Here is a 72,089-nt window from a genome sequence, read left to right as displayed (position 1 = left end):
TTGGCAGATATGTTGGTGGTGCTTTGTCCATCTTTGAATGTGGACTTTGTGGTTGCCTCCAAGAAGCTTGGCAACTTTTGCTTTTGCAAATGTGCTGGTGTTCAAACCATTACTACTGACTGTATGGCTCTTTTTGATATTTGGGTTTGGTTGGGTTTTGGTTCCTCCCCCCTGCTTCTCTCTTCTCCTTCCCCCTCCCCCCCCTTCCTGGTTACTGCTTTGAGGAGAAGAAAAAGAGCAAAAGGAATGCTTGTATTCAGCTGCTCCTTTCCCCCTTTTGGACATCAGTCATTCAGTCCTGTGTGTACATGATAACTTCTGACTCATAGCTGGAGCTCTTGATGGTTTTGTGGATTCTTTGTTGATGCTGACTGTCTAAGCACGTGAAGGCTTTTACACTGATGCTGTCTCCACTGAGTCTATCTCCACAATGTTGCGTGACAGTGTAAACCTCACCTTTGATGCTGCTTGTTCCTGGCTGTTTGACGCAGACCACTTCTGGACCTGCTGGCCTAGCGGTTCGTGGCACCGTAAAAGCAGGCGCCGTCTGTTGCTGCACTCCCATCTGATTTGTGCACTAGTTGTTGCTTTCCTCCCATCAGTAGTCAAGGATCTTAAAACCATTACTCTGTGCTTCTGACTATTATCTAATCTGGGAAGACTATTAATTGCAGTATTCCACTGTTGCAATACGACCTAATTGCATGGCTTTTCTGCCAGTTTCGCCTCTGCAAGACACCCCTAATTGTAGCTATCTAGATGTCTGTAGAAATTTGGTGTTTCTCTGTGCTAGTACTGTCTGGACACCTCCCTGTTTCAGGTATGCTCTCTACCAGATATTTGTAACTGGGCAGCTGATAGGGTGTCCGTATCATCTCAGTTTACTTCAGGTGTAAGTTTGCAGGAGCTAAACTCCACTGCAGATTTCCACTAAGGAGAATGCTATTTTGTATATTTTATTTACTCCTCCTTTAGTTACACAAGCCAGACTTATGGCACTTTATTATTTTATCTTTCAAGCAGTGTGAAGCATGGACTGTTTTTATTGTCTGTGAAATCTCAGCCTTTTCAGGTCTCTATTACCAGCAGCTGCCATCAACAGCATGAAAGTACCAGAAGATAAGCTGCTGATATGATTTATAGTTCATAGAGCAGCATGTGTTATCACATAACATGTGGCTCAACTTAATGAATTTGTTGCCAGCACTGTCTTTGAGAAGTACTCTTCCCTCACATAATACAGTACTTATCATGCACTTTTTTGGATGCAGTGATGGTCCTCTTATTTGATGTTCAGCTGCAGGTAATCAGATTTTTGTCCAGTTTGTATCTACAGGTGGATTGCTGGAGTTCTTCCTTTGCAAGCTTTCCCTAAATGAAAGGAATTCCTCACAGATATTTTTAATCTGGTTGTGTCCTTACTTGTCTCTGTATAAAAGTGTCTCAAAGCTACAGATGTCTCGTGTAGTGCATGTGTTTCCTCTGCTTTGTTTCAATGCTTGTAAACAGTTCATGGGACCTGTTCAGGAATTGTTATAGCTGAGTATTATGAAACCGAACTGTCTGGGTGTTGTCTTCTACTACAGTAATATAATCAGCCAGAGCCTTGATGCCAGGAGATAATAATGGCTGGTTCTGCAATCAGCATGGGTTGGTGGCCTTGGGCAGCTGGATGCCTTTAGGCATTTGCACTCTCAGTACCTGCCTAGAAGGATTACAGAGGCTTGCCAAGCAGTTAGGAACTTCACGTAGTGTGCTTGAATCTGTAGTTACAGAACAAATGTTTTACTCTGCACCAACTCATCTAATGAATAGCTTCTTCTGATACTTGTTTGGAGTTGTGCAGAGCACTGCTTCACCTAAAGTTTCTTGGTCCTTTGTAGCTCCTTGATGTTCTAATAGCAAGTAGGACAAACCTCATGAGCTTGACAGTTTTCTCAGGAGATTATAAAGGCTCTTGGTCTTCTACTTCATTATGTATACTACTTGTGGTAAAAGTTTGCTTTTGCCTTATTATGCAGACACACAGATCAAGATATCTGAGTAGTTTCTGTATGTGGTTAGAACTCATCATTAGCTTTCCTTGCCCTGAACTTACTTGGGTTTTTGTGCCATGGATTTCATGTAATAAAATCTCCTGCTGCTCAGCAGATGGGCTCCAAAGTCAAATACCATAAAGCAAGTCTTTTGTGTCACAAATTTTGCATAGGTTTCGTGATGATTGTATTTGGCATAACTAGTATTTATTTGTGCTTCTCTGCTCTAATAGTGCTGTATCTCGACACTTAAGATGTTAGTAAATCTGGTTCCAAATTTCAGCCAGCTTGAGCTGGTGGTTAATTTAATAGCTTAATTGCAAGGTGATAATTGAACAGCAGCTGTCTTAGTTTCCTAGATGAGGATGCTGCATCATTAGATCTTCTAAAGCCTTGTTAAAAGCTGCCTCAAAAGAGGTGAGTGTACTTTGTTGTCATCGTTGTTGATGTATTGGACTAGAAGCTTCCCTGCTTGCCCTGGAGCCTGTTGGCTGGGTGCTTCAAGCACTAGGCAGCAATGCCTGCAATATTAATTGGAGGTTTCTGGAGTTTTTTCAGTGTATGGGTTTTTCCACCTTTCCTAGCCTAGTGGCAATTAGTATTTTAATTCTTTTCCCTCTGTGCTCAGCTGTCTTTAAAGCAGTGTCTCCTGTGTGCTTAACTGTTGGTGTTCAGCGGGTCACTGCACTGGTGTGCTGGTGTGTAAGCCTTAATCTACAGTGATGTGCAGTCACAAGTGCATCTGTAAAAATGCACTTTTTAGACCAGTAAGTGCTCTGGAGCATTGAGAGGAGTAACTGTAATATACCCCAAAACTGAGAAGAGCAAAGGTAATGATCTGCAGCGGTTAGAGCAGCCCTTCTAGCAGAATGCTTGACGTTTCAGTGGTATGGCTTTGCATGTGGGCATGCCTCCAGCCTTTACTCTGGTGTGAGTACGCTGTAGGTAAGTTCTCATCTAAATATAGTAAGCCTGTGTGGTGGGTTTTTTTTCTTCCTCAATGGATTATTTTCAGTGCACAGTAAGTGGAAAAGTGTCTTCTACACGGTTACTTCATCACAGGCTTTCAGATGTTTCCAGTTGTTTAGCTTTCTTATTGAAGACTGCACAGAAGCTTGGTGAGGGGCTTTGGGACGGTCTTTCTAGTCTCTAATCTGTAAGGGGATGCATATCATTGATAATAGAAGCCTAGTTCTGTAGAGGTCATTCCATAGTATCCACGTAAGTTATATTTAGAGCTTGTTTCTCTCTGATTGGTGTCAGAGGAAAGCTGCTGTTACAAACTGCTTATTTATTTATAAACACACAGTGAATGCCAGCTTCCTGTAGAGTATCAGCCTGGAACTTTGTTCTTAAAAAAAATGTGAGGAAAAAGGCTTCTAGGAAGAAAACCCCAAAACAACAACAAAAACCCACCAGTCACAATGTGTTCTTGATGACTGGTTTGGTGTTTTTTTTTCTTTTTTTCTTTTTTTTTTCTTTTTTACCAGCCAGTGGCTTAATATAAAACTGATTCTGTGTTTGTCAAATGGAAATGTAGCCAGATACTGTAAAGTAGTAGATTACTCAACCTCCAGGACGAATCATGGTCTCCAGGTAGCAGAAGGTGGCTTACGAGGCAGTGGCTTACAAAGTGGTTGCAAAAGTAGCTTGCTGGCTCATTCCCTGCACCTCTTTGGCTGATCTTTTCCCCCTCTTACCCCAGAAAATTCATTTAAAAATGCAATGTAAGTGTTCATCCAATTTCTTACTTAGTCGTGAGTAAACAATTGTAATGGAGCACACAGGTGCAGATCCTTGGATCTCTCAAATGTTATTGGCCTTTCAGTATATCTAGTTTGTTTTCTGCTTTTGTTTGAGAGAAGCACAGTTTCAGAGAAATCTTAAATGACAAATTCAACTTCTTTTTTGCCTTATTGAATAACTGGATAATCCTACAACTTATTAAGAAGAGTAAGTGTTGCAACCCTGTGCTTGTTCATTCAACTTTTGATTGTCTAGTATTTGTTTTGTAAATGTAGATATTAGCTCAGTGTTGTGGGGTTTTTTTTTTTTTTGGAGGGGGGGGGGGGGGGGGGGGTGTTTTGTTTTGTTTTTTTCTTTTAAGCCATTGCACTCTCCTCCCCCCATTGTAATGGAGAAATATTTAGTTTGCTTTATTTTGACTTCTAATCGTTTGTGTGAATCATAGAATCATAGAATGGTTTGGGTTGGAAGGGACCTTAAAGATCATCTAGTTCCAACCCCCCTGCCATGAGCAGGGAAAAATGCAGGGAATATGGGTTACTGCTCTTTGGTAGCTGGTTTTGACGTGGAATAACCAAAGGAAAACTTGTCTATGAAATCTTTGAAACTTTTTAACTTTCCTAATGCAAAACAGTAGCATTTTTAACTAAACAGGATGAATCTATAGTGCCAGAGGGGAAATTGTCACATAATGTGCGTGTGTCCATACTTGCAAATAAAAGAAGTCTGTCATTGAAGCAATTATGAATACTCCAGTAACTTTTCCATGCTCTTCAGCTCTTCTAGAAATCACTTTCAGAAAGTGGCAAAATGGCCTTTGTACTCAACAATACTGACTGCAGAACAGTTCAATCTCTCTGGGCCAACGGCTGCCTTGCTGTGAACCAGTGACTTTGAGGTTAATGTTTAAATATTTAAACGGATTTGGCATATTGCCATTTAAGTAGAACAGCATGTGCTTAACCCTGAGACTCAAACAGTTCCTTGGGTAGCCAGAAAAAAAAAATAAAATTACTCAACAGTGCAGTGATCTGGTAACTTCAAAGACTATAATTTAAGGCTAATCCTGAACAAGGGTATCCTAAAGGAGGACAATTGATCCGATTTTCCTATTTAGCTGAGGGGAAGGGAATTTTTACAGATGGTATTGGAACTTTTTAGGTGTGTCAAAGTCCATTGTAAACAAGCTGGTGTAGACTCTGGTAAAAATAATCCTAAAAGATACCAGTCTGCATGTAGGAATTTGAAACTTGTTGAAAACTAGGTAACGTGTTAAATTCGGATAATTTTATTTTTGTTTCTCTTTGTTTGGGTTGGAATGCCAGGGTTAAGCAAAGGTTTGATGAGCATAAAACTCAAACTTAATTTGGGAGTCTCAGAAATTATGACTTGAAATGGAAAAGTTAAAGCAGAATGCCAAGAATAATTGCAGTGGCGTTCTTGAGATGTCTAGTAGTCTTTACCTTAATCCAAAGGACTGTGTTCCTGTGTCTGGAAGAGGAGTGGGAGCTTTGGCCCTGGGACTGCATCTCTAATCCGGCCTTATTTTGACTTTAAGTTTACCAAGAACTCTGCAAAAACATCCCTCTCATGAAAGTGTTTCCTGCCTCTTCTGCCAGATGATGCAAACTGAGGTTTTCTGCCAGATATCCCAAGTATTTTCTGTTAGTGGCCAAGTCACAGCCATGCTGCATTGGTGACTGGATGCCCTCTGTAAATTGAGGGAATGAAGCAACGTACAAGGTGTGCGGAGATAAGCCTGGCTGAGCAGAGGGTGACAATTTTCTTTCCTCATCTTGCTTTGTTACACAAGTCTTATGTTCAAGTTAAACAAGTATGTGAATTTTTCAACATATCTAGATGTGAAACCTCATGCTTAAGAACTCCTGATGAAAATAATTATAAATCACATAACTTCAAACCTATGAAATAAATGTTAGAGGTTGTAACAACTTCCCAGACAAACTAGTATTTTGCTTAACTCTGATTAAGTTGTATGATATTTCTATTTCAGCACGGAAGTGAAATACTCTGGGCCAGTGTTACAGTTAATTGCTTAAGCTCATGTTTGCATATCCTAAAGAAAGGAACGATACTGCAAATGGCCGGCACAGAATTAATATGTCACATAAAATGATTTATGTGGCCTAAGGGGGTGGTGCCTCAGTAAATGGTTGAGAAATATGCACAGTGCCAAAAAGCATCCTTCTGTGGAGGGTATGAGTGCTACAACTCTAAAAGCAGTATGACCTACTTACTCTTTTCTATCATCTGTGTCAATAGCTGGAGACAAAATTTAATGATAAATTAATGTATTTAGGGATTTCATTATAAATGAAATAAATTTCTACTTAAATAGCTGTTTCACTTGCCATGCCAGGGAGGGTCTTCCTTCATGTCATCTGGTGGTGGTTCAGAGGAAAAGGGAAAATCAAACTAAAGAAATCAGAGTTTACTTTTGAGTGCTTTACAGATGGATAATTAAATGATAATCTGTGTTTCACCCAATGACAGTAAATACCTCAGCTAGAAAACTTTTAGTAGGAGCTTTACTACACTGTCCTTGTAAGATGAAATTTTGAAATCTTACTTCTGAAGAAAAAGGTTCTTCTCTAACCCTGGTGTGTTAAGTTGGGTGAAAGAGAAGGCTGTATTCAGACTGTCAGCTTAACTCTCAAAAGCTCATGGTGATCTCTGCCTGGTGCTGCCACACGTAGTCTGCTTGCTCTGACAGGACTCTTTATTATCCTTAGCCAAGGGAAAAGACTCTAGCAGTCAAAGAGGTCAGCAAACTATTTGAGAAACCTGTCCAAGAAAGCACACAAGCTTAATCAGTTGACAGAATAAGAATGGATGGGTCAAATAGAAGATAAATTTGGGTCTATGTTGTTCTGAAGGGGAGAGGAGAAAGAGGGAGGGTGGTTGGTGATCATCACTTTTTTGTGTGGAGGTGTTAGAGCAGTGTTTAAATGGAGTGAAAGCAGGTTAATCACCATGAGGAAGATTGTCATGGGCAAAGTGGGGAGTAATAAAGGAGAAACATCTGCCCACAGCTCAGCGTTGAGGTGGGTGCATACCTCAAAGAGCAGCTTTTCAGAAATCCTTAATGTCATGACCAAGCCGTAACGACTTCAAGTAGTGACCCAGGAAGGTAGGGGGATGGTGAGGTGACAGCAGGCTCAGCGAGGGGTGGCTTCAGTTGGTGATGTTTTTATTTTGGGGGTGCTGGTAGCCCATGGCTGTTCGAGGGCTATGTTTGATGTTTGCTACTCTGACCTGTGTGCCAGCAGGACTTTGCACCCAGTGAAAATGTGAATGGAGAATGCCTGTGGTGCTGAGGGGGAACTGTTTCAAACTAGGCATCCTCCTAGTCAATGAAAATATACTTACTGCTTTAGCTTCTTCTGATTTCTGTCTGGGTTTTTTTGTTCCAAGAGGTGATTATAGCCTGCAGACCGCTGTTCCTGTTCTGCAGGTGCTCAGCTCTTGGCTTTTCTATTAAGTTTCTGGCACAGTGTATTTTTCTGATGGTAAATGCAGTGAACTAGGAGTGACTGTGAGGCATTGAGATGGGATCTCAATGACAAGCTGTGTAGTGCCAAAGTCATGGCTCTTCCAGTATTGTCTTCTTTCACTGGTAACTCGGCGGAGCTGTAGTATGGTCTGTGTTAGATGGAGTTTGAAGCTTGTTGCCACGCAGATAACTTTTGCAAGGCTCTTTCAAGAACAGAAGGTGACTTGGATTTGCCAAATTAGTTCGTTTGGCACCTTGAAGCACTTTAATGCTACAAAGCTCACTGGTAGAGATTTTCATCTAGGAAGAGTTCTTTCCTGCTCTGAGAGCAAGTGTTTTATTCGTTTAGTATCTGTTAAAGGATGTCTTGGTACTGTAAGAGTTTTCATGTCTCCCTGTAAGAAAAATAATTAGTTGATATTCTGTGCTTTCTTGTAAGGATGGTGCATTATCAGTTCTCACTCATAATGGAAGATTACTTATCACCAAGAGGATGGACATTATGCATTTTATACCTTAGATTCCTAACTTCTTTTTTCAGAAGTATTAGAGGGTTTTTTTAAACTTCTTTAGTTTTGTGACCTTTTAAGAGACTTAAGTTGTAGCTTGAAATCCCAGTCATTGAACTGAATAAATTAAATGAATTTAAAGTTCTGTTTCTTGTTCAGAAAGAGAAACTATTCTGAATGTTTAATTCTTCAACTATGTGTACCCAAAGCCAGTGGTTTGTCAGTGTTTAAAACATAGTCAGTGAGCACAGGGCACTCAAATGTCTTAATTTGAATGATGAATATGCTACAGTGGAGTTTAGTATAACTGTCATAATTTCACATTTAAATTGTCTTTGTTAAAATGTATTTGTTTATATTTATTGCAATTCTCTTATACCCTGGGGAAAGAAATACTTTCATATGGTGAAAGTAACCTTAACACTGTTTTACATGGCTAATGTATCATAGCTTTCCTTTTTTTTTTTTTCTTTTTTTCTGCAATGCTGAAATATTTAAGAAGGCCATAGTAAATAGGTGTAACAGCAAATAATATACTTCTAGGGTAAATCTATTATGTGGTTAAATTAATTGAGTAAAAGGAAGTCTCCAGTTCAGCTTTTTGGAATCACCATATTGGTCTTTCCTTGCCTGTAGCAGACAGGAGTAAGAGTCTGTGGTTTATGTCACTTAAAAAAGGTGAGGGAGAGCTGTTAGTTCTGTAGGGCAAAGATGAATAGTTGACGTGTTGCAATATGACTTTCCCAAACAACTATTATTCCTCAGGCTGTCTGAAGGTAGGCTAAGATTAAATTTGTCCAAGCTCCTCTACAGACTTTTTAATATAAAATTATCTTCTAGGGTAGCAGTTTGTTGGAATCTGTGATGTGTGGGGGAAGGGAGGAACCCCTGCGTGTCCGTGTGGGTTTCTCTTTGCAGCCTGGAACACGGGGCGATGTTTCCCCAGCCCGGTGCCTGTGCCCTGCCAGCTCTGGACATCCAGCTCCTTGTGGAGCCCCACGCAGACGGCACGAGTGGTACTGTGCAGAAACTCCTGGGCACTGTTCCTGCCGTGGAGTAAGTTTGTAGCCAGGCTCTATATTTGAGTTGTGGTAGCCCACCACTTTATGAAAACAGCAGTTTGTGTTCTTTAAGTCTTACGAGACCCTCTGTAACAGAAAGGGGAGCTGACAAGTCCATCCTCCTCTCGTTCCTGACCTGGCTGGGCAAACCAGTTGCTTACTTTGTTGAACTGAACTCTTGTCCCTCACTGTAGAAAAGGTCTGAAGCATTACAGAAAATACCTCTTTGCAAGTATCATCTGTCAAATCTGTGAAGTCCTTGTCAAACCTGCTCTTAGGATGTGTTGCTAGCACGCAGGGAGCTTTTGATGCAGTTCTGGCAGAGAGTCTAAGGAAAATTCTTCAGCCTGAGCCTTTTATTGCTGCGTGGCTGAACCGATCTTTGAAAGCTGAAATCTTGTGAGAGGACTCTGTATAGTCTGGCTTCTGTGTTTTTGTTTTGTTGTTGTGTGTGTTTTGGGTTTTTCATTATTTTCCCCTTAATTGTACTGATTGCTTGTGCTCTGATGTTGCCACTGAGGAGAGCTTTTGATGACTGATCTAACTCAGCTTCAACTCCTCTCTTTTAAAAGGCTCGTGCTTTGACTAGGGTAAGTAGTTTGTGATGTGTCTTTCTTTCCCCCATGTTCTAATGTGAGATGCTACTGTATTCCAAATAACTTTCCAAATGTATTACTTGAATACATAAATAAGGAAGCATACTCTTATATGTGGCTCTTGCAGTTTATTCTTTACTACTTAGAGAATAGTAAGATTGCATGTACTTTCTGAAGTTGTGTGCTTAAATGTAGTCCAAAGTAAACCTTTTAGTTGCAAAAATTACAGAGAAGCTGGTAATCTTTGCGAAGGAGGTGTGGTGACTTCTAGCAAGTCATAACCATGTACTGTCATTGATTTAATGTTCCCTGGTGTTTCAAATTTAACAGCTAAAACAAAAGTATTAGTGGCTTCCACAATTAATGCTAAAAACATACCAGGCTGGGAGAGAAATGCCAAAAAAACCCCTGCAAGTAGTTTCCATATGTTGCTGGCACATTGTTTCCTGGAAGGCTGGTGGATGTGTTGGCAAAACTAATATAATATGCCATTTTCTATTAAAGTTTGGGAAGAACAATCAAGTTGCAGTTCTGAAAATGGAGTCAGGGATGCTAAAAGGCCTCCACTTAGTGGCTTTTTTGTTACTCTTAATATTTGAGGTGATCTTTCATCATTGATCTTTGCCTGCTCAGGCATTGCTATCTTTAGCTGTGCTAAGCTACTGAAACAGGAGCTACCAGTATTTGATTTCTAAATAGAAAGAAAGATCAATCAAACTTTTAAAGGTGGTAAAGGAAATCTAATCTGTTTCTTCTTATACGAGTGTGGAAGACCTATACCTGGAATGGGAACAAATAGGAAATTAATGTAATAGTGCAAAATGTAATTAAACCAACACAGTTATGACTTGAATGTGTTATTAAATTGGAATAAATATTCTGTCTTAATAAAGCTGAACTTGTAGGCAGGACTAACTCATTTACAAACAAACATCCAGTGCTCAAGGATGGAGCCCAACATCAGGGATGGGCAAACCAGTGACTGTTCAAAAAGCTGCAATTCGGGTGATAGTGAACTACCTCCCTCTTTGTGCCACTCTCCATTGGTAATTCAAGGGGTTTGGATCAAGCAAACAGGTACCCATGGCTTCACCTTAGCTTTTAGCTCTGCTGTGATCTTTCTTCCTGAAACAGATATGCAGAGGAAAGGCTGGATGTGGCAGTCAGACCCACATGTGGGTCTCTTAGATAAGAATAGTAATTATTTCTAAAAGAATCCCAGAAGTAGCTTTGGAAGGATTGTAGTGCAATGTGAATGTCTTAAATTTGTGATACTATTTCTTAGGTTGTCTAACAAGCTTTTGAGAATAATACCTATTTTTAATGTCACCCATTGTGACCCTAAAATGGCAGAGGAGGAAGGGAGGAATTAGTTTGTTTCATGCCTGTATTTCCATCCCTTACATCTTCACCCGTGTCTGTGTGTTACCACAGAGTAGGACTGACAACCATACTTCTCCAAAAAGGCCAAGATTTTCTTAATAAAACGTCTTTATCTTATTGCCACTGAAATGTGAAAAGTGCATGCAAAGAAGTGTGTGGGCATGTGAGGAATAGTCTGTAATACACTTAAACAGTCAGAGTGGAAACTGTGACTGGTCTCAGCTGTCCTGCACAGCCAGACAGGGTTAACCTGTAGCACAGTGGCCGAACATCTCCAACCAGAAGTTCTGGAAAAGTGCATTAAGTTGGGTCTGCTTAAGCATTTAACAAAATGGGAACAGTGAAACTGCTGTGGGCTCTGACCTACACCCCTGTCTGTGTGTAAGCACAGATATGTTTTTCAGACTGGAGAGGGAAAACTGTTGTCACAGCTGACTGACGTGCTGCTTTTCATTACTCTCCAAAAGCGATCCTTTCCTTGACTGATGGAATGAAGGAGCATGGTCACTGTGGCCTGAGGGAGTCTGGGATCTTAAGTGATCACATAGTACTGATTGCTGCCCAGGAACAGGCTTTCATCCATAGGGAGGTAGGGGGAGTGGTGGTGGAAAAAAAGCAATAGGATAATCCTTGCATGTCTTGTCCTGTTCCAGGTCACCCTACCTCAGACCAGGCTGTCTGTGACAATGCATCTGGGTGCTTGAAAAGCGAATGTGCCCTCCTGTGTCTTGCAGCTGAGGTTCCTGACTTTAGCTGTCAGCTGGCTCTGCTTTACCAATGAGGCTGTAGATGGTGAAAGCAAGTGATTTGTATTTGCATCAGTACAGCAGCTGAGTTTTGTCCTGTGTAGGAAATCGCTGTTGCCACTCAAGCACTTCATCAATATCTGAAAGTCTGCAAGCACCTTCTGTCGGGAGAAGGAGCTAGTGACTGGTATTTCTTTGTATATATTCTTTCTAAATAAGGGTGACAGCACTGACATTTTGTTTCTTTCTGAGTATGGTAGGTATTAAGCAGAAAGTGGTCTTGTGACTCTCAGTCACTAATCTAAAAGTCATCTTTGCTGTTCTGCTCTGGGTTATTCAGATACCCTTTTCCAGGAAGGATCTTAATTTTTCTTTTGACTAAAACTTTGGTAAGACTTTAGCCAACAATAGGACAGTATAAACTAGTAGGCTAGATTGGATAGGAGCTGAAAATGGTGATTTTTTAATTTTTTTTTTTTTTTAAACACCCACCATAGACATCCATAGCTTTCTAAGGAAGTGCATGAACTTGTTGGGGTTTATTCTTGTGAGGAAAATGTGTGGCAGCCTGCAGTCAGGAGAGTCCAGTTTTGGAGTGTCCCCCCCATCCTGATGATGATACAGTCCTTGTATTTGTTGTTGCTGTTTAAGTGAGTGAGCAGCTCTGATGGCTGCAGTTGTATCTCTTCAGCTGTTAGAAGCTGCTGAGGTGGTTCCCCTTGTGCTGGAGGATCTGTCAGCTTCTGTTGACCTTAGCTGGCTCTGTGCATTTTGGCAGAGAGGTAGGATGGCATGGCAGGGCTGTCAAACTCCTGTGGCTCACGTAACGTGATATATATGAAACTTGGCAGACTCGAGTTGAGAGAGGTCTGGTGGTGAGACCACAGGAATGTTCTCCAAGTTAGTATTTGGTTTCCCTTCCCATACTGAATATTTTGAATGTATTGACCTTCTGGATATGTGCAAGATTAATCTGTCCAGGCCGTGGGTTGAGTCCACATAAAAGTGGACTCTTGCTGAGTGAGGTATTGATGCTCATGGTTGCTGGTGCTCTGATCTCAGTTAGCACAGCCTGACTTTGACTTTGTTACTTTGTTTGGTTCAGAACAGAAGTGATTCTCCCTCCTGTGGTTGGTTTGGGATCCAAATTATTCACTGATCTCACTGTTGATTTGCATTTGTATTTTATGTTGGATGCTTGATGTAACAGAGATCTTGGTAAATATTTTTGGTGTTACTTGAAGAACTAGTATTTTATAGTTCTGTACTAGACTTAGTATTTTTTCCTTGTAGAATGTAAATGAGTTTCATTTTATGTCATTGAATAAGACAGAGATAGGCATCTGATTCATCAAGTTATCCTAACAGTAAGCTCCAGTGTGTTATTGTATTAAATCTGTGGCCATGATAAGACTGTGATTGCTTTGTCAAAGAGCTTTTAAAACATATTTTGTCCATTGTGTGGTCTTACGAGCAAACATACAGGTAACTGATGTATAAATAAACCTGAACACTGAGGTTTATTCCATTTTATTTTTACGTGTGGAAGCTAATACTGAGCAGGCTTGTTACAGTAAACACAATAGGATAGTGTGAGAGTCCAGCACAGAGCCACGAAGATGATTAAGGGAGTGGAGCATCTCCCTTATGAGGAAAGTCTGAGGGAGCTGGGTCTCTTTAGCTTGGAGAAGAGGAGACTGAGGGGAGACCTAATTAATGTCTACAGATATGTTAAGGGCGAATGTCATGAGGATGGAGCCAGACTCTTCTCAGTGATGCCCAAAGGTAGGACAAGGGGCAATGGGTGTGAGCTGGAACACAGGAGGTTCCGCTTAAACTTGAGAAAAAACTACTTTACAGTGAGGGTGACAGAGCCCTGGAACAGGCTGCCCAGGGAGGTTGTGGAGTCTCCTTCTCTGGAGACATTCAAGACCCACCCGGACGTCTTCCTGTGTGATGTCATTTAGGTTCCTGCTTTGGCAGGGGGATTGGACTAGATGATCTTTTGAGGTCCTTTCCAATCCCTAATATTCTGTGATTCTGTGATAGTGCTGTGTCTTCTGTGCAAAATAACTGAACCATGCTTTAGTGTAATAAGGTGGAAGTGTAAAAATTGGCTACTAAACTGGTGCACCAAGATGAGAGTTAAACAGGTGAAGGCACTGATGGCTGCAGTGGTTCTGGTGTTAGCGAAGATTACTCTGATTGAGCCAGAAGATACTCTCCAGCTTTCTGGTATGTGAATATCACTTTATTTTCAAGGATAGCAAGCATTCTCAGATGGTATCACAGTCTCCTTGTAGTACGTGGAATTATTGGTTTGTATACTTAAAATAATTTTTAGGAATCAGTGTTGTTTGTCTGTAGCACTTACATTTGTTAGTTGACAACTTTTTATTTGAAATGTGAATGGGAATAATTGAAACTCCCAGATTCTCAGTCTTAATATGCAAACTTGGAATTCAGGGACATGATAAGGAGAAGCCCAGACCAGATTCTGTGCAACTACGAAGAGGTGGGTGATAAACTGTTAGGACTTAAAACCTTTAGAAACTGGGAGCTTAAAGACAGTTGTTCTTGCTTCTGCCTTGGGTGAGGAGAGGAAGACTGCGTGAAACAATTCAGGAGACTTAGTACAGTTTAATATTATGAAAATGGTTACTTCTGCTACCTTTCACATCTGCTGTTCTCTGTAATACAGTGATTTGTGAAGAAAATAGTCAAAGGACTCAATCTAACAACTCTTGATATGAAAGGCTTGATTGTCTGACACACAACTTGAGTTTTAGACTGATATATGTGCCTCAGTAGAAGCTCAGCTCACAGATCAGCTGAGAATATACATTTTTCTCCTTTCTACTTTAAGAAAAATCAGAGACCACCTTCAGATTTGGGTTGTTTTTTTTTTTTTTTTTAAGACCCTTATCAGTGGTCAGAAATTAAGTGCCCTAGCCACCAGTCAGTCTACCATGGAAGATCAGAACTAAGTTGAACACTTGGTACTTGTAGGCAAATTGAACCTTGGCCTTCTGCGTGAGAGCTGCCCCAGTCACTGGGGACTGTCCCCCCTTCTGACTATTGGCATACCTGGTTTTGACTAGGAACTTCTTTGTAGGTGCAAAAATTCCAGCCCAAGGAAGCTTATTACACCCAGCGTATTCCTAGATTTGTTTTGATGGACTGCTGTTCCTCTGGTTTTTTGTTTCTGTTTTTTTTTTCAGAAAACTTTTTGCACATTTTCAAGTCTAACCACCAAATACTGCTTTGCAACCCTGAAAGCTTAGGCATGGATGGACTTTCCAGAGGACTGAAGTGGGTGGTTTCCAGGTACCAATCCCTTCCACCCCTGCTTCTTGTGAGGCAATTTCCTCTGGAGAAAGTTCGTAATGCACCATTAATTGCTTGCAGTTGACATTTGCAAACAGTATACTACCCAAATGACTTGTGAAAATGCCTCTGGTATGTTTAACTTGGCTCAGAGAAAACAGAAGCCCAGTGGTGGATTTGAGGGGAAAACTCCAAGGTAGAAACAGTCTCCTCTTCCAGGAACGTACTCCAGTACCTGGTGAAGGAAGAAGGGAGCACTCTAACAAATACTCTCTAAAATTAGAGACATGAAAATGAGAGATCTGGGGGATGGAAATCTATTGTGGATTCTTCCTGGATGGTCTGTTCAGCTCAACTCTTTTTCCTTAGCATTCAGCAGTTAGGGTTATGTATTTTCCTACCAGGAGAAGCTTCATGACTTTTCCCCCTATTTATTTTCTTGGATTACTCAGCACTGGGTATGTGTCTGTGGTTTTTCTATTTCGTTGGGTTTTGGTGGTGAGTTGTTTTTTGGTTGTGTTTCTTTTTTCCTTTCTTTCCTTCCTTTCCTTTTTCCTCCCCCTCCCTAGGCAACTCTTCTCAATTCAGGCTTCTCCAGCATTCTGGGATTTCATGTGCCAGAGAACTTGTACCAACAGACTGTGCATCCAGAGTCCTGATTGAGCAGGACATGAGGATATCTGTATTTGTGCACTGTGAATTGGTGGATTTATAAATGGAAATCTAGAACCTGCACAACATTGTTAACATGCTTTGGTGAACTTGATGTTGATAGATGAAGTAATTCTGTCATGCAAATTTAACCTTACTGAGACTGCTTTTGAAAAACAGTTGGTCACCCTTCACAGGACAGTATTCAGTATTTGCACAGTTGTGCAAGTTCAATTAACTTTTGTGAGGTACCTAAGCAACTTCGTTTTTTGTTTGTTTTTCAACAGCGCTGCTTCGTCATTCCCACGAAATATGCGTCCCACATATTCCCACAGCCCAAATATGTGTCCAAATCTGAGAGTTGTTTTCTTGCTTCTTTAAGCTGAAACACGGGAGGCAGAGTTGTTTATCCATGTCCCAAACCAACATCAAGTGTATGAAGTTACTCAAGTACACCAATTAACTTTTGTGAGGTACCTAAGCAACTTGTTTTTTGTTTGTTTTTCAACAGTGCTGCTTCGTCATTCCCACAAAATGTGTCCCACATATTCCCACAGCCCAAATATGTGTCCAAATCTGAGAGTTGTTTTCTTGCTTCTTTAAGCTGAAACACGGGAGGCAGAGTTGTTTATCCATGTCCCAAACCAACATCAAGTGTATGAAGTTACTCAAGTACACTTAATTGTCAGCCCTGTGTAGGAGTTTTCCACCCGCCTTGCAGAGTGGGGAAATACTTGCTGTATGGAATGCTGGTGTTGCTGACTCGTGTCTGATATGAGTGATAGTTTCATGGCTTTCTGTACTGCTAAGTGACTGACTGACCCAGCAGCTGCCATTTGGTGTTGATACATACCAGAATTAAATAATGAAGGTCTGTGACCAACATAAATCCAGAAATAACGTCTGTCTCTGTTGCTGTTTAGTGATGAATGTCTGTTACATCCTTGGAGGAACAGCCCGGACAGCACAGCTTTGGAGAAGTTTGTGCTTAGTGAAGCTGTACATCTTGGTGCTCTCTAGAGTTTTGAGCAGGGGGAGCTTTGAGTTTTGATTGTAAGAATATAAAGGCATCATTTAACTTGCATCTTTGTATCGCCTTTGCCTGTGCAAAATCTATAGAAGTCACAGTAATTTTTTTTGCACTAATGCTTTTTTAAAATGGTAGTAGTGGAAAGTCTCTATCTGTGTGTTCTCCCAATTATTTTCTGCTGCAGATTTGCATGTTCTAAATGTCATATAGCCTGAGAAATACAATTTTGTAGGTTGCTGCTAACAAACTGAGTGTCTGGCTGTAGAATGACTGCTTAAAGTGTACCAGATCAGACCAATGTCCTTTAAATCATCCTGCTGCTATCACTGCTTGTATGTAATTCAGGTTTTCCCTCCATCAGGCTTGTAAAACCAGTGAAGTAAAAGCCTGAAAGGTTAGATACGAGTTAAGCTGTGTTACAGACTGGGTAGTTTATGCATGGCACCAAGTCCTAGAGAATTTGGAGAACCAATCCATGTGTACGAGTGAATCATTTGACTGCGGGGGCTGTATGGTAAAAGTTAATGGGTGATGAATTCTTGCAAAGAAGTCAAAGCTGACACTTGTAAAAACCAGTCAGAGGAAGAACAGGGCACTTTTTGCCTGTTAATCATGTAGGTCCTGTTAGGTTGTCAGTTATTCAAAGGTTATGATCTAGTTTATTATTAAACCAGGGTGCTGCTTTTTCACTTTGTAGCACAGTGACAGTACCTCGCTGGCCTGTGCAATGTCCTCTGGTTGTGCACATCCCTCATCTCAAGGGAGGCTTCAGCAGAAGCTAAAGCTTACTTGGAAACATCAGGTATGAATGTAGCACTGGCTGTGTAACACTTCTGTCACTGCCTGTAGCATTGATTTTGATCAGTCTTTATTTGAAATCAAAGCTTATGTTCCCATGTAATGTATAGCTGTAGCTCCAGCATCTCTGCAGAGATCTGGTGATAAATAGTCTACTCTTGTGGGAAGCTGTCAAATCAGCTCAATAGTTGAATGAGGGAGAACTATTTGAGAGGCTAGTGTTTTGAAGTTAAAAAAAATTTCAGTTAGCTGTTTAAAGCTCTGGTGTAGAGGTTTGGCTATACTATAAACAAAATGTAGACTATCATAAGCAGCGCTTGGATTTGATGCCTAACATTAAGCAACTCGATTCAAGGAGAAGTATTAAAATAATGGTTTGCAACACTTGCATCTTAAGGAAGAAATTTATACTTTACTACACTGCTGCATTCCTGATCAGTCTCAGAGGGACTGAGGGGACAGTTTCTAGATGGGAGCTTTGGGTCCTGCTGTTGCCCTGTGGCTAAAGAACGATTTAAGGGAGTACTGCTGCTCAGGGCTCAAGTAGAACCCTTTCCCCAGAGGCAGGGGGGATCCATGGGGAGCCAGGCAGCAGCCTGCACATCTGGATCCCTTCCAGATCACCTCAGGGCTGGGGGCAGGGGGTAGCAAAATGGATGGGGCCAGGCTTTTTTTGGTGGTACCCAGTGACAGGACAAGGGGCAGTGGGCAAAAACTGGAACACCAGAAGTTCCACACAAACTTAAGGAAAAACTTCTTTACTGTAAGGGTGACGGAACACTGGAACAGGCTGCCCAGAGTGGCTGTGAAGTCTCCATCCTGGAGATGTTCAAAACCTGCCTGGATGCAGTCCTGTGCAACTTGCTGTAGGGAACCTGTTTTGGCAGGGGGGGTGGACTAGATGATCTCCTGAGGTCCCTTCCAATCTCTGTGATTCTGTGATTAACGTTGCCCTGGCAGCCCTTCAAGCCATGTGTGCCCAGCTCCCGCTTCTCTCTGGTCCTTCCCCCAGCAGGTCTCGGTGGAATTTCAGGCCTCGCAGGGCTGCAGGCAGCCTGTCGGCAGCCGTGTCAAGTGGCACAGGGAGCTCGTGCTTTCCAGAGAGCACTGACTGTACTGTACTACCTAATGGTGTTGCATAAATCAAGCTAATTTCTCTGAATGGCTCTACAAAACTGTCATGGTGTCATTCTTGACGCTTATCTGTTGCAGATGTGCAGTGCCGTGTTTAGCTTTGCAGACCTAGTTTTGTGTTCTGGGACTGAAGGACACAAAAAATGTAAAAAGAATAATATATAAAAATAAGCTGTCCTAGCAGGACTGATCTCACTGTGAGAAAGTTTCCTTTGTAGGAAACAGAACTTTTTTTTTTTTTTTTTTTTTAAGTATAAAAACAATGTGTTGGTTTTTTTTTCCTTTCCCTCCTGAGACTACAACTCTTAGTACAATGGTTGTGAATTGCCTGGTTGCTCCAGATGCCAGTTGTGCAACACTGCAGGTAAAATCTTGGTGAAACTGTTAAGTTTGATAAGATCTAAACTACTCTTCAGCAATACTTAATGAAAACCCTCAACAACCAGTGTACTTTTAAGACTTCTCATCAAGTTGGAACTGTTTCCTATTTGGCTACCAAAATACTACTTCCTGTAGTCAGTTCATTGCAGTCTTATTAGATTTTGTTTGCTATATGTAATCAATAAACTTGAATATAAAAAAAAGTGTAGGAACAACTGTTCTTTAATTGGCAACAGCTTCAGAATCAAATTCTTCTGTGATGCTGTTGCTGTGCAAAAGTGCAGTCCTAACTCAGTGGTAGAATTTCTTGTAAAGTAAGTGGAAGCTGTTCTTGGCTGGCTGTAGTCTTTTTCTGAATGGATGACCACTTCTGCATAGCGAGCATCTTTGAGTCTGCAAAAACTGTGAGCTGATTAAACTTCTGACCTGGTAAATGTGAGAAACCCTAAAGATCTTCATTAATTCTTCATTTGTACTGCAAAAGGCTGTAATGGCAAAGATGCTGCTTTTTCAGTCATCAGAAGCCGTGTTGATCTGCTTTTTCAGATAAATCAATCAGGTTATAGATTTGTTACACAGAATAATCCACTAAAGCTAAAAAATACACTTGTACTTCCTGTATCTTGCTTCACTATAGGTTATGTTGGGAGTACTCCAGGTGCTCTGTAAACTAGTTCATATTACATGCCAGTGTTAAATATAGCCAACAACTTCTGAACAATAGTTCAGCAATTTCTGAACAACAATATAGTTGTTCAGAAATTGCTGAACAACTTCTCAGTTTCAGGTGAAGATCTGAAAGGAAATGTGGTGCATCAGAGCAGATGTGTCTTTCTGTGGCCTTAACTATCTGATTCCATCAGCACAGCCACTGTACTAGCCAGAATACTGGTATTGTCAGCTACATGTTATGTGTTGGGGGCACAGACGTTTCATAAAACAGGAACATGTTTCATGTTCAGGAACGTGACGTTTCAAGTCAGCATGTAACCTTAAGTAGTTGCAGCGTATGCTACCTAGCACATTGGGGTGTATTTGCATGATATTAAAACTTGATTGTAAAGGTAAATATTTAATGCAGGAGTTATTTCAGTGGTGATGGTTAAAGCCATCTACGCTCTGACTTGCCAAACAAATGACTAAGTTGTGGCTCATTGTTGGGAAATTAGAAGGTTTGGGTTGGGTTGTTTTTGTTTTGTTTTTTCCCCCCTAAGGTTATGACTGGCATTTTAGCCACCATCTTTGTAGCATGGTGCTGCTCCTGCAGAGTATTTCTGTTGTTTTTGTACTTGCTGTTTTGTGAAAGCTTTGTACTTGTCAGTCAAGAAGAGATGAGCAGCAGACAAAAGAAATCTTTGCCTAATTAGACATCTGTAGACCTAATACTCAGAGGGGGTATTTTAAAACAAAATCTTAAAAAACACTACTCCCCCCCTCCCTTCCCCCCCACCCAAAGAAAAAAACTCAACAAAAACCAAAACAAAACCCAAACCCAAGCAAACCACAACTAACCAACCAAAAAACAACAACAAAAAACCACAAAACATTTGTCTTGAGAATCCAAGGTGTAATGGCTGTTCTGCCCTCTTTCCTGTGTACTCGCTTCTGTACTAGATTTGACTTCAGCTAGGATCAGAAGCAAGTGAGGAGTATGGGGCAAGTTAAAAGGACTGACAGCTCTTTAAGAGAGGAGAAATGTGTAATGGAGAGTAGAAAGGTTCCTGAGAGGACTGACTGGTTAGTTCAGAACCAGTTAGCCCAACTTCTGCTTGAAATGTTTGAAGTTTGTTCGAAAGAAGATGGGTAGTAAGGGTGCCAATGGCTCAAGTGTCTTAAAAAATTGAGAAATTATGATAAGTAATGTATCCTGAGAGACTTCAGGAAAGCTGCTACATATATGAAGACTATCTTGAAATTTGAGGACATTCTTAAAAAGCACAAACCTTATTTGCTCAATTTGAAAGTTTCACTTATTTGCTCTGTGAGAGTGACTGGGCAGACCTTAGCATGAATTCACAAAGCATTTTTGTTCTTCATAATCAATTACCACCTTTCTTCCTACACTGATAATATTTTGGTCTTAAAGGAAGATTCCTGTGAATGATCCTGGCTCACTGTTTCGTAACTTGAAGGTACCAAAATGTATGAATGTACCCTTTAAATATTAGCAATGGAGAAAATCAGTTCAGACAAATTCCAGGAAAGAGAGAAGGTGAGCAATATTTGTAAACCCTATCTAGTCAAACAACTTGAACACTGATTAGGATTGTTGAACATAAGGCTCTGACAGTGTCAGTCTTGTGCTTAGCTATTCAATCAAGTAATTAAAAAAGGACTTGAACCTTGACCTTTCAAGGCAGTGCCATAATAAATGTGCTATTGTATTGCTCGTTTGTTGTTTTTTGGGGTTTTTTTTCCCCCAAGTTCTAGTGCCTTATTTTTGTTTGGACCTGAAAGTTTATCCTTCCTTGCGCAAGAACATATGCTTCTGCTAAACATTTCAGTTGTGATAAAACAGAAAAGAAAACAAACAAACAAACCCAAAACAACCCAATGCATTGTCCTGAGAAGCTGATGACTAATTGTCCTGGTTTTTGCTAGGATAGGGTTAACTTTCTTCTCAGTAGCTAGAAAGCTCCGTGTTTGGGTTTCAGTGAGGATTGTTATGAGAACAGTGTTGATAACTACAAGGACACTGGGCTTGGGCAGTTTCCAAGAAGCAAGGACTGGAAGGGGGGAGTGGAGAAGAAAAGTGTAGTAGTTAGTGAAACCCAGAACTGACAGTTGGATATGCCAATGAGATATTCCATGTCACATTACATCATGCTTAGTATATTAGCCGGGGCTGACCGGAAAGGGGGCGATTCTCTTGGGAATTGCTCAAGCTGGTTTTTCCGGGATTGTGATTTCGGTTTCAGGGTTCCTTTTCACTCCTCTGGGACCATTATCAGCGGGTGGTGAGCAACTGTACTGTGCATCACTCATATACATATAGTTATCATTATTACTCTTATTATTCTTATTATTTTAATTTTATTTTTACTCTAATTATTAAATTGTTCTTATCTCAACCTACAAGTCTCCTCACCTTTACCCCTCCAAGTCTCTCCCCAATTCCCTGGGTGGGGGGGAAGGAGGTGGGGGGCGGGAGGTTGTGAGTGGCTGTGTCTTGTTTGGCTGCCAGCTAAGTTAACCTCAATGGCATTTGTAGAAGTTCCTGAAGGGTAACAGACTGAATATTGATCTCATGGAAAACCACACACACAGCCTTTGTTTAAGATGGCAATGGAGAGATTAATGGTAACTAAGTGTATAACTGACCATGTGCACAGTTGTGTACTGCACCATACTTTGAAAACCACGTGAGTGACTCTTAGCAATGAATGCTGTCTTAATGAAGGAGTGAGAGCTGATTAAGCCATGAGAACGGAGAATGCTGGAATATCCAAGGGAGAGGCTTGTTGGTATTCTGAACTGCACGTTCAAATATGTAGCTTTGGCTTTGTTTGATCATAGAATCATAGAATGGTTTGGATTGGAAGGGACCTTAAAGATCATCTATTTCCAACCCCCCTTCTATCAGCAGGGACACCTTCCACTAGACCAGGTTGCTCAAAGCCTCATCCAGCCTGGCCCTGAACACTTCCAGGGAGGGGGTCGTGCGCTTAATCTCAAATAATAAAGTACCTTTGCTTACTTGCGCTGCCTTAATAGCTGGCATTTGTCACTGGCTTGTGTGTGCTTCTCTCTACTACTTCTGTGAGTTTCATCTTGTCGGTTGCTGTAAAACAGAGTGGATGTGCATTTGCAGAACTTCCTGGTCTAGGGGTTTGCACCTCCAAATCCCCAAAATACTAGATGCTGTTTCTAGACACTGTTCTCAAGTATCATTGTGATCTAAGTAAAAGATGGACTTAATTTACTTTTAGAAAAGTCACTGGACCAGTCTTCCACTTCTGAATGAAGAGTTCTCCTGGAACTTACCTTACAATAAAAATCAGATGTTGACAATTATTAAAGGAAGAAAAATTGTGTTATCAAGACACTGTATAAATTCATTGGAATGTCTGAATGTATTAGGTGCTTATAAATAGTAGCCTGAACTTGAAGATGGGGACAACAGCATAACGTCCTCGAAGACAGGCCGACAAGGAGGGCAAGGGTTTATGAACAATTAAATATATAAGGACTCTTTATCTTAGGAAAGCAATGACTATGGGCAAGGAAAAGAAGGGTCCAAAAGCAGTTGAATCTTTCCATTGATCCAGTAGTCTGAAGACTATGAGTTAGGGAAAAGTGCTAGCATTGCCGTCTGTTAGACAACGATTTAGTCACTAGTGGGACAAAGATGTACCTGTTAGCATAAGTAGTTATATGTTTTGTGGTAGTCTGATGATATTGTGTCATCGTTTGAATCTATGGGAAGTCAGCACCTCTTGCACATCTTCAGGATGTCTGATTTCTGCAGCTCAATTGCCTTTCCACTTGACTTCTGCTATATCTTAATGCCAAGATTTAACTGCTTAAAGTTCATGCTCCTTGGTTGCCATCACTTATATCTTATGCTGGTGCTTCAGTCTTGAAACAGGCTGGCAAATGGCCAAGTAGGAGGTGAAATTTGATGGTTCATGTCTGTAAAAGTGATACTACTCTTTCAGTAAAACGTGCCTGTTTGCAAACAATAACATGCACATTGTTTCTATTTACCATAGCAAGTCTTACATTGATTTTTTTTTAATATGTTATTATTTTTAATGGTAAAAGGGCTTTGAGTAAAGGATACAGATGTCACTTAGCTGCCCTGTGGGGATTTTTTGTTGTTAGAAACACAGCACCTCCACAGTGCCAGCACTGCTGATGCTGTGTGTTCTTAAGCAAGCCATGCCATTAGCATATGAGCACTTAGTGTAATTTCCTTCTAGGAGTATGTTGCACTTGTAATTTTATAAATGTTTGAGTGAAGCTGTTTTAAGAGCTTAATTCATCCTCTCTTCTAATAGTTTGAATTAGCTTGTCAACAGGCTAGTTCACATCGGGATGCAATATTACTGAGGCTGCACAAGGAGCTCTGAAACTGCGATCCTGTGTGATGCAGCGTTACCTGAAGTTGCGTTTCTTCCCAGTGCTACCTAAGAGTGTGTTGAGAGGGACTCCAGGTCATTGCAGATGTTTCAGTAGACTCCCTCCTGGATGTTGCCATCTCTGTCTTTAGGTATATGTGCTGAAAAAGTCTGACTTGTGTGATTGTGTTCCACAATACAGTCAGGTAAACTCATTGTAGTGTAATGTGTTGACATAGGAAATGTCTTAAGTGGCTTCTGACTTCAGTGACACTGGTAATTGTGACTGTGTAATATGGTTTTCTGCTGGAATACAGATGCTGAAGGTGCATTTTGTTTAGTATCAAAGCATGTTCTGTTGAGTAGAGCACTTTTAGACTTTCTTTCCACGTCTGGGCACACCCTCGCCTTTCAGATGGCTTTTTCCCCTTCATACAGACTATACAAACATAACATGGGTTTGAGTAAACACTTAGTGATTGTGTGGGTGAAAGAACAGAGTTCCAGGTGGAGTACCAGGAAAAGTGTAAATTATTACTGTCTGTATTGTGACACTAATGCAAACTGCCTTGCATTCTTGTAGTAATTTGTAAACTTGTAGCTTGAATTATCTCTAGTAATTGATATGGTTTTGATTCCTGTTTACCCAGCACTGAATGAATCACTGTCTGTCCCCCTGCCCCTTTACAGGACACCCCTGTGGGTTAGCGGAAGTGACAAGCTCTTGCTCTGAGCCCAGTTCTGCATGTTGTAGTGTATTCCTTCTGGATATGGGGCTGCTACCAGGTGATCACTTCTCCTTTTAGGCTTGCTTGCCAGACTCCTTTCCCTATTTTTCTAAGTGATGCTTCTGTTGCCTCAAGCTGTCTTACATCTGTTGAGGAAGGGGAAAGCTTAGAGCTCTGATAACCAAGACTTTGTTGTTGGGTTTTTTTGGCAATGCCTAAGTAGTTGAAATATACAACTGAAATCTGACAAATTAAGCTTTACTGAAAGCACAAAACAGCTGAACCCTTTTGTACTGCACTGGAGGGTGTTGTGGAAGCCAGACATGCATTGCACTTGTTGATGAAAGGCAAACTCAAAGCAAGTTTATTGGTAATATTTAGTTTAGAGAATTCCCAAAGTCACTAGTTGCCAGGAACATTGTATTCTTGGGAAGGAATGTTCTTGGGAAGGGCAACTGTTGTGTCTGTGCATCTGCTACTGACCAGTCCTATGGAGGAGGTGCTGGCTGAGGTTAATTTTTCATGAGCCTTCCATGGCAGGTCTGAAATCTAAGTAAGATCTCATCACCAGGAAAGCTTCTTATAAGCCTGGTGAACCTGCAGTACCTGCAGAATTACAGAATTATTATTTTTTTTTTTTTAGGACTAACGTTGATCTGTATTAACAGATTTTTATACACTACAGTTAATCCTTAGTAATACATCACTTGTTATGCAGGACACTTTTAGGACTCTAAATGTGAAGATGAAGCTGTATTTGAAGCTGGTTTAATTGCTCATTAAAGTACTGATTAATACAGTGAAAATTTGTTTTAAAAATAGTTGAATCAGTGGTTTATTTCTGTGTTATTCTCTGGTTATATGAAAGTCCAGAGCACTGAGTGAGCAGACTTCTATATGTACATGTACACGTTCGTATATGCAACTTTAATGCACTTCCTTATTTGTCTACTCAGTCTCAAAACTACTTTTGCTTTTCTTGGAGCTTCTTCAGCATTTGCTGCCTGTGTTGTTTCAAATTTTTGGCATTATTAGCAATGCACACTGCAAGCTAACATGTCATTCTTTAAATTCTTGGAATCTCAGTCTTGCTGAGCCTTGGCATATTGGAGTTCCCTGTTTTCTGTAGTGAGAAGCTCTTGAAAGAGTTAAGACTGCTGGTTGGATCTGAGCTAATGCTGAATCAAAATGGAATCTTAACTTTTTGTTGCATGACTAGGTGAGCAAGCTGTGTTATGGGCTGGTCTTCAGACAAGTAGAAACTAGTTTTAATGTGTCAAAGCAACACTGAAAGGAAAGTTTGCAAATATTTTTCAGCACTTGATTTTCTGATTGACTTAAATCAATGGAAAGTTATTCAGGACAAGTTCTTGCCCTGCCTCCAGGGAAGGCTTTTTTGGAATAACTCTTGAATACGCCTTATGTTTCCTAATGGAAGATAAAAATAAGGGTACAAACATTGTTCATGCTTCTATAGGTATTGAATAAGAGTGGGTAGGCAAAGGATCTAGACCAGCCTTAAGGAACCAGGAGATTTTAAGCCATTTCATCTTGGGGCAGGAAGGACGGGGGGCAGAGGAGAGTGCTATCTAATCTCAGTAGCTGTTTGATTCCTTGCTCCATATACTTTTTACCCTCAGACTGAGACAGATGTTTAAAGTCCCATGTAAAGACAAGGTTGTGGGCCAGAAGCCTTTCTGTGTTTGGTCCATAGTGAGCAGGCAAATTCCTGCAGTTCTAGAATGATCTTAATTAGTCTGCTGCTGTTGTACTCAAAACAGTTTACAGACCCTACAGCCTATCTGGAAAACTTCATACTTTTCATTGGTACAAAAAAGGATTTATTTTGACTGCAATTATTCAAGCTGTGTTTGCAGCTGAAGCAGATAAGGTTTAAGGAAAAAATGACAGGCAAGTCATTGATTCCTGTACAAAAATATAATTGGAAAATTATTCTTCAATATGCCTAATCAACATTGAGATAGAAGAAATCTCCCATTATTATTATTATTATGTTTTCTGGTCTTGTAGCTTCCTTGACCAGCCTCAATGCATTGCAACCAGTGTTATCACACTAGTTGAGATGGTTGATTATGCAGATCAGATTTCTGTTTTTCTATGAGCTCTGGATTTTTAGTCTGTAGGGACTCTGCTCATTATGGTTAACTTACAGTCAAACAATTTCAGACTTGAATATAATTCTCATATTAGTGTGCGTTATTCTGTCCACCCTGTGTTCTTAATCCCGATGTTCATGTCCTGCTGCTTTCTTCCCACCAAATTTCAAATATGTCATTATATCAGTGTCATAATTTGAGGACACCACAGTCTGGTGCCTGCATTTTAGTTAAACACCACTTACCTGTTTGCTCATCATTTTTGATGGCAGTGTCCTCCTCCTTCCTTTTCTTTGTTGGGAGAGTGGAATCTGTCACTCCAGATGTGGGATGATGTTCAGCACCTGTCCTATTTCCCTGTTCTTCGGTTGGGAAGCTGACCTTTGTCAATGAATGCATCTTCAGCCCAATTCCCTTGTTGGATCCAGTGAACTCTGTCCCTCCCATTTAGGCTTTATTGCTGTGAAGGTGACCCTTCTTCCTGCCGGATCCCCCACCCCCACTGCAACCATATCTTAAATCTGAAGTTCTTCGCACCTCTGGTCTCATTTCTGGTACTAGGAGCCTTTCATATGGAGTTGTGCTATGCAGGTTGTCCAGCGACTTTGGACAAGTTTGGATCTTCTCTCTCATTCATGTCCTTGTGGTTTTGGTGCCTGGGTTCAGTATTAGTGCTTGCTAGGAACTTGTCCTGGTATGTTGCAAGGGCTCTTCTTTGTTTCTGTTTTGTTTGGGGTTTTGTGGTTTTTTCCCCCCCTGCCTTCTGCTTCAGTGGGGTTTTGGGTGAGGATATGTCTCTCTCCTCTGCTGGAGAGAACACTGGAATTGTTTCCTCACTGGGCTAATCTTGTATCATTTTTATAGCATATGGAGGCTGTTACTATGTAAGGAATTGCTCTCTGGTGGCTCTGAAGGGGTCCCATGTGCCCTGTTGGCTACCCCAGCAGGACAGGGGTAGTGTTCTAGTGTAACCCCAGAGCTGATTATGAACCTCCCAGTGTTTTTATTTCAGCTCAGATATCTTAAAATAATTCTTTGAAGATCTTGAGGTGCCTCTGCTGTGCATTGCTTCCTCAAAAGGCAGGAAAGAGGCCTTCAGCAGAGAAAAACTGTCTGGGGTTATTATTGCTCTTTGCTGTGTGCATCAAGGAATGAGCACTGAAGTTTTTCTTCACTGAGATTCTTAGTGTTGTATGTTGCTGCTCTGCTGTCTGTTCTAGACCTGAGCTTACACAGCAGCATTTCATCATTCTTACAATTTAGATCTCTCTTAATTTCCTGTCTCCATGCAAACTTGTACATAAAAACATACAGGTGACCAGATGTGGTCAGACTGAAGATCCACCTAACACTGTGTCCCGTCTCCAGCAGTAACCAGGGCTGAATGCAGAGTGAAGAGTTCTAAGATGAGTGTGTAGTGGTTCTTCCTTAGTGTTCTCTTAACTGCTTGCAGCTTGTGGCTGAGAGTTTCTTGAATCAGTTTGGTATTCAGTTTTGGAAAGATTTTTCTTACGTGGCTCTTACCCACTTGTGTTTGAGCCTGTGTATCTGAGCATTATGCAGTAAGAACCTTCATAGCTTGACCACACACTGTGTGATCACCCATGCCCTTTTGTTGGGTTACCTACTATTGAAAGGGGAAAAATGATGGTTCATTCTACCATGTAGTTCCTCAGATAGCTGCTTTTTTTTTTTTTTTTTTTTTTTCTGTTGAGGAGCCAAATCTTTTGGGTTGTTCCTTTGCTTGTGTGGAAGCCAAGCAAGCCAAGTATCTGAGAATGCAACCCGAAAGTCACACCTGATTACACTAACCAAGGGGTTCAGAAATTGCTTTGGAGTCAAGGAAGTGTAAATGGCTTATGAAGGCAAATGTGCACACGTGGCATTATTGCAAAAGCCTAATTTCCTTAAGGAAATTGGTCAAAATGGCTGCACTTCATTCAAAGACTAATAGCTTAAGAATACTTACTATCTTAAAATCTTGGTTTGGCTAATAATTTTTAATTTCTTTTTAATTCCAGAACTTTTGAATCCTCTTTGGAAACATGAAAACAAATAACTACTTTTTAAATATCATTCAGAACAGTTGACACTTTCTAGGGAAAAGCTGTTGTGTTGTTTTTTGTGGTTTTTTTCCCTGCGAAGTTCAGAAGAATATGCATTCTCTGGGATTTTAAATAAGTATAAAATGAAAATAGTTTAAAATTTAGCCTTCAAAATGAATGTTGAAACGTCAGATGACAAAGCAAAGAATGGCTTGAAGTCTTCCTTACTTATAAGGGATGAAAATGGAAATAACTGCGCTTCTGACAAAGCTACATCTTCCTCAAAGAACTGTGCCACCAAGATAGATGATAGTTTAGCTGACCAAAATATAGTCACAGAGCATGAAGATGATACTGTTCTTGAAAATAAGAGTGACTTCAGAAGTATTCTTTTAAGACAGCAGCGTATTGAAGCACTGTGTCTGCAGAAGACGCCTGGTAAATACAACTGCACAGGAGCTCTGTTGGGAGATGCAGTTGCTTCGTGCAAGTCTTCTGTGACTGAACAGACTTGTATGTATCCTTTGAACTGTGACTTGGAAGAAAGAACAAACTCACTGAAAGGTGATGTTGCTGTGGCAAAAATGCAAGATCAGAGTATCAAACAATTTGTGCCTTATAGTCAGACTGACTCTAAGTGTGTGTTACCTCTTCCTGCTTCAGAGCAGAACACGCCGTCCCTGATAAAGGACAGGGTGCAATGCCACCTGAGCACATTGGATGTTACTAATGTTATAGGTGAAACTCTGGGAGCTGATCAAAATGATGACATGCATCTGAGGGAAGTGCTAATATCTTCTGAGGTATGTGTGAGAGAGAAATTTGACAGAACCAGCTCAGAAAGAACACCTAACTTCTCCTCTATGATAGTGGCTTCAGAAAGCCCAGATGCCTATTCAGAACTTGAAGTTTATTGTCCTGCCTCTGCAGGTGTTGAACACTATCTAAAAAACGGTAGCAAGACTGGTAAAGAATCACAGGAAACAGAAGCACAGTCTGTAAAACTAGCTGCTGGGTGTATAGATCCTTATAGGCGAGATGTGTTATCACCATACGTTAATATTAACGAAAATGACCAAGAGAAGTCCTTGCAAGATGCCCCTGACCGTGATGAAACTGGGAATTCCAATGCTAAAACTTGCACAGATAGTCCTGTAAGTAATGTGCACCTTTTCCCAGTAGATAAAAGGGATGGAGAACAAGTATCAAAGGAAACCAGTGAAACCTTAACCAAAGAACAGATTATCTCTGGAGACGCAGCTCTTCAGGATATGCACATCTCTGTCGTATCTTGCAGTGTACCAAAATTAAAGAGGACTGTTAGGCCTGACCTGAAATGCGAAGCAACTTTTGTGGTCTTCAGTCCTATGGCTGATGAAAGCGATTCTGCTCTACAGACTTCAACCCCTAAAGAAGAATCAAAAAAGACAACTTTTTCTGTTCCAGCTTTGGCAGAACTTGGAGACAAGTCTCCTAAACTAAGACCAAACGAAATGTTTGTAGGAGGGCGTAATAGAAGGCCTTTGCTTAAAGCTAGTTCAGGTCAAACTGTAGGAAAACCAGTGAGCAGGTCTCCTATTGTGTCGACAATAACCAAAGCAAAGAAATCTGAGATTGTTAGTTTTCCCAAACCTAATTTCAAAAACGTGAAGCCAAAGGTTATGTCTAGGCCTGCGCTACACTCAAGAGACAGTGCAGCATTAAAACAGTCTCCCCAGTCCCCCCAGCTATCAGCTGTCTCCTCCTCTTCACTGGTTGCTTCCCCGAGGCAATTGTCCCCCTCTATAAAAGTGCTGAAGAAGAAAATAGATCTAGCTAAAGATACGAAAGTGGAATTGCCTGTGAATAAGCCCCATAAGCTACATCTTAATAAACACCTCTTAACTAGCCAAGTTGTACATGCCACAACGCATCCCAGAAACACTTCCCACAAGGCTTCAAAGACACCTGCATTAAAGCAGAATCCGGAAGACATTGGCAAATCAAGCTCTACCCATTCTACGTGCTCCTTGGTTTCTGCTGTACTTCCAACATGTGTAGAGAACTCGAAAGAGATGCTGAACAATAAAATGGAAAGTTCAAACTCTTTAATGCAGCCCTGTGCTCAAAACATCTGCCCGACTGGAGGTGAAAAGGAGCAAGGCAGCAACATGGGAGTTCTTCTGGAAGCAGCCTTGTTAAAAGATGCGGCAAATGAAACATTTGACCTGCACTCGGTTCCTTTGGTGAGCTTTTTTTTTTTTTTACATACTTAATTATGTTTTGTACATTTGGAAAAAGGGAATTCTGTATAGGACAGTGGTGAATGGAAATTGTGGAATGAGTTTTGTGTTTACAAACATAACTGTAGTGCTGATTTCTGAGGTGAGGTCTCTCTAATGGAGGGACTAAAGAAATACTGTTTCACAGGCTGGTTGCACTTGGCCTTGAGTCTGATTTGGTTTCTTCAGCCTTCATCTTATTCCATGGTATAACAACTTTTTTGTTAAAGTCTTTTTAAGACAACGTAGTTGGTAAGTTTTCTAGTAAAAGCAAACAAGTCTTGATTTAGTCAAACTGGTGAAATTGCATGGCATAGCTTGGTGAGGTTTTTCTAAATGCACGTCTTAATATACACTTTTGTCAAGATAATTCTAGTGGTGCTGTAACTTTAAATAGGCATTAGAGATAAATTTACTGTTTTCACTATTTTCTTTCAAAACATGCTCTAGAACTGAATTACACTTTTAAAATTTCATTACAGAAATATCGTGCATATGTTAACAATAATATTAAGTCACACAAAATCCAAAGACTAACAACCTGGTCAAGCATTTTATTTTTAACATTTTAGTTTAACTGTCTGCTCCAAATAATTTGGGAGTTTGTTTATTTGAGGTAAAACTGGGACTCATTAGAATAGTTAAAGAGTAGTCAGGAAATATTTCTAATGCAGAGGGCATATACCTGGTTTTGGGCAGCCAGCCAGCTGGAAGGTGCAAACTTCCTGGCCGGGAGGTATGTGTGTGCTGGTTGGTTGGGAAATATTTTTGGACGAGTCAGCTGCCTGACAGGAGAAATGTGCTGCTTCCAAATACTCTGAAAGAAGGTTAAAAGAAAAAGAATGGTGCTTCAGGGTTGAGCTTCAGGGTTGGGTCAGCCAAGATCTCAGGAGGCATGGCAGGGATGTGAAGTTGGAGTCTTGGTGCTATATGGAGCCTCTCTGGTTATTCGCTTGTGGGTTCAACAGCTTGTGTTAAATCAGTGAAATGGAGGCAGCAGCTGTTATTGGCAAAACTGGCATTGTCTGAATTTTTGTCAGGCTTCACTGATTTGCCAGAAAAACTCCAGTAAAACTCAGTATACGGAGGAAGCTGCTTCAGGTAAAAGAGAAGTGTCTATCCATTTTTTAAACATTACAGAAGAAATTAATAAATAGTATTTATTTATTATAATAAATAATTTAACTTGAAAATATAAATGAACATGCAACCAAGGATGGTCTATTTTAATTCTGAAGTCTTTCAGAGCTTGGATTCTGCTCCACTCCTTCCTTTTGGTGCCGAGTGTTAGAGGGAGTGCTTTTAATTCACCCTGTTGCCAAGATGGAAACCTTTGTGATATTAATTATTCTCCTGGTACCTGGAAAATCCATAGAGTAAATTCTATAAAATGTATATTAGACCAGTCAGCTGGACTAAACTTAATAAGTGGTCTTCTGAAAAGTACAGATTAACTTCTGAAAATGAAGATGAGGATTGGAGTAAACAGTAGAAAGTGTATTAATATGACCAAATTGCTGCAGATTGGCTTGAGTCACAGGAAAGCATATGAAGAGCTGTACATTCCTATGAGTTTAACTTTATAGGCTTAACTGTACAGCCTGCCATGAATTAGTGCCTATAGAAACTGGAGCAAGAATTCTGTATGAAATGTAGGTGAGTGCTACATATAAACCAGGTAGTTTAAACCTATCCTGGGTCCACTCCTGAATTTTTTATCTATGGCGAAAAGATTTTCACCTCTTTTACCTGAATGCGAAAGATTTTCACCTCTTTCTGTGTTTGTAACATAAGACCTAGACCAGAAAACCTATCGTAAAGGCATTGATGTTTCAGGTGGTATAGGACAACTAACTTTTCAATGCATTAAATTGTGTAGTTGCTTGGTAAAGAATTAATCGTGAGTTCAGGTGCAGTCATGTAACTGAATGGCTTAATTAGAGTTTGGCAAGGAATTCTGATGGAAAATGACCTATTTAACCTCTTTAGTGTGTTTGTCATTACCAGTGATTAGCTTCAAACTAATAGTTTTGTGTTGCTGAAGGCCATTCAGGAGATGATTCTTGAGGTTCTGAACTGCAGATGGGGACAATGTGACAACAGACAGCTAAGCATATCCCTTACCTGTGTGGTCAGTATTTTGTTACAGATGCTGGAAAGGGAGATCTTCAGGTTCTCACAGTGGTGATGTTTGGGTGGGTTGGTTTTTTTGTTTTTTGTTTTTTTAAACAGGTGCCTTCTGTGAAAGATGGGATAACAGAAGTGAAAAACATACCGAATAAAGGCCCAATCGCATTGCAAAGTGTATCAGCTCCCAAGGTTAAAATGGTGCCATCTGTGTTGCCCTTGAAGAGAGGATGTGAAAATAAAACTATCAGCACAATTAAAGCACCTTCTCACAAAACAGCTGTTCTGCCATCAAGCTCTGGTAAGAGAATTTTTCACTGGATTACTACCACTTAACCACTTTGTTAAAATTAAGATACTATATTTATTGTATGTTCTGACAGAACTTTTAGGATGGTACAGAGCTGTATTTTTGGTGCTAAATATGATTATAGCTAAATTGTGAATGGCTTGTATAGAAGATAAAAAAAAAAAAGCAGGTTACACCTCATCACTGTAAAATCAAATCTTGTAAGAAATGTGTTCAGAATGGTGTGATGCTATTAAAAGAAATAATATTTAAATACTATTATTTGTAGTTTGGTTATATAACAGTACTGTGCAGAATTACAGCTGAAATTACTTGTAAGATATAAAAGTGAAGAGGAGAAAATACAGAGCTCAGGTACAAAGCATTTATGATAAGCAACTGCTTGCTATCCCAGTGGGAATGAGCCCTTATTTCAGGACATAACATATTTTATTAAATCTAATTTTGGTACAATTCTGTAGTTGCTAGAAAGAGGAGAACATAATTGATGGAGAGACTACTGCTTGAGCTGCTAATTAAGCTTAGACTGATTAATAGCAAGAGCGAGGTGGGGAATCTCACATCTAGTCTATAGACTGCTGTTCAAATGTGATGATTGGAAACTACATTCTGTAGTTGTATTGTAGAGATTCAGAAATGCTCTTGTAGGTTATGTGCTTTTTTTAACCAAGTGTGGCAATATAGCTAATTGCAAAGGTAGCCTGGCTATAAGTGACAACACTACAATACACTGTAATTTGGAAAGTGTGCACACCCAGGTATAGCCAGTAAAACCTGTTCTCTCTCTTTTTTTTTTTTTTTTTTTTAACCCACTCAATCTAAGATTATAAAACAGTCCAAAATATTCCTCTGAATTATATACAGGTGGTGAAGCATGATAAAATCTACATCTGTCATCTTTTATGGGATGAGTCCCTCAAAGAAAGTGGATATAGGCTATTCTCTGACTTGATCCTTGCTCATGTGAAGGACTGGCTGAGTGAACTAGGTACCTACCTGTAAGCCACCAGTTTCTTGGAAGATTTTCCTCTCTAAATAGCAGTTTAGAGATTTCCTATCTGTAATTATGGTCTTGGAAGAACTGAGATGCATATAGACGTGGTGGTATATTTTTCCCTTAGGTTATTAATCCAGAGTAGATTTTGTGACACCATCACTAGAAGTAAATGGGTGGGTTATAAGACTAACTTCTTCCCTTCATAAAAAAATCAGATACATTTCCAGAAGCAGAAGTCATTTGCTGTTGAAAGTAAAAACCTTTACTCCCCAAGTTTCTTTAGCTAATCTTGTCACTCCTTAACTCATTCTATGTGGAAATTACAGTAGTTGGTAGAATACTTAACAAATTTTTCCTATTGGAAAAAGGCTGCTTAAGGTAAAAGCATGAAGCAGTACCTCGATGTTTCAAACTCGTGCTGTGATCTGACATGACTGGAACTTTAATGCTGTCCATGACAAGAATTTTTTTTTCCCATGCCCTCTCCTTGGCCTGCCCACCAATGCCTACCATTCCTAGTACCTCTTACTCTTCATTTTGCTTATGCAGTGTTTTGGTGTTTCAAAGTAGGATTTAATGCATTAAACTATATGAGGTTAATTTTCCCATCCCTTGCCAAGGGAATTCTTAAACATGGTTCCTTGCTTCCTGGTGAACGTAGTACGGATGCAAATCAGAGGATGGAAGTATAGGATGGGAAAAGCAAGGGTGGGGAAAGGTAGGAATTACTTGCTAAAGCCCTGCTGTATTATGCAACTGCACCTTTTGGGTAAACCCTATCCAGTGCTGCTTACCCATCTGTTTTTAAAGTTTTTTGAAGTAAAACTCTACATACAGTTGCTGTGGCAAAGTGGCAGCTTGTAACTGAAACACAGTTCCCTGCTTAGCTAAAGCCTCCCTGTAGGGAGTAACTGCTTCTTCCAGTTTGTCATTTGAACATCTTGTTATTAACTTGTGCCTTGATACAATTCCAGCAGCACAGATACATAACTCAGTAGCCATACAGTTGTTTGCTGACAGGGTTTCTCCAGACTAGAGACAGACCAGCTGAATCCAGGATGAAAGGCCTTCTAGGTCATCTAGTCCAGCCCCTCTGCCTGTAACTGGGTCACTGAATTCAGACTAGGTTTTTCAGGCATTTGTCAAGCTGAGGCTTAAAAATGTCCAAATCTTAACAACCTCATTGCTTCCTGGCATGCTAACATAAATGCATCTAATTCTTAACCAGTTGCTGGCTATATTTGGATCACTGGGTAGGAAGACAAATTGGTGTAGTGAGTCTATTAAATACTCTGAACAAGAGATGTGATGGTATAGCTCTGTGTCATCTCTCACATCTTTATGTTGAGGGAGAGAAGCAGTCTGTCTGTCCTAAATGTATCGGTATATGCATTATTCCCAGAATAATCCAGAGTTTGTGAGCAGTGGATTGTATCATGTGCTGTCATTTTGAGTGGGGAAAGCAGGAAACTCCCCTGCAACCAAAAAAAATCATAGAATCATAGAATGGTTTGGATTGGAAGGGACCTCAAAGATCATCATCAAAATAAAAGAAAAAATGCTCTGTATGAAACACCAATTATAAGATCCTTGCAACTTGGCAGGAGTTGAGATTTTGGGTTTTTGAGGGTTTTTTTGCTTGTAAATGTAAACTTTAAGTTTTCAGTGGTAACATACTAACCCAATGGGAAGCATGTCTTCTAAGGAAATTCCCTGATCCTCTCCTGAGCAGGAGACAGCAGAAGGAGAGAAAAACTAGTATCTCAAGTATTGTGTTTTTATGAGGTTATTTGCAGAGCTTGTTAAGCTAGAAATAACTTTTTTTTATTTATTCAAAATGGTTGCTGACTGCTGTTCACCAGTATTGGTGTATCTTGGATGGAACTTGGAGTTCTTGTTGAATTAGAAATTGACTCTCTAAAAGGTTGAGCCCAACCTGATTCAGTGTACCAAAGTGGTTTGTGAAATGGCAAAGCCTCATTTCTGCAGCAAATCTAGAAATCGGGTCACAGTTGCAAGCTAGATGCCTGAAAATTATTTCTGTAACTATTTGTCTCCATTCTTCCATAAGGGAGACTGACTTGCAGTCACATACTCATTCTTGAACAAAAATCTGAATTCTCTACAGCTCATTTCTTCCCCAGGAGTGTGTGTAGGTTTCTGTAGTACTGGATGGCAGGAAGTATGCCTTTTCCTGTGTTAGTTTTCTATTAGTGAAAACCTTTATTAGAATTCAAGACACAGAATAAAATGCTTGAGTTACCTGGCTCTTACTGGAAGGCATGTGTAATTTTAGAGCCCTGGTTCAGGACTTTGAGCCAGTCCAGAAATGAAAGCAACTATTGTGTCTGTTCCCAACAGATGCACACAGCTTTCTGATTGGGTGTACAGAACCACTGTGGAGGAGTAATAGCCTGCTAACAGTTGAGGTATTATGGTTTGGGAAGAGTCATGTGTTTTCCTTACTTGAAGGAACGGGTAGAAAGGGACTGGAGAAGCCAAGGAGATTTGGTGGTCCCATGGAATCTCACTCCAAGTTCTTCTACTGTCAGCCTGCTCCAGCAACTGTGTGCTACCACCCATGCAGTTGGATGGAAACACTTGTGACAGTTTGAACCGCAGGAAACGGTTTGATTTGTGTTTGAGCAGCATAAAACAGGGATATAAATGGTTTACTTTAGATCTAAAAATGTAAAAGCCCTCCACTGTGGTTTTTTTCTTAGTGCTGACTACAGCTGACCTAGAAGTATGTAAAGAAATGGAGCTTTACCTGCAAATTAAAATTTCTGATATGCTAATACTTCACCCTTCTGCCTTAAAATAATACCATTGCTTTCAATTATTTCCCATTGTATGTCTTAGCTATGAGAGCTCTGTCAAGTCTTGTGTGTAATTGAAACTATTTGAGGATAAGAAAGCATCAAAAATACTATTCCTCCACTTACTGTTAAAGAATTCCAGAAATTAGTGGAAGCCACATAAATCATATTTGTAACCAAAAGGTCTTTCACCATCTGACAGTTATTTCTGACATTTTAGGTACCATTTTGTCTCTGATTAAAGTCAGTGATAACCAAGTAAAGCCCTGTGCTTTGCTTACATTTTTCATGAGTCTAGTCCAGTGATATTCCCTCTTTCACTTGCTGGCATTTTCATAGTGTAGTGAAAGCTTGGGTAGAGAGAAACACAACAGTCCGAGTTCTGTGTTTCCTTGAAGATGATTTTGGACAAATGAGACATTTTCCTTATGAAAAGTTGATCATACTGAAGGACTTTTTTGGTGTTGTGCAACTAACTGAAGCATGGGAAAAAATAACTCCCTATATGCTATAGGAAATAAGTTTAAGTTGCATTAGACTACAAAAGCTTTAGTGATGCTTTGAAATACTGATTTGCTTGTTACTTCATAATTGCTTCTCTTGCATTTTGACTTGATCTTAAATTACACTTATATGTATGATTCAGAGAAGCTTACAAAGTTAAAACCAGAACAGGCCGTGACGGAGTAAGACTTTATTATTGAGTGTTGTTGCTATTTATTGCACAAAGAAAGGCTTTTCAGATGGGAAATTGAAAACAAATGGTTTCAATGAGTTTTCATACAGCTGGAAACATATGTAAACTTGGTTAATTTAAGATTTTTTGGTATAGCCTTTCTCAATACTCGTGAAACAGAACTGAGGAACAATTAAGTTTCACTAAGCGTTCCCACAATCTCGAGTCGATGTTCTGGCACTGGAGCAGGAGCTAAACCAGACGTGGTTACTGCAAGTCACTTTTCAGCTTGTATCATTCCTGTTATCTACCATGTGGTTCCTTAAAGTTGGATTGACATGCTGCCATGAGGAAACAAAATATTTTAAAAGGCAAACATAACTTCCAGGTTTTCTGGCCTGAAACCATCAGGACTTTCTCAAAATGCTGAACTGGAGAGTTGCTTGTAAGGGTATTCATATACTTTCTCATGAACAAATCTGCAATACACCAAAGTCTAAATAAATAAGGCTTACAATTTAGTTTCAAACAGTTTTCTTATGCTGCTTGTTTGGTTTTTTTTTTTCTTTTGCAGAACAGCCAACTTTTTTTTTTTTTTTTTTTTTAATGGAGTCTAAAAATAGGTTCCTTGTATGCTAACTTATCCAACATCATTATTTATCCTTATAAAAATTGTCCCAGAGTCCAGATTACTTGATCCCTTTTTCCCTTTCTTTAATATATATTGTAGTGCTTAATTACAGTAAAGCCTGTGTTGAAAGTGAACTTAAAACTTCCATATTTGCCTTCAGAGGTGTGGGAAGGACGAAACCCCTACATGGGTCTCCATGGAACATGAGGTATGTCTGTAGTATGACATAAAGCTTGTCTATCATCCCTTTTTGGTCATCTTCACCCAGAGAGCACCACTGCATAGTCACTGTGTTTCTCATAACCAACTCTCTCTTAATTTGCAGTATAAAGTGAGGAATACTTTGCCTAATGTATCTGAAAGTACTTTTGTCCGGCTGATCACTTTGTGAAAGTTCAGGGAGCAGCGTTAGTTGCGAGGGTTTAGGAACTTCACAGGTCATCCTTTGTGCCTCTTGAAGTCTCTGCTTCAGTTGGACTTCCCTGCTGATGTTTCCACTCCACTTTGCCCTTGCTTCCTGACCTCCTCAACAGGAACAGCTTGCTGGAAGCTGCCTGGAGCAGCATGTATATCCTTGTGTCATACGTTGATTTCTAAGCCTCTGCCCTAGGTGTTGGTCATTCAGGTACAGAATGGTCCTTTCACACTTTGAAGTTTGAAAAGAGACATAAAATAATGCAATCTGAATTCAGCATAATCAATTTGGTTTTAGCTTTGGCTACATATACTAACAGGAGAAACTTGCTTTAACTTAGACACCTATTTTCTTTTGTTACACTTCATTAACAAGGAGCTTTCACCACACAACAGATACTACTCATGTTTTGCAAGCCTTACATAGGGTTCATAAAAACGCCTATTTGGAATAAATTATTTCCTATTTAATTTTATAAGTCAAATAGACCATGAGAAACAAATAAAAGCAGAAGGTTTTTTGTTTGTGAGGTTATAAGGGATCTGTTACAATGAATGATTTCAAAGCAAGCTGATTGATTTATCTCTGATTTGGTAGCTTTAGGTATGGTCCTCTGAGTTTTTTGGGGGTAAGGGAAGAAGGGAGAGAGGGATGGCAATGTTTGAAGATGAACTTAAATTATCTTTATTCCAAAGTCTATGGTATTTTCAGTATTCTATTGACTTCCAGCTTCCAGAAAGCAGCATTTCATCCTGCCAGCTTTGTTTCTGGTGCCATCAGTGGCCATACTTAAGAAATTAAGTTTTCACATATGTTCCCAGCCTTTTTACAGTTGACTTGTGACTAGCAGTATCAGACTTTTAATGTGTTATACCTTTAGTAAGAAACATGTTCATACTTGCAGAGGCTGATACTAACAGTCCACATATCAATGCTGTCAGAAATATGGATGCATCTGCAAGAATGTTCTCCTTTAGGACTGAGGCGTACACCACTTCCCTGCAGGGGAATTTCTTGGTATCTAGTCATTTACTTGCAAGGACATGCTGCTGTGTCTTCAAATAACTATTCACCTGTACTGGTTAGGTCTGAATTCTCTTGAGGTGGAAGTAAAGGAGGAGAAATAGAAATCCTTGCCTTCTGAAGAAAATTGTGTTTATATTTTTCTACAGTGAGATTCCTTCTTCACGCAAGGAATGCACGAACTCCTGCAACAGAAAACTTAAAATATTTATAGATAATGTGGGTATAAAAGCTGCAAACTATAAAAAAATTTCTCAGTGCATAACATGAAGGGGTGTGTGGTATGAAGAGCTAGACAATAATGAAAAGCATATTTGGATGTGGTTCATGGTTTTCTTTTGCCTCAGCTTTTCTTGTAGTATGATGATTTGACTTCTTGTGCCCGCTACTCCTAAACAGACAGCACTTTCCAGTAGATGTGTTAAAGCCAGTGGCTGAGGACTGTTTGTTAAGTCAGATTGCAAGCAGCTTACAACAGTCTCCTGGCAAAGCTGGAGTGGGCAAGCTTTGCCACCACTGTGCAGCTGCTCCAGGTAGCTGGTGTAAAACTACCTGTCCTCCAGATACTAGCTCTGCTTGGGGTCATAGGAAATGACAGCATGTGTGGACGTGGTCTTGTTGAGCGTACACAAGTAAAAACCTAAAACTGAGTAAATCCAACATGATGGCAGACAGTACTGGAGGTAGGAGAGCCGGTGTGAGTTTGGACTTGAGGCTAGAGAAGAGAAGGGCTGTTTCGAGGTGCTACAGAGATCGCATGCAAGGAGTTGAGCCTGAGCGAAGACTGGGAAGGGAGGAGTCTCTGTGATCGTCAAAAGGTTGAAGTGGGAGGAAGTCTGCCAAGTTTCATAACTGGTCCAAATAGGAAGGGAAAAAAGTGAAATTTAACAGTAGAAATACACAAATGTTATTCTTTCCCTCTCTTCTCTCCCTAATTGAAAACACCCCAGTCACTCTTCTGACAGTGGGAGTGTTTGAGAGAATGAAAAGTGTTGGTTTTGTTGTTGACTGCTAATATAATGCTCTGTAGCACTGATGATCAGTTTTCCACCTTTAGTCTGAGAATATTGAGCTGCAAGAAGAGGAACACATTAATACCTACCCGCATGGCTGATGGTGGCCCAGTTACATTTTTGGCACTAGCTTGCTACCGGTTCCTTGATACCTGTGCCAAAGAGGAGCTCTTTCCTAAGGATTGTAGGTGAATGTGAATGGGAACAATACTGTGGAAGTCTGCATTAGGTGGGGAATTGGGTGTTGCCTTGATATGTAAACTGCTCTCTGATCAGCTGTTACCCCTAAACAAATAAATCTTCTCATGTAAATATTTCAAGATCCAGCAGTAACTTAACATTCTCTGTCTTTGTCCATGTTTACGTTTAGCAGTTGAAGCATTACTAGAGACATAACATAACTGTGTCTTGCCTTTTCTTTGGTAATTTTGGCATTAATTTGTGACTTTAAAAGTGAGAGATAACTAAAAAGACATTATCTGTAGATCTTCAGTAGAATTATGAAACATGCTGTAACCATTCTTTATTTCTCAAAGGAACACTGATATATGTATAGCATGATATAGTATAACTAATACTGCTGAATGGCTAATCAGGTAACCTGGGAAGCTTGCAGCCATTAAAAATCTGTTACTATTGCTACTGCTTTACAGTGCTCAAATAACAACTATAAATGCTCTTACAACTATGTTAAGATCAGTCTGCTGGAAACAATTGAGCCGGCAATGTGCGCTTGCAGCCCAGAAGGCCAACTGTACCCTGGGCCGCATCAAGAGAAGCGTGGCCAGCAGGTCGAGGGAGGTGATTCTCCCCCTCTACTCTGCTCTCGTAAGGCCCCACCTGGAGTACTGCGTCCAGTTCTGGAGCCCCCAACACAAGAGAGACATGGACCAGTTAGAACAAGTCCAGAGAAGGGCCACCAGGATGATCCGAGGGCTGGAGCACCTCTCCTATGAGGACAGGCTGACAGAGTTGGGGCTGTTCAGCCTGGAGAAGAGAAGGCTCTGGGGAGATCTTATAGCGGCCTCCCAGTACCTGAAGGGGCCTACAAGAAAGCTGGGGAGGGACTTTTCATAAGGGCAGTTAATGACAAAACAAGGGGAAATGGGTTTAAGCTGAAAGAGGGGAGGTTTAGATTAGATATTAGGAAGAAGTTCTTCACTGTGAGGGTGGTCAGACACTGGAACAGGTTGCCCAAGGAAGTTGTGGCTGCCCCCTCCCTGGAAGGGTTTAAGGCCAGGTTGGATGAGGCTTTGAGCAACCTGATCTAGTGGAAGGTGTCCCTGCGGATGGCCGAGGGGTTGGAACTAGGTGATCTTTAAGGTCCCTTCCAATCCTAACCATTCTATGATTCATTCTATGAATACCAAAGTCCAATTTGTCTTTTTATTATTTATTTGCTCCTTTTAGTAGATGCCAAAAAACCAGCATGCTTTCTTGAAGGTTGACTCCCCTTGCTTTATAAAGACCTTGTATTGTAGGCTTAGACTAGGCTTTTTCATCATGCTTAAAATTATTATTTTTTAAAGCTAAGAAGTTTAGCACTTCTAAAATGGAGCCCTCTGGATTTTTAAACGTGCAGGGAAAATCAGAAGACAAAAATCCAAAATTCAACATATTCAAAAGATAAGGCAATGAAAAGCCAAAACTACTATTACTGTTAGCTTTAGGCTTAAACAAAACAGCAACAACAAAAAGCATCCTTACAAAGACTCCTTTTGCACTTAGTCTGCCCTGAGTTTCTGGTTTGGAAAGGCAAAGGCTTCCAACCATTAATTTCCAGGTGTTGTATAGCTCTGTGAATGCCAGTTGTTCTGTGCTCGGTTCCAAGTGTGAAATGTGTCTGTACAGTTTGAAGTGGTGGGCGTTGAATCTCAAAATTGGTGAATACATATTCAACTTTACAATCTGCTTGGTGTCAATGGAGTCCCAAGTTCACTACTACTAGCATATGTTTATTCTCTCAATTTGAATTTTTTAGGTCCAGTGCTATTTAAAGGAAGTCTTAATTTATTCTTGATAATAACCACCTATGAGAGATTCATGAGAGGATGATTATTTGAATAAGGATATGAAATTAACTTCAGAGCTTCTTGAAAAATGAGCTTGTTCTTTGCCTATTTCCATTCCAATACAAGAGATACTTTAACATACTTGAAGTAACGTGGTTGTCGCATAGAGACTTTTTTGTAAAGAATTGCCAACTCATTACTTCACCATAGAGGAATGTGATATTTCTAGTATTCCATTTCAGTGACTAGATTAAATAACTGATGAAAGCCTGTTATTTTGATGCTATTGCTTGTTGTCTTTATAATAATGGTTCACTAAATATCCTGCCTTTGTGCTTGTTTCCAGTACTTTTGTTTATATAACCTATCTTCCTGCTTCTGTGTTCAAAACCTTTGCATTTAATTCCGTGTGACTCCTTTCTTAGGGAATGGTACTTGCAAAACCATTCTTGTTAGTTGAAGTAACACCTAGAGTAGTTGCTTAATGATCTTGTGCTGTGACTTAAAAAAAATTCTCCCTTAAGCTGGGCTTTTGAAAAATGCATTTGAGTGCTTGAGTAATTACTTAATAGAAGCCATATAGGAAAGCACCAAGCAGTAGAAGAACTAAGAAGAGAGCAAAGGTCATCTGTTGGACAGGCTTCTGAAACTGGACATCCCAGAGCTTGCTTTGCTTGCAGAATGCGTTTGAGTTCACAGCTGGTTTAGAGCACTGCTGCATTCCAGTGTCCGAAGAGAAGCTGGGCTGGCTGCAAATCATATATAAGGGACATGCTGAATGAGAAGAGACTGAGTGTTTTCATATGCTTACCTCAACCCCTCTTGAGTGAAAACCACTGTGAAGAAAACAGGATTTTGTTCCTGTACCTTTTGAACTGGATGAACGAGTCCGGCACAATAGCAATGAAGCATGCTACCCTCACCTTTAAACAAGAAAATGCAGTTGATAATCTGCATTTGTTCCTCTAGCTGCCTTTTGAAATGTAAAGCTTTAACTTACTAAGTCATACAAACTTAATATGTGGTATTTCTACAGAAGTCCTTTTTTGTTGGTTTGTTTTTTGAGGGTTGGGTTTGTTTGGGTTTTGCACCTTGTTTTGCTGAGAGGCTATTTAGAAAAGGAATTTCTGACTGGTCTGGGTTAATTACTTTTCTGGTATGTTGATCCATTAATGAAACAAGCTTTTAGAAAACAATGTGGAAAGTTTTAGAAAGCTGTTAGATTTGTTGTATGAAGTTCAGATCTCACAATATTTTTATTTTTTTTTTATTTTATTTTGTCAAACACAAATTATTTCGGATCTGTTGTCTGAAGTGCTGTGTTTCAGAGGTGTTTTCAATACGTGTAAGCTTGTGAATTGTGGCTTTCTCATAGCGCGGCAAAGGTTGGATGCTCACCGTTCTGCATAGTAATGCCAAACAAGGAGTAAAAGTGCACCTCCAAGGAGAGCTCTGATGTAAAGCATGTTGAATGACTCATTAAAGCTTGTGTGTTTTGTTCAGTGACCATTATATATAATATCCTAATGCATGTTTTAGTATATGTTGTACGTAGGGTTTCTCTTTCATTACTGAGTTGATCTGAACTGAGGGAAATAGCTTGAATATACCTTCCTTTGCTAACACTGCTCCTGTTTTTGCATACTTGATAGTGTTTCGAGACAAGTTATCTAATCCTGTCACACCACCTACTGTTGAAAAGCAGACATTGGGCATAAGTGTTTTTATTGCCTACATCATAATGTAGTCCCCTTAATGTCATGCTTTCTTGGTCTTAGTGCGAATTTATGATTTCTTGGTCGTTGGTATTTGAGAGTGGAGATTCTGGAGCAAAACTGATGTTGAATAAAGTGGAACTACTAGGTAATTTTGTCATATTTTAAGTCTCTTACATGGCTTAAGCAAAATTGAAATATGCTTTATAATGACAAGAATAAAGGAAAGGGTGTTCCCTTTGAATAGAAACTTGATTGTTCTAAGTCAAATCTGAAACACTAGCCTTCTCTTTTCAAGTACAATAAACTGTCTGTCAGACTTGAAAATGGCAATGACATCAGAAGTTAAGATATCTTGTAAAATATCTCTTGATATAATAATTAAAAAAATTTTTTAAAGAAAATTTAAGTCTATCTTCCATATCTCTATTTTTGGTTTTGTACAAAAATGGAAACCTCTTTTCCATAGTTATTCAGAGGACTGAATAAAGATCTTGGTGTCAGACCTGACAGGAGTCAACTCAGTACAAATGTGTGTGTACATAACTTCCTTTGGGTCACTGTAGTTTTAACCTAGGTGCACATTTTACAGAAATAAAGTAAAAGCTTAATTTAACTAAATGCAAATTTTCTTGCAGAAAGTGCGGTTGCTTTGTTAGTAGTACAAGAGTAAGGTGCCATCTGAAGATGGCACACCTGTCTCCTATATGGAGACTCTTCCTATTTGATTAACTTGGCTATTGGGCATTTGTATGCAACAAGCTCAAATGAAAACAGCAATTAAAACAAAAATGTGTCTGCACCAGTTGGTCATTAAGTACTTGGTTACGGGGAGTGCTGTTTAACTAGTTCTGCAGAACTAGTCGGTTTTCAGTATATTACGTGAGTACAACACAACTTAATACTCTTGTGCTGTATCTTCTAAAGTGCCCTGTCAAATGGGGATGGGGGAGAATCTCTGTTTTGGTGGCAGGAACAAATGAAAGAATCTTTCTTGGACTGTCTTTGAGCTGAGGTTATAGTTTTATGAGATTGCCGGTACAGCTAAGCATAATACACAGAGGCAGAATGCAATAAAGACGTTTTGTGCATACAAATGTCTGCCTTGAAGGCCAGTCTGTAGAGCTCTTGACTTGTTCCTGAGGTCAATATGCAGGTAAAACAGGTTTCTTTAAGTCTTTGGAACTGTCTTTCTGCATTTACAGTGGTTTTTTTACCATGTCAATATGAAGTAGATTAAGCCTTTTTATACGTATTTTAATGTGTAAATCTTTTTACTTGTAGGCATATATGTAGAAGAAGCAACTACTGAAGCTTCTTTCCAACTCCTTTTGTTCTTCTCTCTCCCTCCCCTTTCCCTCACAATTGACAGGTATAGGATCTTCGCCAAGAGAGAAGCATGCCTCCGTGAAAAATTCTCCAGCCTCCTGGGCTAGCTCGGATAAACCACTTGCCAAATCCAAAGTGCCTGTCAAAAGATCAGTGCTTGAGAGAACACCTAGCATCTCATCAGTGAGCAGCACTCAGAGTGAGCGGAGTCTTTTCAGCAGTAATTGTAAGTATCCATTTATTTAACTGATAACCAGCATCAGCTGCTTGTTTGAAAAAAAAAAAATACTAAAAAAAAAAAAAAATCCCCTTGAAGGGAGTCCTGTCTGACAAAAGCCTGTGTTAATTCTCATTGTACTACTTATTAGTTTTAAGTCTTACTCTTTTTGTCTCTTAACCTACAACTTTCCTTCTTGAGACATGCCACTTGAAGGAGCTTTGAGTCTTGGATTTTGATGTGATGAGTAGATGTTTCAGTACAGCTCCTCTTCCATCTTGAAACATTACAAAACCAGCGGGTTTTCTTGTGTTTACATACAGTGTAACAAAAAATAAATCTGAACAGTATGAATGGATTACTTGTCATAATATTTGGAACAGCATGTTACAAGTTTTTGATACTAAATGTTCTTTTTGAACGAAATTATATCTGCTTTCAGAATTTTGAGATAAAATGTGTAGATGAGATCAAAAGCAGGTAAGTGAAACTGCTTTTAGAAGGTAAAACTTTACACGGGTAGACTTCTATAATTTCTAAGGTAACTGAAAGCATTGGTATATGACCTGACCCAAATTGGTCTAGATTAAACTAGGAGAAAAATAACAGAATAGTTTTGGCTTGAAGCTCCACAAAGGGTCTGTACCAGCAGTTGTAGGAGTTTTAGGGGCAAAAATATGAAGGAAATAACACACAACTGACCATCAGGCATGTTAGTATTCCCAGCTGTACGTATTCAAATATTCTGTTACTATCACATCATCTGTTGTATCTTGGAGACTGGGCAAAGGCCTTTCCTTTGTGCCAGATGTCATTTAAATCTGTCTTCAATAGACTGAAAGAGAACTGTGCTTTAACATATGTCTGTAGTTTATGTATGCGCATATGCATACAAACATATATAACTAAATTTTTTCTTGTTCGCTTTTTTCCCTGAAGTGCCTTCATTAACAAACTAAGACCTAACACATTCCTCAAAGGAATAAGAGTATATGTAAGAAAATATGCAGTACCTGCTCCTGTGTAATCAGGTCAGTTCGGTTACCGTGACAGCCATGTTGACTTTTCCTGTTCAGGTTTAGGACTGTATCTGGAATTCCTAAGCAGCTTTGTCCTCACTTCATTTTACTCCCTCGTGTAACAAAGGAAAGGGTCATCGCTTCATAACAAAGAAGTGTATTCAAATTAAGTATCCAAACAGATGACTCCTTATTTAGCCTGATTTGCTAGCTGGTTTAATCTGTTTTGTCCACTGCCTTCAAGCTTACAATTTGTGCCACTCCGATTCACGAAGAGCAAGCAAGAGCAGTGTGAGAGGTTGAACATGGCTGCAGTCTCTTTGGCTTTAAGCTTGCTTTGATCTTTTTTAAATGACTATACCAGGAGGACTCCGCAGTTGCACAGAAACTAATTTTTCTCCTGTTATTTTCATCAATTCTACACTAACACCACCGACTGACTCAGGAAGCCACTATGATGTTACCTTACTGACGCTGCTGGTAGTGGGATCTTACAGCTTTTGTATTATTCCTTTGTTAGCCACGTTTACTGGGAAAAGAAGTAGGTTGTATTCTTTTTTATTTCTGTTTTAAAGCTTTTGTTTTGCAGAGGTTAGTAAATGTATGCAATGTTTTGACTTGCTGATTTTCTGTGAGATTCTTTTTCTTTAGTTAATTTCTTATACTTGATGAGAATGATTTATGTCTGATGGTTAGGTTTTGTGAGTATAATGAGTTTAGGATACATATAATTCATACGTTAGCAAAGTGAAGTTTTTATGACTTTGAATCAAATTGGAAAGAACTGATGAATTTACTTTGTAGTCTAATATTAAGTACAGTGCTGTTCTAGTTTTTTATTCTTTCATTTAGTGTACTATACAATAACGTCTTGTAGAAAAAAAAAAAGTATTTGTAAACCTAAAATGTTTTTATTAGATTGGTGGGACACAAAAATCAAGATGCAAGGCTTATGCTGGGAATGTATTGAAATTTATGATAAACTATTGTGGTCCTGTCAGCAGTATTAAATTAATATTTGCTTGGCTTGTTTTGCTGAAAGAGTTTGCCTTGTGTTAGCAGAGGAAAAAGAATTACAACAGAGTGTTTCTCCTGCTTTGTCAGCTCAGCCCTTTGTTATGGGTTGTCCTTGGATTGGTAATTTCCTGTGGCAGCATTAGGGGATTTTTTTTTTTTTTTTTTGGTCTAATGAACACTGGAGTTTTATGATCTTTTCCTCTAAAAAGACTTAATATTTGAGAAGTTTGGGAATCATGCAGTTTGAAATGCTGTTGTTAATAAGAGCATATTTTGCATGCAAGCTGTCAGTTTCAGCATTGAAAAATTGAAATTTTAACAGTTATATTCTCAATTTCAGTGCTGAGCTGAAAATACTATCATTTGAACATACCGAAATGTTTAAACTCTGAGGTTAAGAACAAGAATCTCAATTTGAATTGCATTAGAATAATTGCATATAAGGGAGATAGTGTTTCAGAACTTAAAAAGCTGATCCTAGTAACTGACCTGGTGCTGCAGTTCTGTACAATCAATACTTCACTAAAATTATTTTAATGAGTTGAGTTTTTAAACCGTTAACTCGGGTGATATCACTTCATACCTGTCTGTCTCTCATCAAGAGTGCAGTAGCTACTCCTAATTCTATGAACAACCATCTTTGAATCGTATAGCTACCAAACTTTGCAAATTTCCTTTTTTTATGCACACAGCCCAGTTAGCTGACTCTGGAGCTGCTAATAGGACAAAACAGGCCCCTAACTAGTCCTGCACCAGAAATGTGCTTGCTTACCCAAAGTGTTACTTCCAGGGCATGCTTCTGCTTTAGAAGAAAGTACCAGAGAAGTTTGCAGGCAGTTGTTGGCTACTTTCAGTGAACTCTGATCAAAAATCCTTAATTTAGCAATTTACAGAAAAAATTAAGGACTACTTCAGGCCTCATGCTTTGCTAAAACAAATTGGTTTAAATTATCCGATGTTGATCGTGGTCAGATTCCCACAGAATAACTGTGTTATTGATGTGTTTTGCAAATTGTTCCTTGTGTATGGATTTTTATTTTTTTTTTCAAATATTTAGCTTTCGTGCCTCTAAAGAGGCTTCACCTTTCTTTATTTAAAAAAAAAAAAAAAGAGGACTTACTCAGTTGCTTATGTTTCTAAAAGGGAAAGCAGTTCTGTCTCTCTGTGGTTGACAATCTATTGATTAGCAGCCAAAAAGCATCTTTTTGAAGCCGTTAACTTACATGGCTTTTTCTAGTGCATTTAAAACCACTAAAATAATCTCAAGACTGTATGTTCCATCTTTTGATGAACAATACTAGATATATAGTTCACATTACCTTTAAAAAAAAAACAAAACACCTTATTAAAACACTAATCTGAGGCAAACTTGATATTGTATTATCCCACTCTTTTTTTTTTTTTTTCTTTAAATGAGTTAGAGAAAAAAGCAACAGTGTGACAAACTGTTCCAATGTGACTTGGTTTTTGCTTGTCTCTGGTAAATGCAATGTCAATTTCTTACTCATTAATGTGTCAGTATACATAATTTTTTAGTACCTGAACCAAAGCATGCTCACTCTACTCTTACTTTAGAAATATTTTCATGGTTTTTCTGGAAAAAAAACCCAAAACAAAACAGTGCTTTCCCAAATTTCAGGGTCTTTTGTTTTGGTTTTTTTTAAAGGAAAAATTTTCAGTGTGAGAGAAGTTTGGGCTTGTTCTCAAGTTCCTTTGAAATGGAACAAAATCTCTTCTGTAGCAACTGCCCTGTTAGTTGGAAACCTGATTTTGATGTGAGGTAGCAATTGCTTATTGTCCTGCCTTTCCCAGTCTGGGTTGGTCTGCCTCTTCTTGCAAGAAGTATTTTGCTGTATGACTTAATCACTTTCTTGAGATTGAGGGGATGGAGTGGTGGTCTTCTGAGCTCTGCTGTCACTGAGGTCACTGTTATAAGTGGAGACTACAGGAACCTTTTTAAAAACTTGTTTAGGAGCTGGTGAATGCAGTTGGGCTCACATGTTTTTAGTGCCCTGCCAGGAGTATTGAAGGAGTGCAGAGTCTGCTGGTGGTGTATGCACCACATTATTGAAACAGCATGCTCAACTTCAAATGAGAAGAGAAGGTAGGGAACTTCTGGAGAGAGTCCAGCAGAGGGCTACAGAGGTGATTAAGGGGCTGGAGCGTCTTCCTTATGAGAATAGAATGAGAGCTGGGTCTGGTTGGCCTAGAAAAGAGGACTGAGAGGGGACCTTATTAATGTTTACAAATATCTAAAGGGTGGGCGTCAAGAAGATGGGGCGAGACTCTTTGCTGATGGCCAGCGATAGGACAAGGGGCAGTAGGCACAAGCTGGAACACAGGAGGTTCTGCTCAAACATGAGGAAAAACTTCTTTCCTGTGAGGGTGACAGAGCACTGGAACAGGCTGCCCAGAGAGCTTGTAGAGTCTCCTTCTCTGGAGATGTTCCAAACCCACGTGGATGCAGTCCTGTGTGACTTGATGTAGGTGAACCTGCTTTGGCAGCGGGGATTGGACTAGATGATCTCCAGAGGTCCCTTCCAATCCTTCCCATTCTGTGATTCTGTAATGTACTTTTATATAAATCTCCCTCTTTTGCATAGTTCAAAGCTGTATGTCTAATTCTGAGAAGTGTTTGTAACAGTTGTAGACTGATCTGTTACAGTTCATCAGTCTGTTCATACTGGAGGTATCAGAGGCGGTCATAATATTTTTATTCCAACTTGAGTTTCTCCTACCTTTAGCTTCTGGTAAAACAGACTTGTTTTAGGCTTTAATTTTGCCCAAACTAGATACTGCCTAGAGCAAATTCTTTGTTGTTCTGTGTTGCAGCTGCAAATGCCACAATCATCATCAAGAATGGAGAATGGCCTTCAAAACCAGCCTGCCAGAATGGTACTTCAGGATCTGTCCCTTTGAAAGCAGTACCAAGACCTAGATTACATTCAAAGTCAACTTCAAAAGGTATTTGAGTCTGTTTGTAGATAGAGTGACTCTATAGTTACTGCTGTTATGATACTTTATCTTTGGCAGATGGCTGCCCCTGATGCCATGTTTATAAATAGTTGTCTCAGAAAATAGTATGAGGAGGTAAAATCACATCAGCGATGCTTCAATTTTTCTAAGATTTCATAGGAAGGCTAAAATGTCCTTTGTATTGTCGTAATTGACCGGGGTATTTTAGGCAAATGAGGAGGAGGTCTGTTTGCATGGCACAGGGACTACGTGCCCTTTACTACGTGGCAAGTGTCATCGCATGAGGTTTGTGTTGATTTAAAAGAGTTTTCTGTCACAAAGCTCAGGCACAGACTCTGGCTGCTGGTGATCTGCAGGTTAAACCTACTCTGAATTTATCCTGAGTGCATGGTTGTCCTCATCCTCCTGCAGACTTGGTATTTACTTCACCCCTTTTAAGGGAGAAAGGACCTTAAGGGTTAGGCATATTTTTTTGAAAAAAGTATTATTAAATGAAGTATCTTCTTTCATACGTGAATGACATAGTACCATCTTTCCAAGAGAAGAGTCCCAGAAACAGCTTAGCCCTTCGTGCTGCTTTTTCTTTTATTCTTCTTACTGGCTGAAGTGGAAGCAGAGGTTTGCTCTAATTTTTAATGGACAATTGTGCCTCAGCATCTGGTGCTAAAGGAAATGTTAATATAAAAAAATATACTTTCTGGCTTTGTATTAAACACAGTTCTGGTTCCTGTTCCTATTTGAGCCAGGACCCCTCGATCAGCAAACAGTGCTTCTCCTCTCAAGCCACAAACAGCAGTTGACGACTCATTCTCTGGCCAAAATTAAAGATGTGATGGGAGCAGATAAATAAGCTTGCTGTCTCTCTCTCCTAAATCCTAGTTATAATCAGCTTGCTTCTGACCATCGTTGTGAACTGGTTATTGTAATTGGATAAACCTAAATAAATACTATGCTTCTGCTTTAGGCTTAAGTTTTAAGCTGGTATCTAACATAATTGAGAATAAATAGAAGAAATGCCTGCCAAATGTCATGCTATAATGACATGCTTTAAAATGGTAGACAGTGAAAAGAAACAATTTACCACAAACTGTAAATCGCTTTGAAACAACCACAAATTATTCAGCTGTCTGACAAGCTGATGCTTTCTGTTGGGGTGCAACATAAGCGGCACAATTATGTATTCCTCAACATTTCTTCAGTGACCTGGATGCTAGAAGCATGCCTTCAGCCCCCCGGGGAGCAGTGTGGCCAGAGGTAGTTGGTGTTCCACCCTCAGCTCAGCGTTACTCGGACTGCTGTGTTGTGCTTTGGGGCCTTCCCAGTTCAAGACAATTGTTTTGAAAACTGAAAAAATCAACTGGACACTTGGGAAGGATAGTTAGGGTCTCTGAACACATGAGGAGAGGTTGAGGAATTTGAGCTTGGGTGGTCCGGCAATAAAAGAGGGTGAGCGGAGATACTGTAACAATCCGCAGTAACTTGAAAAGGGCAGCTACAAAGGTGATGGTGCCAAACTCTGCTCAGTAATACCAGACAATCTGGCAATGGAAAATGATTGCAAATTGTGGAGTGGGAGATGCAGAATTGTCCAGCAGGGCCACAGAGCCTCCCTTCCTAGAGGTTTGCAAGGCTCGGCTAGACAAAAGCATAGTCAACTGATCTCATCTTGGAGGTGGCCCTGCTCTGAGTGGGAGACTAGATAGCTGGCCTCTGGAGGTCCCTTTCAGCCAACATTTCCATAGCTGTGTTGTATTTGCTGCTGTTTTGAGACTTAAATGATTCAATGTTAGTGCTAAAGTGAGAATGTTACTAGTTTTTTTCTGTTTAGAAATTTATTGAAAGGATCTTTTTTTTTTTTTTTTTCCCCTTCCAATGTGAGAGAAGGAACTTTCTTCTGGTAAAGCAAAGTTAAGTTTAAATATAGCTTATATTTTCTAGAAGGTACCTCTTTTTGTGTTTGAGTAGGTTTGTGCATCTCGTACTTAACTGTAAATATGTAATGTTAGGCATGTATTTAATTACTGACATAGTTGTACTTTTAAACCTCATCTAAGCTTCTATTTCTAGGAGCCAAGACCAGGTCTGCTTCAGTGAACCAGTGCACACCAAAATCATCTGCGCCACTTCACTCAGCAAGGAAAGTTAGTGAGGCGAGAGGTAATAAGCTGTTGTGTAAAGTCAGTGTTTCACTTATATTCTTAAATCTCTCTGTCATGAAAAAGAGCAGCTATACTCTCTAAGAATTATTGAGATGGTCAGTCTGCTCTTTCTCCTTGTAGTTCATAGTATTGGAGACTGGCTCTGCAAAGTGTTCCTTATGTATTTGTTTCATCTGGGGGGACTAAATGAGGGCATCCATTGTCCACTATCTGCTTGAAATTTGCTTCCTGTGAGGACTCGGAATACTTGATAAGGTCTGTTAAATGACGTTATGTCACCTGCTTATAAGACCATATATTTGCAAGGCACAACCCAGACTAGATTTCCCAAGTTTGTGTAAGCAAGATTCTGGTGAGAGTGTGCTGATGAGCTTTGGTTGTTGAGTGTAATATTTACCCCTCTTTACATTTCTGTATTAAATGCTTGTTTTACCTTTAACTTTCAAGGGAAATTAGTCATTTTACCAGAGTGAATCAAAAGAATAGATATGAATCCTCAGGCAAGCTCTGTGAGACAAAATTCTCACTGTGGGAGCAAAGTGCCATTTGCATGACTGAAGTGAGGAAAAAGTATAGTGATGGTACAAAGCAGGTTGTTTCCTATTAAAATACCTGCTGTTGGGTCACATGCTATTTGTAAAACCTGGAGAAAGCTGATAGGTGTTGTAGGTGTAGTCAGCAGACTGTTTATAAACTTCTGACTCTTGCATTTAGACCTAGCAGTCTAAAAGACTGCTTTCATTTAATTAATATCCCTTGAAATGATGAGGTTCTTAGGTCAGTTTTCACATGACTCTAAGACAGTACTAAAAGAGTAGATTAACCTTCTCGGTGCTTTCATTTATATCTAATTTGGTAGCACATTTGAGGAAGCTTTTAATTTGTACCTTCTTTATACAAATAAAATATGGAACATTATTATCTGTGGTCCTTTATGAATGAGTAAAATGGATCAGTGCTGCTACCTGGCTTCAATTAAGTATGACAATTGTAATGGGAAAAAAACTTTGAGGGAATTCATTATACATTTTCCAAATAGTTTAACTTTATAATGCTGAATCTTGCTGTTGATGTGACATCAGCCATTGCAAGAAAGAAACCTCCACTTCCCCTTACTGGCTTGAACTGTAACTTTTAATTTTTTTTTTTCCCCTTCCCTCCCACCCCCCAACATCATAGGTACTCCTGGAAGAAACGGACACCGAAGCCTATCTTGTTTGGGTTCTGGTGAGTTTTCTAAACACATTTTTACATTTTCTGTCATGTGACTTAAATTAGGTTTATATGTTATATTATATTTCTTGGAAAAACGATTTTGCAATGGATAGTTCCATAAACTATCACCGATTCCAGTTTCAAGGGATATGGAGAAAAGTCTTCTACTGACTGCCTTCTGGCTACCCAGCTCTTAAAATATGCAATCTGTGCTATCTGCCAGTCTCTGTTTCCAGTGAAGCATAAGGAGGTTTTAATTGTAACCAAATAAAATGTGGCAATAAAACTTGGATGTAGATTTTGCTGGTTAGCAGCGGTGAGGTAAGGAATGATTAAAGTTCATGTGTTGTGACTTTTAAAAAATAAATAAATAGAGGAACCACGCAGAATAACAGGTTTTTCTGGAAGGTTCAAGGTAGATACCCTTTTGGTGTCAGCTGCCTTTGTGTGTCACTGCAGACTACACTTGGAAAAGAAGTTGGAATTATCTGAGCATGTTTATGTTTATGTGTGCTTGTATGGCAAGAGGAGGACTGGCAGCTGATTAAGTGGCAGATGGCGTTACAAAATCTGGCAGAGTTTTAAGGACTTCTCATTGGGTTTGTTTTCAGTGTTCATGCCACTCAGGACGCTTGGTGCTAGTTTCTAACTGCTAGGAGACAGAAGAGTCTTCAGATGATGTTTTTACTTGCAGCAATTTCCAGGCCTTTTCAAGAGAGTTGGCAGTCTAAATTAGTTTCCTGAGGATCAGTGTGTATTTGCTGAATTAAAAGCTGCTTGTAATTAATTACTCATTGAAAAGCCCTTTTTCAAGGATACTGAAGATCACTGGAAAGCTCTGTGTCCCCAGAGTGAATAGCAGATGTCTTTCTGAAAGAGGTGCTGTAGCCATGCAGATGTTATAAATTTGAGTCTGGAATTACTGGGTTAATCAGCTTTGACCTGTAACTCGGGTACTGTGGCAGTATGTTTTTAATTTCCTGTAGTCATAATGTGAGTCTAATGCTTTTGCCTTTTACTCTTTTGAGTGTCAAATGTATTCATATTAATTGTGACCAAGTATCTTGCTCACTATCTCCTGTTAAGAATCAGGGCTTGTCATACAGCAAAGTCATAAGACTTTGCACAAAGTGCTTATTCTGTTTGTTTGCTGCTTTTAGTGATAATTGGCTGAACTAATATTAGTTTAGGTGTAGCCCAACACTGAGTTTCATAAGCTCATATGTGGTTTTTTTATATAGGAGTGTAGAGGATGGTACAGCTAGCAACATAATGTCTTGATTAGCTCGGTTGATGAAACTCATGAGTAAGCAAGTCCATTTCTAGACTAAAACCAGAAAATTAAATTCCTCTTCCACTTGTTTATGATAGTCTTAAAATATAACTTTATTTTTCCCTGAATTTAGCATGGCACTTTCTGTGTATTTTCCATGCAGAAAAGTAATTAGTGCTACCTCTCCTTTTTACTAACTTAATATAATTTGTCTTGTGATTCATCTTTTCCAACCTAATAAAGAATGTAGCCACATAGCTTTGGTGCATTGCATTTGATGCTGTAAAATCACAGATATGTATTGTGTGACTGCTTGGATGTTCTGCAGTACAATGTCTTACATTTTTAGAAAAGACAAATGACCTCTTTTGAAATGAGCTGAAATAATGCCAGCTGGTACCATGTAGAATGGGGCCCACTATTTTTTTTTTTTTAATATATTATAGTGAAGCTTTGTTCTGGTGATTTTTAGCTAGCTAAAGCTTTTGTTCTTTTATTTCAGTGCCATGGTTAACTCTACAGTTTTTGGCCTCCAACCTCATTTCTGTTTCTTGCCCTTGTGTTCTATGTGAAGAGTCAGGAGTAGCTTCTTGAGGCAGGACCCTGGTAATAAATTGATTACCATACTAATGCATTAAGTGTCTGGCTGCTAATATTGCTTTTAGCATTACCTCAAGGATGGAAAAAATAGCAGGCATCTCTAGGATATGATCTCTGTTCTCTGACTGTGCTCTTCATCCATTTTCCATTCATTTACAGCAATGATGCAGAGCCAGATGCAACACACTGTTAGTATGCCTGTAGGACTGGAGAGACTTAAGTATTTGCAGCTGTTCCTTCCTTGTTCATATTCAAACATTTGCAAGGCTCCTTTTTGTGAATTCTGTATTTTTCATGGGTGATGTTCCAGTGGATCAAGTAATTGCTACAAGTTCTGTGGCATACTGCTTTAGCACTGGCTTTACTGCTTAGGCAAAATTACCTTCTTGGGCATAACACGTTTTATTACACTTCTTAACTTACTCACGTAAAGTAACAACGTACTTGTGCACTTACTGTAATGTCTTAATGTAAATATGACTAAAAATGTTTTCTCCTGTCAGATGGATTTTTGAATTAGATGCAAAACTGCCTCTAAAAAAGTTAGTGCTCTTTCCTTTGTTTCTGCATCCCTCCCTGTAGAAACAATGATCTACTTCTAATATCTGTATGGTGCGTTACAGTGCAGCGTGTGTATGCAGTGGATAGTCAAGTCTCATGTCTCCATTATTCACTGAAGATTAAGGATAAGTTACAATACAATAATCCCTGGTACTACGTAAGCCAAGCAAAAGCAAATACCCTTTTTGGCAGTTCCAAAAGTAAAGGTATCAAGGGAATAAAGCGTGCAAGTATTTATTGGAAAGCTTTATCCTGTTGTTCAGTGACCCTGAAAGGGATGTATGGTTTATTATGGATAATGAGTTACTTATGCTTGTTACACAACACTGTTGTCAGGAAAATTAGGGCAACTGCTGGATATACCCATGAAGTATTATCAAGTACAAACAGTATGATTTGTGTCATATCTCTTCGTACACTGATGGAGCATACATAGTGGAGTCGGTTGTTAAAGGCTATAGAAGCCATGAAAATCAAAGAAGCTTCATCCGAAAGCCACACACGCTCCATCATGAAAGATGGGATTCTGTTGTCTGTCTTAACCTTTTAAGGAGGCTATAAAGCTGCTTGTTGTAATCATCTGTGAAAAAAAATAACATTGGGAGGGGGAATAATTTCAGTCACATGGCTTATTGCAGAAATGAGTAGTAGTGGCTGACCAAGCTCAAATGGAAAAATAAAGTACAAATGTAACAGCCCATGAAGCTGTCTCTTGGAACAGGTTGTTAAAGGTGGATGCTGGCTTCTCACTCTAGCTCTTATGTTGGGATAGGATGCTTTTACTAACGCAATACTCTAGTTTGAACAAAAGTTTATGCGTAGTTTAAGGTTCAGTTAACACCCCTTTCTTTCAGGCCCCCAGTCATCACTGTCGAAATTCGGGGAAAATGAGGGTAAACATCTCTTCTTACCTTGTAGTTTCCCTGATAGAATAGGTAACCCTCAAAACACTTGCATTTCCAGTGTCTGGAAAACAGGAGATTAATGTACATCTCACTGTGCTTGTGCCTTTTTAGCAACAACAAAAAATCATTAATATTTTAAAATCTGTCATGATACTATATGAAAATGTGTAAATGTTCTTTTAAACTTGGGAAGATTATAATTCTGAGAGCTGATGAACATGGTTTCGAGTGTCAAATGCTTAGATCTTCATCTATTCAGATCTTCAGTTAATTTTTTCATGTAATTGACTGTCAGTAGTCTTCGGCATGGTATGGCAAGTTACCCTACTGGTGAGGGATATCTGGTCAAGTGGCTTATTAGCTCTGTTTCTCCTTTCATATCTGCTCAAAAGGGGTTTGGTTTGGGTTTTTTTTGGAGGGGTGTGTTTTTGTTGTCCGCAGAAGTTTTTCACAAGTTGTAGATGAAACTGTGCAAACAGTGTTCTGGTTACATGGAGATTTGAGAAGATGGTCATGCATACGTGAACATAAGTGCTCATACAATTGGTTGTAGAGCAAGTAGAACTGGGGAACTGCCTGAGGTAAAAACAAGGCAGGGAAGATAGTCCTTTTGGTGGCAGCTCTAGCATAGATCGTGGTGCTAACAGCATGCAGAGAACAGAGCAAACTGCTTCTGTCTCAGCACTCTGAACATTCTTTTTTTGATGGCTTTATCTTAGCATTCACTTTTAATATGCTTTTCCTGCTGTGTAACATAAATGTTATTAGGATTGTTACTAGAGAGTATAGACGGATATTATTTGTTTTTCTTGAGTACTCAGCTTTGCAGATGCAAGGTTAAGTGTAAAATTAAATTTCTTCAGTTCAGAAGAATGCCCATTCATACAAAAAAAAATCCCAGAGGTCTTAACTGTTTTGTAAAAAAAGGAACAAAACCCTCTTAACCCGCCCCAGCAATTCTGATAGAGAGTACATGTTGCAGGGCTCTACTTGGCGGTTTTCAAACAAACTGTACTTCAGTAATTTCTAAACAGTAATTTTAAGTTTCATATATCCATTTAAAAAAATGTGCTGTGGTAGTGTGTGGAAATTTTCCATGAAGTAACACTTCTGTTGTTGAACCAACTTGGCTTTTCTTTTAACGTCTTCCAATATTGTGCTCTGCAGTTCATGGGAAATAAATTCCCTTAAGAATCATACAGGAAACAATTTGATGGGTAAATATCTTAAAATATCTTTAAATTTTTTCTTGTTCTGCAGTGGAATAAACTAGGTATATTCTGCAGTGAAGTTAAACCAGGAGGAAGATTCTACTGGTAGTTTATACAGTGCTTAAAGCACTCCAGGCATAGGAAAAGCAGTGTTTAAGTGCTTGTTAAAGCAGGGAGAATTTTGGTTCAGTTATTCCATGTTGCAGAAGTAGTATCTCTGCCTAGTTCTAATAATTTCAAAATAGATGTGTTGAGACTGAATTCTTGCTCTCTTGTGTTAAGAACTTGAGCTTTTTGTAAATGAGCTGGGTTAGTCAGTTTCTCTGTCAGTTTTTCTGTCTTTGCCCCCCCTCTCCAATAGGAAAGCTTGGAAATTTTGCATAAAAACTTGAACAGTTTGTAAACTCTGTGGGATGAAGAAGAAACAAGATTAGATTCATTATTATTTTAATGAAGATAGTTAATATTACACTATTCAACTCCTAGAATTTCCAGTCTGTAGAAGTCAGTTGTTTTCCTTTATCTCTAGAAAAGGAACAAAAAGATGAAGATTACACTTATTTTACAGATATTGGTACTGTGCCTTGGACTGTTTTGTTGTGTTCCTATCTGTGATTCAAAGTCAGCTATAGTCTCTTTTTTAGATTTTCATGCATTTTCATGAGTTTTTGTCCATGCGAACTGTGAGGACTATCTGAATGACTGAGTTGTCTCATGTGATTGGGCCTTAGAATGCCTTCAGGCTAATGAGGAATGTTCATATGAACAGACAGGAAAGCTTCTGAAGTGGTGTGGCTATTACATGTCAATCAACTATAAAAGCAAGTCTTCCTTATGCCACCTCTATATAAATAAATGCAGAATTAATTAAATCTGTATGAATTTGAGTTTCTTATTAAATGTGTTCATTAGGGAGATATAATGATTTTTATTTTGAAGAGTTAAAGGAATATCTGTAAATCTGAAATAACCTTTGAAATCCAGTAGCTGTTACTTCCTTGGCCAGACTTCTCCGGCATTACCAAATAAAGTATAAAACAACAGCTGAATCCCAGGATTTAATTCCTTGGGTAAGAACTAGTATGCTCCAGAAGTCTTCAAAGTGAAATGGCTGGTGCTGATGTTCAGAGCATGTCACCCTACACTCTAAAATAATGTTATGAGTGTTTTGCGGTTTTTTTTAAATACACGGTGTTTTCCTGAGGTAGTATGTTTGTCAGAGTAGAGAACAGGATGCAAAAAACTGAGACACATCACAGCACAGTCTTAATGTTTTCCAGATTGGTCCCTTCAAGTAAGTGTATCGGTGTATTTGCATACATGGTCCTAGCGTTCTTCCCAAACTTGAGCTTCTGAAAGTTAATGCTTTGAGAAGGTTGCCTCTTGCTTCCCGCTAAAAATCAGCACTGCTCCCTGTGCCTTCAACATGTATCTTTTACAGAAAACAATTATTTGAAATCTCAAGACTTGCTATGGAGTAACACATGGGCCAGCTCTGTTCAGATGGAGGTGTTCTGGGAATTTATCAAATTGATGGACTGGAAATGTTGAGCTTATTATTACAACCCCAGCAATGAGGATTTGATGTGGGTCCTGTAACAACAGAGCATCATTCATTAAGGCCTTTTGTAGCATAACCCAAATAGTTTTCACACTACAAGGTCTGTTTCTTCTGTTAATGCTTTTAAGGAAGGACCAGTTTTCTGGATTGTAGTTAGATATTTCAGATATTTATTATTATTTAATTCTAAATTTCTGTGAGGAACTTGCTCTCCTGCTCCACACAGCCGTACTGCAGACTCTTGGTGGCACAGAGTATGCAGACTTTCTATGGAGGGAATGTTTGTATTTCATTTCTGTGGTGTTTATTCTGATCTTAGGAGGAAAGTCTGTAGTTCCCTTCCATGGTATTTATTTTGATGTTTCACAATAACAAGCTACACAAGAGAAGAACGCAGAGCTGCATTTTTCTCACACTTGTGTAAATATTGAATAGGTCAGCCTGTGCATGAGTAGAGGGAGCAGCTGAAATGGATATCCGCAGATTGTATCAGCTCAAAGGGATGCTTAAAGAAAATTTCCCAGTGTTGGGAGCTGCAATCCAAGGCTTTTCTAGCATGGAAGTCTGTCCTAATGTCTTTAAATTATAGACCTCATTGTTAGGATTAGCTACAGATGGTGCTTTTATTACTATTCCATCCGAACTAATTTTAAAACAACTAAACTCTCACTATTTTTTTTTCAGTAATTAAGAGGACAATCCATTTTTATTTTGTTAGGAGACTTTAGAGCTTTGACTGACCATCAGGGTTATGTACCAGTAGCAAATCATTTTCATTTTGTTATTCCTAACTGAGTTGCTATGTGCAGTGCTGAATTATATCACCACCTTGAAAACACCGTCCTGGAACTTAGATCTTTCTCTACTATCTTCTTGTCCCTTCCGTCTCTAGTTAAACCCAGATATGAATCTCTTCTGATGTTATCAGACTTGTTTTGTTTTTGTTTTTTTTCCTTTGACTCTCTGGAGCTCCTTAGATTGTGCACATTGTTTTATGTGTTTGCAGTAAACAGTGAGCAATTTGGTGTCATCTCACTGGAATTCTTTCTTAGCTTTGAGGTGAGGTATATGAGGTATCCCAAAGCTGACTCTTGATGTCCTCTTACAATACTTTTTAAAAAAATAAGTTATTTTAATATCCTCTGGCTTGTTCCTTCTACTTTTAAGTCTCCCATCCCCACCCTCCCATATTTTTTAAGATATATTTTAGCAGATACAGTAGCTGTACGTGTTGCTATCACTGACCCCTCTTAGGGAGATGTGTTGACGTAACATTTGAAAGACCATGGAACTGTCCCAGGGACATGAAACTCGTGAATGGTTAAACAGCTTGTAAACTGAACTTAAATCTGCATTTTTGTCTGCACACCTGAGGCTATGAAGAACATACAAAGCCCACAGAGAAACACACCTGTTGTGAGTTGTCTTTAATTTGCTCTGTGAACCTTGGGAGCTGTAAATCAGAGCTGATAAACCACCAGCATGTCCTAGGAGATGTACTTGCCTAAATTGTCCTTATTTGCAATGTTGCTTTTCAGTAGAGGCTGTCTGGGTACTGGTTATAGTTGTTCTGAGGCCACAGATGAAGAATAGTTGCACAATACATATAAATATCATGTGAATAAATAATTAATAGATCTATAAATTGTGGCCTTAAGTAAAACTTTTATTTTTCTTCTGTTCCTTGGGGCTTGAGCTCACAAGGATTCATGTATATACCTAGCCTGGTACTGAACAGCAGAAGTCCCAGGCACAGAGGTAGTTCATTTTTGACCCATCTGGCTAGATCATTGAAACTTCATATTTTTAAGGCATGTTGTCCTAATATTGGTGACATTATTCACCATTGTCAAGTAGCAGTTTTTCTTCAAAGCACTGTAGGATTTTGACTGAGGCAGTCTAACAAAAATGCCATTTTGGAAAGGACAACTTACACATGGAAAATAACTGTTGCTCCCTTAAGTTAAAATGGAATTATTTTTGCAGAGTTTTGTTGCTGTTCTCAATTCTGAAAGAGTGCAGATGCTGTAAATGCCACCACTGTTGCACGAGAGACAGATCAGCCCAATTCCTGTAGCTGTTTGCCTGGAAATCCACTGTGGCATCACCTCCTGTTTGACAGACTTCTGAATTTAAAATGCTTAAGAGCATCTGTGTACTCAAAAAAACTTAAATTATTTAGGGTTCTTAGTTCCCACTCTGAGGCAGGAAAATGTTTACTTTTTTCTTCAGGTGAGGATTGAAGCTTAAAATAAGTCCTGAAGCTGCAAGCTGCCTTTGATGTGGCAGTGGGTTTGGTTGCCTGCAGGAAGGTTGGCTTTTCACACTGGAGCACTGGCTAGAGGAAGGTGGTCACAGGGAAGTGGAGAAGAGGCAGTCATTTTCCAAAAACAAAAATGAGGACACAGATGACCCTTTGGCTCTTTAGTATGTTCCTGCTTCTCATGTCTCTCTTTGCATAAGCAATCAGCTCACTGTTCTTCCTGAATTAAAGCATGCCAGTAAAATCCATCTGCTCCACAATGCCCATGCTGTCTTATGACAAGGAGCCAGTTGTCCTCTGTGTGGTCTTCTCAGATCTAAAGATCTAGTATCTGATTTAGAATTCTTTGCAGTGAGACTTCGGCTTTCTTGGTGATTGTTGGATGTGGAAAGAGGATCAGACACAGCAGAAATACATGCAAATACTGCAGACTTGGCCTCATGAGGCTGAATTGAAGAGTCTAGTGATGCCACTACCCTTTGCTGCTTTCTCGTTACATTGTCAAGGTTTCCAGGGAGTGGCAGATAAGCTAAATCTGCTGGGGTTAAAATAGGTCTAGCCCCACCATCAATCTGATTGTGTCATCAGCTATTGATGCACCTAGCAGCCCAGACTAAGTGGTCATAATGGGGCAGAGTTCTTTGTCCATGCTGATCACCAATTTTGCCCTTGGAATTGGAAGGAAACAAGGTGCTAGCAAATAAAATCTGTCAGTCCTTATGTCCTCTGTGCTGTGTATTGCGTACTATTTTATTCTGCTGTTTTCTGGTGTTATTTTCCATCACCTTTATCCCATATTGGGATAGAAAGAGACCTCTCTGATCTTCATGTTGTGCATGAAATGTAGACAGTGCCAGTTCCTGGCATGCAGTGTTAGGATCCCATGGACTACATCCTGGCTTTGTACCCTGCTGGCACCAGGCTCTAGATGGTGGTAGGAATACAGACGCAGGCTTGGAGCTGCTCTTTTCCTGAGCTGAGGAAACAGCACTGGCAAATGCATAGCCACCACTGTGGTGGAGTGTGCCGTGGTGTGACGCAAAGCTTTGGCACTGCCACCCTGGAGGAACCTCTCTGAGTTAAATCCCTCCTGGGAGTTATTTCTATAGGGATGGATGGTCCTCTCACTGGCTGCTGTCAGAGCTGAGTTCTGGGTGCTAGATAGGACTAACATGCCTCTTTTACTTTTTATTAGTGTTGCCAGGTCCTACTTCTGCATAAAGCAGACTTGGTTTAGGTTTGTGGGGTTAGCAGGACTCCAGTCCCAGAGGCTAAAAAGGTATTTTCCTCAAACCAGGAGTTTTCTTGAAAAATTGATACTATGATGTATCTGTTTCTTCATGGCCTATTTCTACTCAGACTAAGGGTGGGAAAGAGAAGGCAGTGAAAGTATTATTTGTGTGTGTCTGTAAGAGGAGTTTTGGCCTCTGCTACAATGGCTTTTATGTCATATAGAGCTTTTTTATCCGCTCATATTTTGCCTGGTGATTCATTCCTTCCTCAGTCTCCAGACTGGTTCATTACATCATGCTTGCCCTCTGGAGATTCTTTGTTCTACCTCCTAGGAAGGAAGTTATGATTTCAGTGGGGTACTTCAACTTCTCTGCAGGCTGATGAGAAGTTCTTTACCTTTCTCCCAAGCAACATTGCAAGGACAGGGAGAGGCGGTGGGTTGTTTTTTGGATGTGGGGTTTTTGTTCGGTTTATTTTGAACTTGATTGGACTGTTTCCATCTCTGTGAGCATCAAATTGGGATGATGAGAGAACGTATACTTCATGGAGCAGTCCCTCCTTCGGGGAGCCGAGGAGGGCAGGGGAAAAACAAAAGGGAGTTCCTGTGGGTGCCCTGGCAGAAGGGTAAAACCTGGGATGGCTGGGTGTTGAATGGTGTTTGAAAACTGTCTATAGGCCTGGTCAAAATCTTAAGATGCCCTCATTAAAAGAGGATTTGATAATAGTGATCTAATATTTGAAGAGATGGGCTAATGAACTATGCTGAATATGCAAGACTACTGGAATGTGCTGTAACAAGCCTTCTGGCTTACTACTGAGTGTGGTTTCCAAGCATAATAATGTTCCAGCATAGAGAGGAGGTGATGCCTCTGATAGTCGTGCTGGATTAGGAAAGAGTCTGGATATGCAGGCTGTTGGAAAGATAGATGAACATACATTGCTAGTGTCAAAGCTTTTCAGACTAGGAGGAATAGATGAGGATTTTATAGCAGTAATGACATGCATGCCCTGCTGTGTGCAGAGGCTGCCCTGGGAACCAAACAAAAAAGCTGCTTTACTGTCTTTGTACTTATTTTGAATGGTTTTGTGCAGACTGAAGATGTGTTGCAGTACTTCAGAGTTGGTGATACATCACTGTGCTGGGAAATAAATATTTTGGTACACAATTCTAAAACATTCAGTGGTGTTCTCCCGTGGAGTTTGGCTTGATGGGTCTGACTGCCTCGATGCTGATCTGCGGCTCTCTTGCTCTACTTACAGTGAGCTGCTTTATTGTCACTGCACTGGCCGCTGTGCTGTACCCAAAGACCAGGTTAAAGTGACAAAACGCTATATGTAGTTCTAGCTGCTGTGGTAAATAAGCACTAGAGACTTCGAAATGTTACATGTCTTGAGCGAGCAAGTAAGACATGCTATTAAAATATAATAGATTTGTGGTAAGGAAGAGGACAGGTAAGGCAGTGCTGGGATGAGACCTGCCAGTGTGAGTATGTTTGCTTTGGGTTATTCTTGCTTCAGAGCAAGTGGGATTAATGGTTTCTGGAACTGCAAAAACTGTCAGAGAGAGAGGTGCTAGAGAGCATTATCTGTGGTTTGGTGAAATGGTGGAAGTGTGGAAATGTTCCTAATTTTGTTGTCTCTAAAGAGATACAAAGGCCGTGGAGGGCAGCTCTTCAAGCAGCACAAAAGGTATGGGCTGTTACTGTCTTCTCTCCTGCGCTGGCTGTGAGATACTTGGGTGGTCCCTGTTCCCAGGGCTGTAGCCCCTACTGACTGTAGGCAAAGTAGTGAAATGTTTCTCTTTACACAGAAGGGTGGCCAGTGCAAGTCGGTAGTCCCTTAGCAGCATATATTTATAGTCATAGTTGCAGGTGAAAAATGTGACATTTTCTAATCTCTGTAAAACAGTTACTCCTCTATTTTCTAGTTTCTAACTCTGTTTTTCATTTTATTTTTGCTAGTGGCAGCTGAGCAAGACTAAGGTATATGCAAAACTTTTGAGCTCATTAAATTGTAAAAATAAATATATATTTTTTTTAAGAGGGCTAATTAAATATGGAGACAGAATCTATTTTGAAGGAAATCCTGTATCACTGCTTGTTTGCTACAGTGTTTGGGTGCCTTCAAAACCCAGCTGGCAGAGACCTGTTTTTATATGAAATTGATGCCTGCTTCCTTGCTCCTCTACTGATAAATGGAAGCATCTGCAGTGTTGAGCTGCCAAGCTAAGTAGTATTTCCCTTGAGCAGATCTCAAATACTGAATTGTTCTTAGAGAATAGATACGTTTGTGGTTTGTTAAGACTTCAAATGTTGACATTTAATGCCAAAAGAAACTCTGGTAGAAAGTGTTAGCTGATAAATCTGTTTTGATAAATTGAAATAAACTGTTTTTTAAAAAAGATGCACCCTTAAAGGATTCTTGGAGAGGAGAACTGAAATATCCCTCCAGGAATATTCAAATAGTCTCCCTAACAGTCTCCAAAGAACAATTACATGGTATGTGACATTGCTTGGATGATATATTCAGCTGGGGAGACCACCCACTTCCTCCTCCTCCTCCCTCCTCATCCTCCTCCTCCCTTTTCTCCTCTTCTAGCTCCCAGCCCCACGGAGTCCCATAGCAGACTGAGCATCAACACTGTGATGCAATTCAGAGGCTGTTGGTTTTCTGAATCACTAAGTCAGTTTTATTCTGAGGACAAGCTTTGTTTCCACAACATCTGGTGAGGAGAAGCTGCCAGCAGCATTTACGCTGTGGATATCTGCTTTTACTGATTTTTGGTTTTTTTTAACTTGTCTGTGCATAAGGAATAAGAGCAAAGGAGTTGGAGACTTGATTATTTCTTCAAGCCTGTTTTCTTTAGCAAGAATTACTTCACTTCTGCCAGTAGCGATTTAAAAAGATAGTATGTGACAGTACATGGAGGCTGTTTCTTGCTTGTTTATCTACCAATTGCACTGAAGACATGTTATGGTCCCCGAAATTTTCCTTATCCAACATGCGAGTACGGCTGACAGCAAAGGGGTTGCTCCGAAACATTCGTCTACCTTCTGGCTACAAGAAAAGCACTGTTATATTTCATACAGGTTTGTGGGGATTTTTTTAATATTATGATTAGAGCATGCATTGAGGGAATATCTTGTTTACTTCAACAGCAGCTTATTTTTAGTACATAAAAAACATACTGGGCATGACAATTTTTAAATTTCATACAGAAGTCTAACTTTGGAGCAAAGTATTTTCATATTCTAAGTCTGTGTGTGTGTGTGTGTGTGCACCCATGCTGAGCTGCTCGTTTGGAAGATGGTTGTTCTGTTTATGAAACAAATTGGAATTTGCTTTTTTCTCCCACAAGCCCAAAAATAGAATAAGGAAGTCTGTGATATTAAATATTTATCTAATCATTTTAATAACTATCTGCTGGGAGCGCTGTCTTTTCTATACCTTGACTGAGTGGTGGGGGGGAAACAAGGAGGGAAGTGGAATGAATACAGGCTGTCAAGATGTGGCTTTCTGTCTGCGAGAAATATTTAAGTACTTACATGTAGATATCTGTTATCATACATGTCATGTTAAACACGTCTTATTTGCAATTAAGACAAGCAAACTTTTATGCTCACATACGTTGATACAAACCTAAAAAGTATGAAGTTTTAGAGACATTCAAGACAAGTGTGTGTGGTTTTTTAAAAAAACAAACAAACAAACAAAAAAACCAAACAGTGCTCCCCTCCCCCAAAAAAGTCACAAACCCCCAAACAACAAAAAAAACCACCACAAAATTCTCAGCTGCATCTGACCTGATTTTTCTTCTTCAGTGACAGGTAAAGCAAATAAAGCAAGTATCTGTAATGGGAACAAGATTATGAACACTGAGCTTTGTTCCAGGACAACAAATTTGTCGTTTTGGCAGAGGGTGGCAGTTGTTTGTTGTTTGTTTATTTTAGCTAAGATGCATAAATCTGGAGAAAATCATGGCAGCCTGCATATTACATAAGTCTTTTTCTCCACTGCACTATTTGTAATTTTCTTGCATTTTACTTAGGGAGGAGCAAGCAGCTACATAAACTAGTTTTGCAGAAGCTATTCCTCTCAGGTACTTCCTTGCTCCCTTGAGCACCACCCTCTTTGCTTTTATTTTTTGGAGTTCAATTCTACCAGTCAGCTTTCCTTCTTGTCCTGGCATTTCACATAGCACCTTTAACCATTCGCCTTGTCATTACTTATCCCTGGCAAAGTAAAGCTGGTTTCTGAGTTCCTCCTGGTTGATAAATTCAGTTATGATCATAATACAGGCTGACTATCCAAACATAATATAGGCTTCTGCTTGCAGCTTGCTTGCATGGCTTTAAGCTAGGATTAAAATACTTTGGTGCTAAGAATTCTTACGTAAGAGAGTCTTTGTGCATATGCTTACATCCTTGATGTTGCCAACAGTGTGAAATTTCCACATAGCGCATGTTCCAGGGACAAAAATCCTGAAAGAGAAGGAGGGGAGATGGTGTTCAATCTTCCAAATATTTATTAACTGCTACTGAAATTTGTATAATTTTGAAAAATAAAAGTAGATGTCAGTGCATGTATGAAGGGAATTTTACAATATAAGAATCTGTTTGTGATTTCATTTGAGTTGATGTGAAAGCAAAACCTGCCTGCAGGATGCCTCTGTTAAATACCACATGTAAAATAGATTGCTAGCCCTGTGTTCCAGTTAAGCAGCCCTTCACTAAATAAGAAGTGCTGAATAGATAAAAAGACTTTCTGTGTGTTTCCTCTATGTGCAGTATGTACAGGCTAATGGTATAGCACTGAAATCTTGGAGAGGCTTTTGCCTAGTGTCTCCCTTCTGCTTTACTGTCCCTGTGTGCTGTAGGAAGTCAGTGTGCTAGCAGAAAGCTGACCAGTGGTTAGCTAGAGCTGAATATACAAAAAAGTAGGGCATCCGAAAACCAGGTCATGTTCTATAGTGGAGAGTATATATATACTGTGGTTTTAGAAACAGTGGAATGCATCAAAGCTTGTTAGTGATTATTTCAGGTTGATAAAACTCAGCAACAGTACATTAGGCAATGACAATGTATATCACAAGCGTAAAAGGTTATTTTTTTGTGAAATGCCAGGAGGAAGCATATTTGTTTTTGTAGTGCCATTATGAGTATCTTTTTCTTGTAGTGGTTTAACTGGATTAAAGTGACATGTGGCTTCTTTCCAAGGTCACATAAGCAATGGAAAAATATCATATACTAGGGACTGTATCAACAAATAAAGGGGGGAGTAATTGAAAAAAGGAATTTTGGGGTCCATGCAGGAATGTGAATGTGTATGAGGGTTACGAAAGCAGCATTCGATTCCAGTTTTGGTGTAGATCTCAGTTCTCATAAGCAGTATCATGGATTTCATCCTTTGCTCCCTTTCATAATAGCATAGACTGTAGAGCATCCTTAAGATACTTACAGCAGTTGTTGAGATGTAGAGTTCTAAAGTAGTCCAGAGCACAGGTCAAGTTGGATTCTTCCGTTACCATGTCCTGGCTGACAGTTTGCAGTGCAGTAACTAGGTGAAGTTAGGATGTAAGCTTGATTGGGAGGAAGAGGGTGGAACTCACTCTTGGGTTTTCATTCTGAGTTGAGGATATTTTGCAGCAGCCTGCTGCAGTTTCTTCACAGTATATAGTACGGCTGGACATAGTTGTTTACACTTGTTTTAAGTTAATCTAGATTAGTCATTGTATTTATAGTGAAATGGATCCGTGGGCTGGAGTGCATTTGCACTGCTTACATCTTGTACATGTGGAGGTGTCAAAGTAGCTGGAGTAGTTCAGGTATCTTGAAGCATAACTATACAGCTTGTTCAGGGGAAATCAAATAAAATTGGAATTTTTTTCTAGGAATGGAATAAATCCAGAGGAAATTTGCTGTAAAATATAAAGTGTTTCTTAAGGTCTTTCAGCTTGTTGCCTTGTGTCTAACTTACATTGCTGTGTGCTCTATACTGCTTGAAGGTCATCATATCTAGAAGTTTCCTCTCCCTTTAAATGCAGGCAGACATCAAAGCATCATTTTTTTCAGCTACTGGAAGTATAGTGCACCTGCATTATTAGCTATATATAATGAGTATCCTCTTCAGCAAAACAAAAACACTGAAAGCTTCAGGAAATAATTTATTTACCCATCCTGTAATGGGTAAGTTTAGCTGTAAAACTTATTTGTAGCAAGTAACTGCAACAAAAATCTCAGCACTTCAGAACTGCATAGATATGAGTTAAGTGTGAACTAGTGTCTTCCAACAACGAAATGTAACACTTGCTTACTTTATCAAACCATTAAAGGTTTTTACCAAAGAGTGACTAAAGTGCTCTTATGCTCTTCATGCATCAGTGGTGTGACAGAATAAATCACCATCTCTGTACGATTCTGTGTAAACTGCCAGAGAAAGACCTTCTTTTATGAGTGATTCAGAATAGTCATTGTGAGTTACTTATGTTTTTTCTTGCATAAAGATAAAATTCTAGGTAAGGGACTAGGGGACTAGTTTTGCAAATGGAGGTCAAAGCTCTTGTGCATTTTGTTCAGAGTTTTTCAAGGGTTATATACTGAACTGTACTGTTGCTTTTGTGGTAAACTGTTTTGTCTCAAAATGGTTTCATCCAGCCCTTCTTGCTGCTCTTCCTCTCTCTTCTTCCCCTAAGCAAACTGTATTTAGTACTCTTATCTCTCTGGTGTTACTCCCATTGCTTATTAAACCTAGTTACTCTCTTATTACCTTGGGAATAAGAGGTGTCTCAGAGGACAAACAGTAGCTGATGTCATTACAGCAATACCAATTTTTAAAATTTTCTTTTTGCCTTGCTTACCCCACCTCTCAGAATAATAACTGAAGTACTGATTAATGTCTGACATTACAGGTTAATATAGAACTGTAGAAAGATATCCAATACGCTCAACCCTAATAAGTATTCTAAATCTGAAGGTCTGCTGGAGAGATTTGATACAGGGAGAGAGTAAGTTAAATATTTGTGTCACCTACCAATGAAAAATATATTCAGAAGTAAAGCCAGCTTATCTATTCTGAGCAAAAAAGTTGAATAGCTGGAAACCATTAGTCATGGGAGATTTTGGATTTAATCATGTTCCTGTTGAAGTCAATGAGACACTCTGCTCCTGACTTAATCTATTCAAAACTGGGTACTAAATGAACTGCCTGATGTGCTTGATTTCAGTCTTAATAGGTTGCATCTTCAGCAGGCATGTAAGTGATAGCCAAAAGTAGGTTCTTATTTTCAAGTGTCAGACTCTGTGTTTTGGAGTTTGTAAGTATAGTTTGTACTCTAGACAAGGGTCATCTAATTGATGCATTTACAATAGATATAAAATGAAGATAATAGTTGTTCTTTTCAGAGGAAGCCTGAAAAGCAGAAAGGAGCTGCTTTAAAAAAAAAAACCAAAACAAAAACACAAAAAAACAACCCCAAAACACCATGCCACACCAAACAGCAAAAAAATAAGCCAAAGTAAAAAACCAATAATTTATATGCGATGTTAACACTTAAACTGTGCATATATTTAATAAAGTATGAAAAAGAATGTAAATGAGGAGCTTTATTCAAAAAAATCTTTGGAGAAAGAAGAACTGGAGTGCTATGAAAAGCAGATGTATGGCAGCTTTTGCATTCTGGCTCCACTGTAG

General features: G+C 39.5%; 1 protein-coding gene across 1 annotated transcript; it reads left to right on the top strand.

Annotated features, from left to right (window-relative positions):
* Window positions 1-29,035: 29,035 nt before the first annotated feature.
* LOC104520027 (microtubule-associated tumor suppressor 1 homolog) lies at window positions 29,036-54,805 on the top strand (the record flags this gene model as incomplete). The annotated part of the gene is made up of 6 exons (XM_010173553.1): window positions 29,036-31,087; window positions 33,356-33,551; window positions 46,234-46,416; window positions 51,276-51,407; window positions 53,487-53,576; window positions 54,758-54,805. Coding segments are annotated over exons 1-6 (2,701 nt in total), but the record flags the coding sequence as incomplete, so codon positions are not given.
* Window positions 54,806-72,089: the final 17,284 nt, after the last annotated feature.

Source organism: Antrostomus carolinensis, unplaced genomic scaffold, assembly GCF_000700745.2.
Source record: "Antrostomus carolinensis isolate BGI_N321 unplaced genomic scaffold, ASM70074v2 scaffold18318, whole genome shotgun sequence".
Taxonomy (NCBI): domain Eukaryota; kingdom Metazoa; phylum Chordata; class Aves; order Caprimulgiformes; family Caprimulgidae; genus Antrostomus; species Antrostomus carolinensis.
This window is presented reverse-complemented; position numbering and strand designations above follow the sequence as displayed.